Source organism: Thermobia domestica, chromosome 6 (genome assembly GCF_964235325.1).
Source record: "Thermobia domestica chromosome 6, izTheDome1.hap1.1, whole genome shotgun sequence".
Classification (NCBI taxonomy): domain Eukaryota; kingdom Metazoa; phylum Arthropoda; class Insecta; order Zygentoma; family Lepismatidae; genus Thermobia; species Thermobia domestica.
In genome coordinates, this window is record NC_137459.1 from 247,095,587 (window position 1) to 247,157,545 (window position 61,959).

Genomic DNA, 61,959 nt, shown 5'->3' on the forward strand with positions numbered 1-61,959 from the left:
TAAATGTGACCGTAATTGTTTACAGTGTAGATTTGAACATTAATGTTTGCGTAACTGCAGACTACTTGGAGGACAGACACAAAATAAAGGTTAAACATAAACAATTAAAGTTTTTGATTAAGCTTTATCCTATAGTGTGCAGCGGGTCGAAGGAATGAACACAACAATTAGTAAACATCAAAATTCAGGAAAATATATGTGGTAAACTAAATATAACGCTTTCTTTTAAATTGCATTTGCAAAGTTTTAATTTAATACATGAGTACAAACATTCTACGCAAACAGCCTATAATACATTACATCAAATGAAGTTTTAACTCACCAAATCCTATGATACGTATCTCTGTGTATTTTAATTTTAAGCAGGCAATTGTTCTGCTTGTCGAAGAAAAAATCTACGTATGTATTTATACATGACTAAATTCGTGGCAAATACAAGTTTAGTTTATTGAATTTGTTTCACGTGTACTCTAATTTCCAGCATAAGATTTTGGAAAGGGATAAAACTATTTTCAGTCTTTGAAGATTCAAATCAGATGGGTTCATGGGTGCATAGTAGAGAAACAGAATCAGCGATATGTAATAAACCTAAGATAAAACTCTTTTCCTGATTTACTTTGTTATGTCTAGCACATTATAAAGCCCATGAAAATTTGTTGCATGTGTACTAGTACGAAAACTTACGCGAAATATACTCACTACATTCAGACAAAATTTGAGCTTTGTATTTCTAAATTCTCATAAAAAAATAAGTATAAATGGCTTACTGTCGCTTTCAATCATCCATACATCTAGGAAGATTGACAGCAATATGGCCTAACAAAATTTCTTTTATTGTATGAACAATAAAAAAAAGTTGTTTACGCGCTCGGCTAAGATTGATACTGGTTCAAAACACTGGGAATATGTATCACTGATATAACAACTTGTTTAAACGATTGGTGCTTGATTTCCCGCTTCAATTAGCTCTATCGTCATTTCCCGCCATACTCATTTCCCGCCATACTCATTTCCCGCCAAAGCCATTTTCAACTTTAAATTTAAAAATAAAATGTACATAATAAAATGTACGTAGAGGAAAGGGGGGCAAAGTGGATATATGAGGCAAAGCGAATAACGCAATTTACAGTCAACTGAAAACAGAGGGCAGGAAATGTTTGCCCCAGTTTATGACGTCACTAGTGAAATAAGAGAAGGACATTACTGTTTTGTGTGTACGTGTTGTTGTTTAGACGAGAGAGGAGAAAAAAAGAAAATACGCATTTTGCTAAAAAAATTCAAGAGGTAAGGATTTTGAAATATTTTCTTATTTTTCCGTAGAATGTTTGCGAACACACTATGCATGGACAGGGTGGGATCTTACCTTTGTTATCATGTTTGAGAATTATCGTAAATACGTCGTCCATATGCTGTAGACAGTCTTTTGTCTCATGTGGTAGTGTGGGGCAAAGAGAATAATTTTAGAAGGGGCAAAGCGAATAGCGATTCACTTTGCCCCAAGCATAATGCAGTACTGTTTTAGAACATCTGTTTGGCACTAAATGTGGTATTGACGGTACGTATACGTTGCAACACAGCTAATTTGAATATTGAAATTCATATTGAATTTGTTCCGTTAACACTTGCCGAACAAAAACATAGCAGTAGTAATAGTAGTAGGGTGGTAGTTGTAGTAGAGTAACATCAGTAGTTGTTGTAGTAGTAAGTTGGCTTAGGATAGGGGTTCAGTTAAATAATCGCAGCGGCTATTAACGCAACTTATCCTATATTAAATAATTCAGTTAAATAATCGCAGCGGCTATTAACGCAACTTATCCTATATTAAATTATGTAATTCTATACCACTATGAAGAAACTATTAGTTTGATTTTACATCTTTTAAAATGATTTTAATTAAATTCAGTTCTTTGTTTATTTCTTCGTTTCTCTACTTTTTGCCTCGAATCAATTTACGTAAAATGTTCCATACATGTTCAGTACTAATGACTACAGTGGCGTACCGTGAAATTTTATTCGGGGAGGGGGGAAGCTTGAGGTCTCTACGTGCAGAGGAACTAACGAGTACCCCTATCAAGGAATGTTTAAAACAGAAGAGTGCGAAGAAGTATAGCAAGTCTACTATGTCTACCGAACCAAGTACTGATGCAACTTCCGTAAAGGAAGTACCAGAGAAAAGAAGGAAATCTACCATTTAAGGTTCTCCTGCAAGAAGAAATGTTTTGCTGCGGCTATAGCTCTCCCAATTACATCTGGAATTACAAAGAAAAAAACATTCAAAATCACCAGAAGGAGACGGTAGTTACCAATGCAAGTTCCGTCATGAATATTATTCAGATCCACTTACTGAAGACTGGATTCAGTGTTCTATTTGTCTGTCATGGTTTCACGAAAACTGTACCGATTATTATAAGGGACAAGACATTTACATTTGTGATCTGTGTAAACCAAGCGTGTGATGTGATATTATTTTCAGCCTTAAGTCTTATTATTGTTTTTTTTCAATCTGTTTGCTACTACGTAGATTGTACTCATTGGGGTTACTATAGATTGAAAGAAACTAGATACTAGATGCCTACTTGATAAGAAAAAAAAAACTTCTATGAACTTGAGCTTTTTAAACACATTTAGGGATCATGAGTATGCAAGCTTTGTCTAGACTTAATTCTATATTTAAATGTGTTAGGCTAATACTCACAAAATATTAAACATTTTGATCTTGTGGTAGGTAAAGCAGTTCATTTAGGTGTCATTATTTTATTATCTTAGACTGTGTACAGATATATTGTTCTTCTATACAATTTCTATCTTGCATATCTGTATTAAACCCTGACTTTTAATGTATGAGTTTTTGCTTATTCACTTTGCCCCACTATCATGATCCGCTTTGCCCTACCGGTGGGGCAAAGTGAATAAATTGCAGTAGTTCAGTAATTAAGCAATATCATTTATGTATATGCAATCCTTGTTACTATTGTATTGTTATTTGAAAGTTTAATAATCATAAAATATTTCCTCAAAACTTTGGTTTCCTAGTCTTAATTTTAGTTGTCATTTGAGGCCCTTGATGTTAAGTGATCCGCTTTGCCCTCCTTTCCTATATACGTGGAATGTGTATTTAATAATATATCCCAATAATTTTATATATTTGTTATAATTTTCAGTATCTTAGTAAGAAAGTATTTCTCGCACACATTGAAACAAGTGTGAGAGGAATCAACAAGTTTGCAGAAATTTCTGTAGAGCATGCGCAGAAACACTAAAGAGGATTATAGCGTCGCGGCGCTTGAAAGATGACTCTTGTTTCGTCCTGGGCGTCTGAGAAAGTTGTTGGTCAGTTTACATGTGATTGATGATTTGTGTCAAGTAGAAGTGTGGATAAAGATTCATCGTTTGCTGGCCCTACAAGGATATCCAAGCAGAAAGTGTTGTAAGATTAATTATATAAAGATACGAATTAGCATAATCTTCACAGTTATTGTATTATCGGAAAATTGAACTTTAATGTTGTTTGCCATGACTTGCATGTTCCTCTCGCTGCCTTTCATGTTTGATTAACTTTATTTCTTTCTAACATTCTTCAATTTTATTTTGTTTATTCTTAACTGCATACTTTATATTTTGGGGGACATTTTTGATTACTATTGATATAGTAAGAAATGTACATTTGATAATAGTTTGTAAAATTGCATTGTCTTATGAATTGAAAAGCTCGGAGAAAGTTATGTTCAGAAATATGAAAAGTTTGTGCCAAGAAATGATAAATTAACACGCGTAAATTTTCCAGAAATGGATTACAGCAAATGTGTTTTCACATGTTCCGTTAGTATCGAAGGGCCACGAATCCTAAATTTGACTTTTTTCCATTTTCTATTCTTTTTTCTATTCAGGGATTGTTTTTATTGAAAGAAAGAGAGGAAAACTTAATAGTGAAAATGAGAGTTATTTACTTTGCATATTCTCCCCTTGAGCACTTCAGTTGAGGAATTTGATACAATAAGGGCGTAAGTCTGAAACATGCAGTTGAAGAAAAACGATGTTGAAAATTTAAGTTTTTTTTTATTTTTTTTTTTACATAAAACAATGTAATATGCAGCATTTTATTCCGATATTGAATTGAAATGTTACCAGGAGGCTAAACAGCATGGCAAAAGCCAGTCGCTTACGCCCTTATTACATCAAACTCCTTAATTGCATTTGCGTTGTTTTCTTGTCAAGTTGTTATAGAAGTTGGTATAACAGGTTTCACTAGATTTAGGATTGTGGTTATATAGTTTTGTTTTAAGTTTCTTTGAAAGTAATGTATGTGTAACACATGGAAATGTCTAGTTTGTAGTTATATTTTATTATTTCCTCAAAGATTCAAAGCTTATGTCGCGTTAAACCATATTGAAAATTAAATTAAAACAAAAATGAGTTAGGTGAGTTAAATAGCAAACCAAACAATAAATATTGTTATCTAGTAATTCCAAAATTAAAATTCTGGAATACCAAAATTGAAAAGCATATAGAAAGTGTAGAATATATATACTGTAATAGAAATATACTGTAATAGTAATGAATATAACAAAACAACAACTCAGCACTCTACAAATATATATTTGTAGAGTGTTGAGTTGCTGTTTTGTTTTATTCATTACTATTACAGTATATTTCTATATTACTTTCATTCAAAGATATATATTCAACATATATACTTCTTCAACACTGACAATTTCCATTCTTTATAGTAAATTTGCGTTCAACTTTATTTAATTTTTCGTTACTTTTTTTTTTTTTTTTTTTTTTTGAGCATTGAATAATTGACCGGATTCACAGTTTTACTAAGTGTGTCAGGAACTTTGCGCATCTCGCGAACAATTTATTCATTTTCTTGTCTACTGAAGTATCACGTCCCTTTTCAGCGCTGAGGCTGTATGAGACGTAAACCTACACTTTAAGGTGAATTCCGAATCACAATAATGCATTCGGTGCTCTCCAACCGGGAGTTTGACCCGGAACCACATGCTTACTAGCTGCTAAACCAATGTGGCAGGCTGCGTCTCACGGACAGCCAGTCCTGGTAATGTTGAGTTCATTCTTTTTATGAACCTAATCATAAATTCAAGATCATAAAAAAGATTAGCGTTCTTTTTTTTCATTTCTTTTATTTGATAACGACTAAAGGGGTTTCGAATAGAGCTTTTACAAGTAAAATAGAGCTAAACTTTGCTTATAGCGCTATGAATCACTCAGAGACCAGTAATCAGTCTTCATTTAACCATTCTTCAAAAGCGAAATTTAATATAAATAAATAAATAAATAAATAAAGAGAGGAAAGAAAATAATACATTCTAGGTCAATGGAGCAACAAAATTCCAAACAAATAATACATTTATGCCTATATGTTACGCTTATCCCCTTGCACTAAAATGACGAGTCTAGCTCGTCATGGTCTCTCGGTGACAAATCGCACAACGACGAGCTACACTCGTCATAAAATTTAAACTATCGTAGCATCACGTACGGTTACTATATTGATGTTTTGAAAGCATATAATGATACAACATCTATAATACACTTTTATAACTAGTACTTCAATTATCAGAATTCAGAAAATAAATCGTAGTGGAACAGTGACGACGACGCTATAGAGGGGGCAAGGGGGCGAGCGCCCCCTAGTAGCTACTTCTGCCCCCCAGACTCCTGCAATCTTTAAATATTCTACATGTAGTATTTTATATCAGTATCATAACCAATCTCATTGTCAAATTGTAATCTACTTTCCATGCATTTACTATGTGGCAGATTAGTCCTCAAGCTTTCTTCTTTGAGCGTCTGGGTATGCACGCATATTTCTGTTTTCTAATTTAGCGCCTTTTGAGGTAAATTTTAGTTATACTTCTTTCTTATGATTTTTAATTACTATGCCTAGCGAAAAATAGTAGATTTGGTCGATTTGTTTTCTTCTCATTGGATCAACTTCGATTGAAAACAAAAGAAAGGTAAAACCAGTTACGTAACTTGTTTGTATTTATCCAGGTTTGAAGTTTTCAGTTTCATATTTTGTTTAGGGATGCGCACGAGACGAGTCGAGGCAGGATTTTCCTGACAAAATTCTAGTCGAGACACGGCTCTTCCAATAGAAAAACATACATTTTTCGAGTCGAGACATCACTTTTACAACACATTTTCGAGACGAGACAGCCACAAATCTTGTCTCGTCCGCATCCCTAATTTTGTTATATTTAAAGGTTCTATACTTCATTTTTCTGAAACACTATTCTCGGCTTTCAATATTCAGAGAATGTGCTTATATCAGCTTAGTTTGCCACTACCAGGGCTTAATTATTTGAAGGGGATAAAAAGAGTTGTGTTTTCCCTTCCTGAAAATGATAATAATAAATTTATGGAATTAAATTCATTCCCAATAAAACGTATTGTCCGACTGCTGATCTTTAGTTATTAATTGGTTTATACTAGTGCTCCCTTACTTATTTTGTTTCAAAGTACTGACGCGACGTTGACCATATTGACTAGGAACTGCTGAAAAATTCGTAGCCCAACCCAGAAGGAGTGCACGCGGAATAGTGAAGTTCTACTTCTTCTACACTTCCCCCGAGATTCAATATACTACCTTGTACAGCGCTCCAATTTTTGCAGAAAAGTTAAAAAATCTGAAGATTTCCTCGCACCACTGTTCGTAGCACTACCCCAATCAGATCTAAAATGGCGTCCTTTCAAGTGTTATTTAAGTTTGGGAAATAAGTACACGTAATAGTTAGACGGAGCTAAATCTGCGGAATAAGAATGATTATCTAGACATTGAAATCCTAGATTATGCAATGTCAGTTGTGTTCGCAGGGGCTTGATGGACAGGTATAATCTCCTGAAGGAACACAATTCCTTTCTTTTCATTTTCCGCGGCGTTGAAATTTGAATTTTTCTTTCAGTTTTGTAAGTAATGTAGAGATTCTGGATTAAATATCTGACCGTTGCGGAGGTAGTCTATGAGTACCACTCCATACTTATCCCAGAAGAATGTTGCAAACAGTTTCTCTACCTACTTCTGTGTCTTGAACTTCTTGAGGCGATAGAGAAATGTGTGCTACTACTCCATTGACTGTTGTTTCGATTTAGGATCCTAGTGGTACAACCATATTTCATCTATGGTTACTATTCGTGAGCGAAATTGATCAGCATTACCGTCAAATTAGAAGTAGACTTCTCTTAATGCCGTCACTCTTTTATTCTCCTGACAGATTTTTTGGGAACCCATTATGTTGAGAACTTGAGCATACTTAAGCAATTCTGAATTATGCTACCGACGAGTTTCAAAGAAATGCCCAGAATCTCTGACAAAAAATTTGCTGAGAAGGTAAAAACTGAGAAAGCGGGGTGCAGCCAGACCTCAGACTATAATAAGTATATCGTGAGTTTACTATACACTTTAAAAACTATATCAATAATAGCTTAAATTATTTTTGTAACTCAAAAACTGGGTGGCCTCCGACTATATCCACCACTGGCTGAAATGCTGCAATTTTCAAGAATAATGTCACAAATTGTATCCATGATTTCGGGAAGAGTCATTGCTTTTAATCATCCTGGATGTAAAGGATAATTTGTTGAGAAATCGCCACGTTTATACTAAGTCACTTATGTACTTCTTCACTATTGTATATAACGGAGGAGAGTCCCGTGGTGTTTCACTGATTTCCTAATTAATTTACTTCGGTGACTTTCCTTGGTGGAATAAAAATGTTATAACAGTTAGAATCTGGATGTTCGTGAAATTATCTGTTTGGGCACACACAACTTCAGAGGCCTGAGAAACAATAAGAATTTCATTATTAATATGAAAATTTGTATTTGTACATACAGAGATATGTTTTTCTAAACTACGGTTTCATGTTTCTACCGTGTACCTACACTTCTTCTGGATTGGACTACATTTTCATCAGCTCCTCGTAAATTCTCTCTCTCTCTCCCTCCCTCCCTCTCTCTCTCTCTCTCTCTCTCTCTCTATATATATATATATATATATATATATATATATATACAGAGAGAGAGAGAGATAAGATGTATACGTAGGATATAGTACTAGACGAATGTGTTACTTGTATTATACGCGAAAGTAATTCAATTTATGTTTAGGCTTCAAAAGCTTCATTGAAAAATATTTCATGTGCAGACCTTATTTATTTGCTAGTTGCAAATTTTACTTGAAATAAGTTTAATTTATAATCATATAGGTCTAATATGAAAACAGCAACGAAATTACATAATGTAATGTAAAATAAGTCAAACGTAATAAATTTGGCTTTTTTGGCATGGCAAATAGTCGCCCCCCGAAAATGTATCTGCACCTTCTTTACCCCCCTAAGAACTTAAAGCTGGAGTCGTCACTGTAGTGGAAGGGGTTAAATTTAGTGACAACTGTAAATATGTTTTTTTTTTAAAGCAAATTTTAAAATTAAGCTCTCTGTAACAAATATGGCTGTTGCGTTGCTTCTTGAAACTAAATCCGTTTGTGCAAATTAAGATAACTGAACGGCTTGGGGAAACATATAGTATGTCAAATTTTCCGAAATTAAACTACCTACATGCTATTCTGTGTTTCAATGTCAACCCACTCGACCTAATGCTTCAATTTCACCGGAAGTGACGCATACCATTATGTTCACCCCAGCCGCTCAAGTATGTAATTACATCTTCTCCGTGAATTTTCTCGAGGTACTTACGTTTCCTCTCACACTATCATTCCACCAATTCTTCCATCATGATTCATTGGTCTTAATCAACATCTCCCTTGGGCTAAAGGGCATAATAATGACAACTAAATAATTCATTTGAAATATATAATGAATTACTTTATCAGTTTAGTTCTTTCTCTCTTTTTTCTTAACCTATATGCAGATACAGTAAAAAGATAGCGCGGATTTATGCAGGATTTGGTTAGGGAGGTTTAGCATTTTCTTGCATCATTATGTCCACTGTAAAGTACAACAAAGTGGCGTAAGGGACATTTTATAAAATTTTGAGTTTGGTGGAACTACATTTATTATAGTTCCTTCAATCCGTTTACTTACGTATATATACGTTGGTTGAGTTTAGCATTGTTTCAGCACTGGAGCTATATGGGAATAGACGTAGAGCTTAAAGTACTTAGAGTTCCCACCGTCTGGAATCGAACTCGAGACTCTCAAGCCGAATGCGCCACACAACCACGAGCGGGTCCCTTCTTGCATCTATGTAATTAAAAATGAATAGAATGTTTGAGACTTAACTTCTCCTAGACTGCCACATTGATTTTGATAATTTTTCGATGATTGGACACTGGCCTAGTTTAGGTTTTTTGCACATTTCTCGCAAGGGAGAAAAGAAATGAGAAGGGAGTGGCATGTAAAAGTAATCGAAATTGACCGGTATTATTGTCCAATCCACAGTTTCCGAGTTCGCATAGATGAACAGTGAAATTCTCAATTACGATCAAATCTAAATCCATCCCTTATTATCTTGGGGTTGAGTGGTTGGGGTTCCCCTTATTATCTTGTATAAAAGGATTAATATTACTCTCCGGTCCTTGATTATCTGTGTTGCTGAGATGAATAGTGACAGTCCTGACGTCATTTAAGTTCAAATTCATCCATCAAGTTTATCCAAAGGGTGTAAGTTTTCAAATAATTTCTATAATCCTATTCTCCCCGTGTGATAACCAGTAGTGTCGTTTCAAATTGAGCCGGCTTGCGGGTGGGGGATGACAGATTGTCACTGACATGAGTTTCACATTTATTGTGTATATTTGTATGCAATTTGTTAAAAAAGCATGTGTTTCTCAAATTCATTCTGGTAGTAGTAAAATAAAACAACACTTGTTAGGAAACATTTTACAATTTCAAAGTAAAGTACAATTACAAACATTTTACAAATTTACAATTACAGTTATTGGCACCTATGTTCCAAGGGTTATTCACTTGCATAACATTACAGTGTGAGCCTAACTCAAAATCCTCTTTTTAGTACTAATTTATTTCAGCTGAATAGAATTATTATAGGGTCTACTGCTGTTATTCAGGTATTTAGGATGTTTTGCATTTAGACGAATTACATCACTTAAATGGACAATTTAAATGAAAACATTTTAATTATTCCATAATGCTTTGTTTAACCTTAGTCGCAAAGAACGACCAACTAATGTTAATCATCTCTCAGACTTTAAATGGCAACATTAGTGGACTATTTTGTCCGTCTTTTGAAGTCGGTGCGGAAGGGGAGCACCCACAAGGGGTTCCACAGGGTCCGGACACCCCGAAAACTTTCTAATTCAACATACATTTCTACACATTTTTTTTTTAAATGTACTTGTTTAATAGGGAAATGATTGATGCATGAAAATGTGATCTTATACTTCATCTGTACTTTTATAAAAAACATCTAGTTCTATCATTCTTTTCTGAGAATATAGGTGGGAGTATTTTGCAATTACTTATTGGATACAGAATAATCTACTATTTAAATTATTATCTTGGCTAGTAAGATCAAGATGTGTACCATACGTGAGGCACGTTGTTAACACATGTTATACAGGTGGTGTTCATGAAGATGTACTTCAGAAGGGTTCTTCGTACTTGTTGAGGGAAGAGATCTTTGGACAGACCTAGAAGGTTGGCTGATTTAGAATTTAGCACCATGTTCAGCATTGAGCTATGTAAGACGTGGACCTTCAGTTTAACGTGGGATCCAAAGTACAGGAGCTCCTACCGAAAATCAAATCCCGTTCCGAAGGCACGTACGCTAACATGTAATCAACAGGATGTTTAGATCTAGGATCTCAGGGGTCAGTAATAACAAGAAACAATGGATTAGCTTCCTGTAGGATGTCATCACATCTAGAAGCTTTGTTTCTTTGGCGATGAAACTTCCGGTTTCTTACGCTAACCAGTGACTCTGCTCATATTTGAGGGGGGGGGAACTTGATATAAATAACTATTACATTCATACTGGCTTAAATCATTTTACCGTATAAAATACAAATGGAATAAAAACGAAGGAGTTATAAATCGTATTTACGTGTACATCTTTAAAATGCGATAAAAAAGTCATTTCTCCCGATAACTTACATTAAAAAGAAAAAAAAACATTTGATTTTGATGCAATATGTCATTTGTTTTCTTTGAGACTTCCTAATTACCCTCATTGTCTATCAAAATTTGTCAATAATAAAAAATCTTACATTTGCTGTATTTATGACACTTACTGAGATAACTAAATAGATGATTGGTTTAGAAAAAAAATGAAATGGTATTTAAAAAATAAATTTCCAGAGTATGCTCCTTAGGCTAAATGAGACGGATGTGTGATGAAAGCGAATGAGTGAAAGAATTAGTGAAGGAATGAAAGTGCTGGAGAGAACGGGAGAAGTCCGAGAAAACCCATGAACACATTTGTCTACCACAAACTAATTTCGTTTGGGATCAAACCAGGGACGCCAGCACCAGAGCTGAAAAGACTACCACTTTTTTTTTTTTAATTCACCCAATTGTGATATTTATCTTCATGGTAATATAAATTATCTTTGTTCAATATTCTACTTTGATCCGGTACCACATGGACACAAAGACATATACTTCTAGAACAGTTAAAGACGCTTATGCTCTGCAGTGGGATCTGAACTCACGATGAATTGCGCCTCGTGATCCAAAGTCAAATGTGCGGGACCACTCAGCTATTAATACTGGCTTCCCCTGATTCACCATGTGCTATGGTAGGTTTGAAGTTCATTTCAGCAAAGATGTTATGTGAGGCGTGGATCTACAGCCCCACGTATCGTAGTCACTAACGCTCTTGCCTTTGGTATGAGCGATCCTGGGTTGGATTTCCGTAGCAATATTCGTTTGAAAAGACTATTATTGTATAACAGCCTTTTCAGGCCACCCATTTTAAAAGAGAGTTTCCTTACTCACGCCAGGCAAATAGTGAAATGGTATCTGACATACAGATCGCAGGCCACTTCCTTCCTTTCCCATTCCTTTCTTCTTTCACTTTCCCAGATCTGCTCGCCGAGGAACTTCATCCCCCATACTTAATATAAATAAAACTTGATCCTAGTTCCTTAAAATAGAAGCGTTGTGATTTAGGGAGAATGTTCCGTATTTTCGAACAGTTTTCTACGCTGCTGTTTGATAGTGAAGAACTCCTGCACGAGACACGAGAAGAGACGTGACTTTTTTGACGAGACACGAGACGAGACGAGACGAGACACCTCGTAAAATATCTCGTCTCGTCTCGTGTCTTGAAAATGCAAACGCTGGCGGGAAAGGCCAAGATTGAAGTTGCCAGACGTGTGTCAAGTTAGCATACACACATTTAGCCAACACGACCAAAAGTAAACAATCGTTAGTGCTGATTAGTGCTAGCTTCCCAACATTAGTGCTGCTATACTTAAAAAAATAGAGCGACTTTTTTTGTTGTATGCCAACTTGACGTCAAGTTAGCATACGCATATGCAAAAATTAAAGAACTCACGGAAGTAACTATACCAATCGTTAGTGCTGGTTAGTGCTAGATTCTCAACTTTAGTGATGCTATACTTAAAAAATAGAGCGACTTTTATGTTGTATTCTAACTTGACGTCAAGTTAGCATATGCATAAGCAAAAATTAAATCACTAACAAAAGTAACTATACCAATTGTTAGTGCTACGTTAGTGCTAGTTAGTGCTAGATTTCCAACGTTACTGCTGCTATTCTTGAAAAAATAGAACGACTTTTTAGCAAAATTGACTGTACCAACCGTAAGTGCGAATACGAATATGATACTCTCTAACTTGACAAGAAAGTTACTTTTTTGGTAATTGAAATTTTAAAAAAATAATATTTTTATTCGTTTGTTAACAATGTTTTTTTTTCATTTATTAAATCTAATTGTTGAAACAATGCTTTTATAATATAATCTTATTATTGTCAAATTTCTAATGTTGCAAATTTGTATGAGGCCGTGGGTTAGATTATAACAATATTTGATTGTTAAATTTTAAACGTAAAAAAATAGGCAAAAGTCTCTTTGTTTGTGATTATAAAAAATGTTAATTAAATATTTATAAGTATGACATATTTAGAAGTATGTTATTTATAAGTTATATCAAAGCTAATAGTAATAGTATCATAACCTAAATAAATTAAGTTGGCTCATACAAAGGCGATAGTTTTAGCATAAAATCAGTATTTTGAAAAAAAAATCCGTTTTTGGTTGCTTTATTAATGGTGGACAGATTTACCACGCATCTATCATAAAGCTTGCATAACGGTTTTGTATTGGTGTGAACGGAACGTTTTATAATGATTGAAACAGTCCGACGCGATAATTTGGAGAACGATTATCACGAATCTAAACCTTATTTTTCTACGTTCGTGAATCTTCCCCCACCACATAACGAACTAAAGATAAAATTAGTGTCAATCGTTAGTGCTTCTTAGTGCACCAATCTCTAATATTAGTGCTTCATTAGTGTAGGTGCTATAAGTAAAAAAAACTTTGGGGGTCAATTTCACGCTGCTTCGCACTTCAAGCACTAACGAAAACTTTAATACCATTCGTTAGTGAATCGTTAGTGCTTCTTAGTGCATCAACCCATAACGTTAGTGCTGTATTAGTGTAGACTTTAGAACCAAAACAATGGTATACGCTGCCCCCACTTCAAGCACTAACGAATAAATTACTGCCATTTGTTAGTGAATAGTTAGTGTTTCTAGAAAACACTAAGGGCCTTATGCAGAGTCGTTTTGATGCGGGATTAGAGGCACACTAAAAAGTTCGACTAACATATGTTCCCTGCAGTAGTCAGAATTTTAGTATGACGCTAATCATATCGTCAAAACGACTCTGCATAAGGCGGTAATAGTTTTGTTAGTGCTTCACTATTAGTGTAGATTATCAAATTATATCACGAAACTCCCATAAGAAATACATGGAGATTTTTTCATTGGGTCAAATTCCCACCAAATTGAAAAGGAGTAATAATATCTTCTACTGCAACTAACATTACTGCTTCTTGTCGTGAATGCTTTTGTGGGGAGGGACTAGCGTGTAGTTAGCTTCCCCTAAGTTTGTTCTTCCAGCGTCCATATGACGCACTAATGTTGGGAGTTCTGCAATAAGGCCCACTAATGTAATAGTAACCATTACACTATATATGGTCATTAATGTTTAGAAATTTGGCGGGAATTTTACAAAATTGAAAATGCCACGTGTCGAAATTTAGACCCTCACGCATCTCAAATACTACCAAAACTTTTCACATGGTTAGTGCCTCGTTGGTGCACATTAGTGCACTAAACACTATCGTTAATGCTATAATAGTTTAGGAGTGTCAGTGAATAACTCTCGTGGGACTAAATTGAAATTCATCGAACTCTACAATAATTATCCTACAAAAGTGGAATAAATGCCAAAAGTTGGTGCATTGTTATTGCTTCCCGAAACACTGTCGTTAGGGCTATCATAGTTTAGAAGTTATAAGTTAATAATACTCAGAGCTAAATTTAATTTTAACCAATTTTACAAAAATTGTCCCACAAACGTGGAATAAATGTCAAAGGTTAATGCATCGTTAGTGCTCCGAAAGACATTAACGTTAGCGCTATCGTAGTTTAGGAGTTATTAATGAATATTTCTTGGGGGGCTAACTTTAGATCTTTCAATTTTGATACAATTTTACACTAATTGTCAGACAGAAATGAGACAAAACCAGCAGTTAGTGCTCCATAAACAAAGCACTAACGTTAGTGGTGTCATAATTTAGGAGTTATTAATGAATAACTTGTGCGAGGCTAAATTTAAATTTATCAAATTTTACAATAAGTATTCATCAAAAGGTAGGACAATCGCTAAAGATTAGTGCTTTGTTAGTGCTCAACAAATGCTAAGCACTGACGGTAGAGCTATCATAGTTTAGGAGTTATTAGTGAATAACTAGGAGGGAACTCAATTAAAATTTATCGAATTTTACACTAATTGGGTAAAAGTTGAAAAACGTGAAGTTAGCCCTGCCGAGTTATTACCAACAATACACTGACCACTGAGTTAGCCTTGCATCAGTTATTCATTAAAAACTCCCAAACTACGATAGACTGACGTTAGAGCTTAGATATCACTAATCTTAGAGCTTTTTGGAGTAGTAACAATTATATTTAATAAATGAAATAATCATTTATAACAAACTAACATTTTTTTTTTTAAATTTCACCTACCAAAAAGCAATTTACTAGTCAAGTTAGAGAATATCAGATTCGTATTCGCACTTACGGTTGGTATAGCTAATTTTCCTAAAAAAGTCGCTCTATTTTTTTAAGAATAGTAGCACTAAGGTTTGGAAGCTAGCACTAACCAGCACTATCGTAGCACTAACGATTGGTATAGTTACTTTCTTTAGTGCTTTAATTTTTGTATAGGGTATGCTAACTTGACATCAAGTTGGCATACAACAAAAAAGTCGCTATATTTTCTTAAGTATAGCAGCACTAACGTTGAGAAGCTAGCAATAACCAGCACTAACATAGCACTAACGATTGGTATAGTACTTTCGTTAGTGCTTTAAATTTTGCATATGCGTATGCTAACTTGACTTCAAGTTGGCATACAACAAAAAAGTCGCTCTATTTTTTTAAAATATAGCAGCACTAACGTTGGGAAGCTAGCACTAACCACCACTAACGTAGCAAACGATTGTATACTTTTGGTCGTGTTGGATAATTGTGTGTATGCTAACTTGACACACGTAGTTACAAATCTAACTTACAAACGTAATGATTTAGAACGTTTCATGTTAAACATATAATAGCTAGATATATAAGGAAAACATTTGTGCGAGTGCATTAGTAAACATTCAGTATAACCATAGTAATTGAAATATAAACTTTGGTGCAAAGTAACCTCATAGGTGGAGATACTTTGCACAACATACAAAAAAGTATGTTCAACATACGAACATAATGTTTCTGTGCAATGTTTTCAATTCAGCATTTATACATTTTGCTCCCTACACAAAACAGCATGCAGCCTACAAATATTGATATTACAATGATGGTACTGGTACCAGTACTTGATATGAATTATCGATATTTGTAAAGAAAATTATGTATTTTATGGTACCGGCACAGGAACCACATTCTGATAGTTTAGCATATGTCCCACAAAAATGAAAACTCATGAACAAAAAAAAAAAAAAAAAAAAAAAAAAAAATCCCGCGAACTAATTTGCCTTGGTTGCTCTTTATGTCCGGCAATATAATCCCAAACATAATCAGAGGAATATTTATGGGGTTTAGAACTTCCAAGCTGAAGCCCACCCGTGCAGGATTTTTTTTAAAAAATCTAATGTTAGTCATTCATATGTGTATAAGCTTCAACCCCCTCCCAAATGTCTAGTGATTTCTAAAAAAAAAAAAAATAAATAAATAAATAAAATAAATAAGCTTTTATGAGCGAACTGACTTTCTGGATCCGCCACTGTTAGTAATTTATTTCCCAACAAGAAATCCATTCCGGCATCTACCTAAATAGGAAATTTACCGAAAGGCAGGAGGTACCAGCAGTAGTACTTTCCCATCTAAGTCCCAAAGTCCGGTCCAAACTAACCTTGATTAGAGGGTGAAATCGCCTTTTCCCAGTTTTTTTCTCTCTCTCTTTTTTTTTTCTTTTGTGTGAATTTAAAACGTTTCATACTTCAATTTCAACTATTGCATCGAAGTCCCATTATGCACAGTAGTATTCTATGACACTCAGCGGCGTAGCGAGCATTACAAGATTGGGGGGGATGAAACTTGAAATTGCCAAGTCTTGATTTTAAAAATGCCAAGTCTTGGTAATATATATATATATATATATATATATATATATATATATATATATATATATATATATATATATATATATATATATATATAAGTGTTTCGAAAATCTTAGTCTCACTTTTACCAACCCTGCGGAAAACTTCACAGCAACCTTATTTTCATATTCGCCCCCTTCCGTGCCCCGCGCCAGTCAGTCCTCACCAGAAATGTGGAGAGTTTTTTTCTCTTCTGTCCTCCAGTCTCCTCCCACTTCGATTTCATAATTTCGCACTCTGATGAAAATTATTAAATACCGGCAAGAAAAATACTAATATATAACCTCCCTTTTAGGCGCCCCTCCAACCACAAGCCCGGGACACGTGCCTCGCTTGCTCCCTCATGAGCTACATAAGTAACATACAATGATTACGTAATGCTTTGACTTATAAATATTATAAAGAAAGGAAGAATTGCAATTTTTGTTTTACTTTCCGAAAGAACCAACTACGTGATTAAAAATAAAGTAGGAAAAGCAACACATTTGTATGAAAATGAAGTGAAACACACACCGGTCTATGCTTTCACCCAGCAGACGTATTGTTTGGCCCCCCAAAATGTGACTTTTATAATCATGCACTTTTGTTCATAGCGGAAGAGACAACGACTTGACTCATCCATTGTAGCTTTCGTCCATCGAACAACATTTCCAGAAACCTACTGTGCCCCCCTGTGCCCTGGCATGGAAAATCAGCAACCGGGGCGAGAGTATACGACGGCGTCCTCGTACAAATGAGTTAGGGCGACAGATCATCCGCGAAGCGACACCATGGCGCGAAGCGTAAGAAAATTTTCAAAAATAAACCCTGCTTTTCCTTGATTTTGAACACCTTTCATTACTTTTTTCCTTCCATTTTATATATGTGCCCATATATTTTCCTAACATGGCCATTTCCTAAAGCAGAAAGAGGATTTAAGTACATACTAGTAATATTCCAAGTAATTTTTCCTGTCTCTCTTTTTCTTTCATTCTCTTTTTTTCATTTCTTCCCCAATTTTGCGCCCCCTTTCTTCGGCGCCTGGAGCTATCGCCCTCCGTTATGCAAGGCACTGATGATAGCATTCCCAAAACACACTTTTGTTCAGTTCTCCCTACTCGGAAAGCCCTGTAAATAGAAAGTCTTTCTGCAAAACAGAACTGAAATAAACTATTCTTGTCCTCTATATTAATATGATCACCTTTTGTTTCAAAGCGAAAGGTTTATTCACACACAAAGCATACACGGTCACACAATACAAAGTATATTCACTCTGGTATCAAAATCTACTTCCCTTTGACACTTTACTATTAGAAAAAACTCTTAAATTTATCAAATTCACATATTATACATAGTAAAAGGTTTATACCAATAAACCTGCCATGTTTTTTTTCATGGGAATACGGGACATCTTAGATCCCCTTCCCCCAAAAAACTTTCCAACAAAATCCAATAAACTGTACCTCTGGTTATGAATAACAGTATATTAATAGGCCGCGGTGGCTCAGTGGTATAGCGTTCATTTCTGGTGCACGGGGTCCTTGGTTCGATCCCAGCTCACTTCCAGTGAGCTTTGTAGTGGAAAAACACCGTGTGCGTGGGTTTCTCGGGGTTCTCCCGTTTCCTCCCACTTTCTTCATTCCACCATTTCATTCATTTCTCATCATCACCATCTCCTTTAGATTAGCCGACATTTATTTTTTTCAACAATATAATAGGCGGAAGTTCCCTCAGCTGCAGCTACTTTTCTCTCGACTGAAGATGTTTACAATCCAACTACAATAAAAAATGCCTTAAAAACCTAAGATAATGTCTTATAAAAATGCTTTACAGAAAAAAACAATATGCAAATGGTTCAAATCAGTGATACAATCTATATTCAATATTCTTCGTGTGTTTAGCAATATTTATTTACATGGTAGTATTTGCCAAAATTACCTTTGTCAGTTTAATCTGATGAAAAGTTGATTTTTCTCCTTGTGTCGTGTATAATTGTCAGGACCAGACTTACATATTTCTAAGCCTTGGACCAAGCACAATTCTGTGCCCATAAAATCTCAAAAATATTATAATTCTTGTTACTTTATTTAATGTCTCTCTGAAGAAAAAGTCATTCATCTTTCCTGTGCTTGTACATGTAGAAACACTCAAAGCCATCTTACCTTTTTTCTTTTTTTTTTTTTTTATGTTGGAGAGTGTCCGAGATTCCAAAAGCAGTTACAAATTTTGCTCGCTATCAAGTCGGACAGGGTATTGTGATAACTTGATCAAAATTGTTACATGCTACACTTTATCGTTCATTCACATTATCCCAGCCACTTCATTACGTTTCGAATAAGCTTATATTGATAGGAGAAATGGGATGGAATTAAAATATGGGACATTTTCCTGTCCCGACTAAATTTATTGGGACGCGGTATTCTCGGGCTAAAAATCGGGACTGTCCCGTTTTTTTGCGGGACGAATGCCAGGCTTAATACTAACCAGTCATTGCCTTGTTCTTGTTTTATTAATATCAATTCTTCCAGTCACTACCTGTTGCCTTGTATACGCTCTTGTATCAAATGCTTTTGCGTTAATTCTCTACTTGCCACCGAAACGCCTCTTCTGTCTGTCTTTGCATGCCAACTCTATTCTGCTTTTGTCAGTGGTACAATTCCCGATTTTCATTAAAGATTCTTCAAAATGTTTACGAATATCAAATGAAGAAAAGTGAAGTGTAATCACTTGCAATAAGTAAAGAAACTTTAAACGAATATATCAATTTATTTCAAGATTGGAAACTACACAAAACTTATGCCAAGTCTATAGGAGAACTGATAATAATTTGCAGCAACTGGGTACCTAAGAAAAACCGAATAAGTCAATTGAACAAAACGGCATTCTTCAAATTGCCAACTATGTATTCTAATTTGCCAACTTGTCAAGAGATTGGTAACTTTGGGGGGGAGGCTCCCCCTTCCCCCCCTTAACGACGCCCCTGATGACACTGACTTGACTTTGACGGAAATTCTTGTACGTGATATCTTTCAAGTTTTGTCGGCCTTACCGTGACTGCTTTCCATACCTCTACAACAACAAACCCTCCCGGTAATTAGAGCTGAAGTTAACTGCCAATATTATAGGGCTAGCCAAAATACAGTTAGATGTTCTACCTTACGGTGGCAGTTGAAACTTTCTCTTTACAGTTCATGGGTTTACCGACAGAGGACTGTGCAATTCTTTTCATATTTTGTGCAAAGTAGACCCTGATGTGCAAAGTAACCCCGTCTTAGGGTATCACATTCTTCTCAACTTACCCCTCACCCCCATGTCGATGGAGGATAAAGTTTGACTTAAGTGGGATCAGAAGTGTCACTAGTGATCTCAGCGACCTCGAAAACTATTGACTGAATAGTAATGTTGGTCATTTTTTGTTATTTTTACGTGTCAATGACCAAGACAACTTACCAATGTGCATAGGAAAGAAGGCAGCATATCCGTGATCATAATTAGTGTTGGTATGTTGTTACGTCTGACTCACTGGCTCATACAAATATAAAGCCATTTCGGTTATCTTCTACAAGAAAAGACTTATGTTCACATGAAAAGCATCAAATTTAGAACAACAACGTCCATAAAATCAAGTAAACTGATAAATTTACTGAATAGTAAATTACTGTGAGATATGTTATAACTAGAGCGGAGATCTTTTTGTTGTTGTTGTTGTTGTTGCTCAACAAATGATATATCTCTTCCACAAGGAAGATGTTAGTGAGTAAATCCAAAATAAACACTACAAACTAGTTTTCCCTAACTAGCGGTTAATTGGCGAAAAATTTACTACTAATAATAATAAATCAGAAGTGCTTAACCCTTTAAATGCGAGTTTTCGCACTCCATACTGAGAAAAAAAATCGTGTGTGACATACGTAAAGTCGTATGTTACATTTGTAAATCCTGTAGTTTTTGGACTTAACATTCAGCAAACGTATAACTGAAAACGCATGTTTTATAATACTTTCAGTATAAGTGTTCCATTTATACGTACTTTCCGTATGAAACAATATAGGCGGTCAACACCTCACATAGAAATGGACATATATAACATAGCTGACGATGCTAACATACATGTATGCATGTAATATAACGAAGACTGTTAGATATCAGACATCCTACAACGGCATGATGTAATATCTAAGGGTAGTGCTTATATAGCATATGAATAGCGTATGCTCCGTACTGATTTCTGCAGTAAGCAAGAGGATTCCCAGTATTTGTACAATATACCGCTGTCCGGAGAACGGATTTTTTTCAGTGCATTTTAGAGTATTATGTCGTCACGTAGGTCCAGAACTAAAAGCAATATACATTGTTGTTGTAGTGACTTGTCTATTTTTTTTTCTTGCCCCAAATATCTTCAACATTTATTTGTCGTGACACATACCTCTAATATTATACCTGATTCATTCTAAGGACAGTGGCCCCGCGTAGCGTAGCTAACGCTCTCACCTTTCATACGAGCGATCTCTTGTTCGATTACCGGTAAGAACACTCAGTCGAAAAGGTGTAACAGCTGTTTTTACGCCAGGCATCCTGAATGGGATTTTTGCGGGTTTTCCATATTCACACCCCGCAAATTTAAGGATAGTACCTCACAAAATAGTCCCAGGCCGCTTCCCTCCTTCGTCATTCCTTTGTTCCTCCAATTTCCTGGGGCAGTGTGATTGCCGAAGGATGTTATCCCTCATGTGTAACGAGTTAACATGGCCATATATGCCGAAATCCAGAAATCTAATTCCTAATCCTAGTCATTCTAAAGACAATTACGCATCAATCAAGAACTTAATGTACTTACGATACGAACAGAAGCTTCCTAACTGAAAGCTCGTAATTTCCCTTAAAAAAACAACACATTTGTTAAGTGTAATTAACTAATTTTTCGGTGGGACACGTATTTACTCCCAAATGTTTGAAAAAACATTCACTTCCATGTAACCATTTAAACATTTAATTTGCTGGAAGTTTTTTTTTTTTTTTTAAATTTTATCCGCAAGCTCTTACGACTCTTTTCGCTGGTCTGGTAGCTAGAGTGTTTGCTTTTAGCGCACGTGGTCCAAGGTTAGGTTACTGGTGTGGAAAGATTAAAATGTGGACGCATCATCATCGTCCGGATTCCTCCTTAAACTCTATGTCCACGTTTCGTTGCTGAAAAGCACACTAACTTCAACAAACAAACAAAAACATCAGAGATCTCGAGCTCTAATAGCAATCGTCTTTCCCCGGTTCATTTCTAGAAATATTTGGAAAAGAACAAAATTCTTTGTATTAGGTTAATTTTCCTAGTAAAGAAACCTTTTTTGTTTCGAACACGTGAAAAATGCAAGTTGAGAAATTTCAATATTGCGAATATTACAAAAAGGGGCTCGGAAATAAAACTGTTGCAATTTTTCTTGAAAATTAGTACTCTGCACTTATTTCCTTTATGTGATTTTTAGTCGTTTATTGGTGGAAGTGCATTAGTTACAGAACTTTTACACTTACATACAAATCTACCATCATTTTGATTTGGTGAAGTTTTGTTAGTTTGAACCAAATTACTACTTAAAAGAGCAGAGTAGGCAAATTTCACTAATACTCGTGCATTAAGAACATACAGGGCCTTATGCAGAATCGTTTTGATGCATGATTAGCGTTATACTAAAGGGCTGACTACTGCAGGAAACATATGTTAGTCGAACTTTTTAGTAAGACAATAATCTCCCATCAGACTGACTCTGCATAAGGCCCATAATGACTATTATTTAATATTATAATATAAACTTTTATATAAACTTTATATATATATATATATATATATATACCTAGATAATTTGTCGCATTAGAAAACAGGTATTTATTTATTTCTTCATACAAGATTTTGTACATAAAGATGAAAATTACTATATTTGTAACTTAATAACTCTTGAAACCACCCGACGGACCTCGATAAAATTTTCAATATAGATGAGGTTTGGGGTTGTTTTTTATCATTTCACTTTGAAAGTGTAACTTGGCAGAAAGAGACGGCGGAGATGTATCGAAAATGACAGATGTTAGTGTCGAATGCATTGCTTACGAGTAGTGATGAGCGCAAGAGTCTTGGTCTTGCAGTTTTTGCAAGAGTTTTGCATGCAAGACCAAGAGCAAGACCAGGTATCTCGATGCAAGGCCAAGACCAAGACCAAGGGATGCAAAACCAAGACCAAGACCAAGACCATACCTGCAAGACCAAGATCAAGACCAAGACCAAGACTCTTGCTCAAGAGTCTTGCATAAGTACCGGTACTACTTGAATTCTTTTACGGAATGTTAAAAGGAAGGGGAAAAATCATTACATCTTTCACTTGAATTTCTTGGCTTCAGTAAAAATGCCACTGGAGTGAATGTGTTCCCAGTAGTTTACACAATACGTATGAGTCGAACTGCCCCAATAGCATATACAGTGGCTCACAAAATTGATCGTATACCCTACTAATTTCTAAATATTAACGCATAAAGTCAATGCTTGTCACCAAGTCTACATGTTTGCAGTTATTGAGGCGGAATTGATGTTCATGGGACCCATTTGTATGAATATCGCACCTTCTTGTTCGCCTTGTCTACAGTTGTTGATGGATTCTCCAGATCCATGTACAAAAGACAGTCACAGAATTGATCGTACCCTTGACATTTAGCTCATGTTGAAGGAGGGGGTAGAAACAAACAAAGCTGAAGGAGTGAGTCACTGTACTAGTAGGTTATCCACGTACTTCTACGTATTTGAGGTGAGTGGAGTAAGAACAAATTGCAGTACAAAGGCACCAAAAGGTGAAACTACACACTCTGAACGCAAATTAATTATTAAACTAGCTATGGAGGGCAAATCTCAAAGAACTATAGCAAAAGTAACGGGGAGAACACATTCAACCATCCAGGCAGTTGTGAACAAATTCAAGTACGAGTGCAGGATAAGAAATAAAGTTGGTCGAGGAAGAAAACGTATATTGAGTGAAAGAGACGAACGAAGAATCATTTTAAAAATTAAAAACGATCCTCGTCAGAGTGTACCCAAACTGACAAGAGAAGTGGCATCATCCATTGGGAGACCCCTTTCCACAGAAACAGTGAGAAGAACCCTAAGAAAAGCTGGATTCAATGGCCGAGTTGCTAGGAAGAAGTCCTACATTAACAAGACGAATCAACGCAAAAGGCTTCAATCTGCTCTGGGACACAAACAATGCTCCGAAAACTTTTGGAATAGTGTAATATTTAGTAATGAGAGCAAATGTAACCTGTATAGATCCGACGGGCACAAAATTACTTGGCGAAAACCTAATATAGAGCACTTGACCAACAGTAAAACATGAAGGACGATCAGTCATGCTTTGGAGCTGCATGGCGGCTTCTGGCGTAGGAAATCTGCACTTCATTGAGGGAAAAATGGATAAGTTTGCATATCTCAACATATAGAAGACAAACTTGAAATCTAGTGCAGAAAAATTAAGACTTGGACAGTTTCTACAGATTTCAGCAGGACAACGACCCCAAGCATACCGCTTACATTGTGCGCTCATGGCTATTGTACAACACACCAAAGACTCTTGCAACCCATCCTCTATCACCAGATCTCAATACCATGGAAAATCTATGGTGGGAATTAGAGAGGAATGTGCAGTAGCGCCAACCGAATAACGTGACAGAACTGAAGACGTTTCTGAAAGAAGAATTGGTGAAGATTACCCCTAGTGTCACAAAGATGTTGGTACAATCAATGCCAAACAGACTAACCGAGGTGATAAGAAGAAACAGATTCGCAACTCGTACTGAACTTTCCAAATTTGTAAATGAACAGGGTGTACAAAAAAATTTGTGTCTCCTAAGTTTGTGTATGAAAGTGTTTTGTTTCTACGTTCAATGTCTGATTTTGTGTAAAGAAACGAAATAAATATATTTTGTTTATACGATCTCTTCACATAATATATTTAAGTTTCTTGTAATATAAGATATGTAAAAGAGGTTATTTCTATTCATTTGTCCCACAGTACCAAGTGTACGATCAATTTTGTGAGCCACTGTAGCTACAGTATGTCGTTTCTTGAATCGGTTATTCTGTAGTTATTCGCGTTTTCTGTAGTTATTACTCGTTTTCAAGCCACACAAGTGTCGTCCTGCGCCATGTGAGCCTTTTTGGTGGACAAGCACCGTGTGCGCGATTTTCCTCGGAATTTTCCCGTTTCCTTCTACTCTCTTCATTCCACCACTTCATTCATTTCTCATCGTCACAGTCTCCCTTAGCCTCGGTGCATAAGAGTAGGACGTTAAACTAGATATTTAATTTCATTTCAAAACATATTAGTGATGTTCTTCTTCCAAAGCTAAAGAAAAATGTAGTATTGAACATCAGTAATTCCATACATCATAGATGCCGACTACATGGGTACGGTCTTGGCTTCGAGTCTCAAGCATCCGTTGGAAACTTTTAATGTGTACTCATGAAATTAATATCGAAATAACAATTTCATGACTTTGATAAAAACTTAATGCATGTGACCTCAAGTTTGATTTCATGGATGGATGCTTATTCGTTGAATAATTGTTGGATAATAACTTTTAGCCTCCTTAGGTATACGGCACATCGAGGATTGGACGATATAACATTATACAACACTTAATACTCCATATTCACAAGTGAGAATGATTTTGTACAGTTACTTCAAAGAACTTGGAGTTTTATGCCGTTATTTTGTATTATTTATATAAATTGAGTTTACACAAAAGACAAACAGTTGAGTCGTTTTCAGTTTTCACTCAAATTATTCTAAAGTATTAAGAGGTTTGATTATAATCATTATTATTTTATTTTTCCATCTTTTTTGGCCAATATTGCTAAACGTATCATCATCATCATCATAGCTATTCTGCCATTATTGGCAGGTCACTTGCTGCAACTGAGAAGCGTCGGTGTACGGTGGTCCTCAGCTAGTCTCTTCGTCTTGCCGTAGCAATTTTCTTCTTAATACTTTTCTTCAACTAGTCTCCTTCGCTCTCTCCCTCTCTTTCCTTCCGTCATACTCCCTAGTACGTTCCTCATAATACAGTTCCTCCTCAGCCAATGTCCCAACCAGTTCCTCTTCCTCCTCTTAATTACATCTAAAATTCTTCTTTCCTCCCCATCTGCTACTATTTCTAACATCTCATTCGTTTCCCGTTCAAACCAGCTAATTCTCACCTTTTCTCTCCATGGCCACGTTTAGAAAGCCTCCAATATTTTTTTTTCATCGCTTTTGCGTAATGTCCATGTTTCTGTCCCATAAAGTACATATTGGAATTAGTAAAACAAAATCTCAATATTTAATTGGAAGTTTGTCCAATACAAAGATTAGCTGATCATGGTTGAAAAGAAAAATATCTGACGCCTTGTAGAATATAAAAATAATTTTCAATTCATGGCATTTCAATAATCTGTGCAGTCTTGATTTCCTTTCAAGTGTCTCAGGGGTAGCCTCTTCATTTTGGAAACCAGTGGAGTATTAGATTTGGTAATATATATATATATATATATATATATATATATATATATATATATATATATATATATATATATATATATATATATATATAAGATTACGAAACGTTGTGATTTATCTTATAAGTAGTGAAGCGTGAACATCCATTGAAAAAAAAAGATCATCGCTTATGTTGTATCATCATACTTACACGAAGGTAACCTATATTACATTTAGAAACATATATTGTATTTTCGTTACTATTGGCGCCTTGTAGAATTTGTTATCCCTTATATCCAGAGTACAATTTATCTCTGAAAAGCAGAAGATTTCTTAAAAGCAAGACCAAGACCAAGACTGGGTGTGCAAGACCAAGACCAAGATCAAGACCAAGGATTCCAGTGCAAGACAAAGACCAAGACTCGATGTGCAAGACAAAAACCAAGACTCGATGTGCAAGACAAAGACCTCCCGGGTCTTGGTCTTGGTCTTGCATTTGCTCATCACTATTTATGAGATCACTAAGATGAACAGTGACACTTCAGATGCCACTTAAATCCAAATTCAGCCCCACAACTTGGGGAGGATGAAGCGGGAGACATAAAATGATCTAAAATGGCCGATATTAGTGTCGAATTCATAATATTTGTGGTCCCTAAGTTGATTGGTGACAGTTTTCATACCCCTTATGTCTAAAATGAAACGTCCTCTCCCTGTGCGAAGAACGGGTAGTATGCAAGTCTGTAGCAATAACGAAGGGAAGTTTCACATATTTAGCCTTTTAGTATATTTATCACTGCTCAAATTTACTCACTTGTGCGGTGTGTGTGTGTGTGTGTGCAGTTAAATAAGATCATATATCTTTCTGAGTTGTTCAAAAATATACAAATAATAAAGAGGAATTTTATCAGAAGTCAGAAAACTAAAAAGTAAAATTAAAACCTGTTGCTTTGAGTATTTTTCCTGTTCTTGATATATATTGTATACTTACTGCAGACACGTTACAGCAAGTAGGATTAGCAGCTGGCGAAGAAATAGTTTTTAAATTACATTTTCCACTTTTTTCCAACATTTCCGAACAAAGTATTTTTTTCTAATGGGTTCAAAATTATGAAAATTTTACACATCACAAGAAAGATATCTCTATAAATTGTATATTTGATTTTAACATATTAACTAAAAGGATACTGATCCCGTTATTTTAACACTTCCCTTACATCAAGCGAGAACTTCATTAGATTGTTTAAGATAATTTAAATGTGTCTATATTAATTATTCCAGCTAGGATTATATTTTCGTTTCTTTTGTAGCTCTATTCTGTCACGGTGCTAATTTTAAAGAGTTTGGATGAGTGGCACACATATATTTATTGCCACAAAATTTCCCTATTCTAATACAAGAAATATAGGTATTCATTGATCTTAACTGTAAACTAGTAAATATAAAATAGTTGTCATTTTTAAAAAGCATAATATAGCAAAATAGTCGAAAATTTCAATTTTTCCCAAGCTTTCCGGTTTTTTCCCAATAGTTTTCATTTTAAAAGCATAATGTAGTAAAATATTGAGAAAATTCAAATTTTCCCAAATTTTCCGTTTTCTCCAAGCTCGGGAAAAATAGAAAAACGTTTTTTTTTTAATATTTTTTTTCCAAACTCGAGAAAAAAAATAGTTTTTATGCAAAATTTCCCGTTTTTCTTTTTTTTCTCCAGGCCTTCACAACTAACAGGCCATTGTCAGCTCTTTTTTAACCGTATTAGTGGACACTAACTATAGAAGATAAAACACACGGCTTCTAGACTGTAATATATCTATGAGTAAATAAGTATCTTAAGATATTGACCTTTGGTTTCTTTGAAATAATAATAGAAATAACTATATCCTTTAATTCGATGTCATGTCAGATTCGAATACCGGTAGAAGAAAATTGAGCGCATTATGGTGGTTCGGATTCCAACTTAAACAGTGGGTCCTCGTCTCATAAATATAGCCTCAATGTTGATAAAAGTTAAACTACAACAAACAGACAAACAATACCATGTCAATAAAGTATAACTCTTCTAGGAAGTGACTTGGGTCAGGGTAAAATATTTCCTCAAAACGAACAAGTTCAGAAAAATAAATAAATAAATAAATAAATAAATAAATAAATAAATAAATAAATAAATAAATGACACGTCTAGTCACAAATTCTACTCCCAATGGTAGATAACATTCAATGACAAAACATTTCACGATGACTCACGAATCTTTTAGTATTACTGTAGGAATTATCCATTTTGAAATCATGATTCAATAGTCACGTTTTTATTATAGAATTATAACTATTGATAGGATTCCAAATTGGAAATATATTTTCACTGCAGAAAGTACGGACGAGGGGGTACCGTTGACTTTTAATTACATGGTGAAAAAATTAGGATACATGGATTGTTGTGACTTGTAGTTGTTAACCCTTTCTATGTAGTCACCACCTAGATATATACATTTCTTCCAGCGTTCCTTCACTTTACGAATACCGCCATTGTAGAAGTCTGCACAGTATGCTTTAAACCACTCTTCCACCTCATGAGCGACGTCATGTGTGTCGTCAAAATGGCGACCATGCAACGGATTCTTCATTTGGGGAAACAAGAAAAGTCATTGGATGCGAAGTCTGAGAATAAGGCAAATGGTGCAATACTTGGAAGCCACACGATCTAGCTTTGTCGACAGCAACTTGAGATAAATGAGCTAGTGCTTCTGAAAAGGTGTCATCAAACGAGGAACCCAATGGGTAGATACCTTAGACATGTGAAGTTCGTCATGGCTAATTTCCCACACACTGCCATAACTAAGACCAGTCTCATTCATAATCGTTTGGATTATTATACGTCTGTCTTCGAGGATTAAATACTCCACTTTCTCCAAAGTGGCCGCATCCTTAATCAGGGATGGTGTTATAGGTCTTGGGTCATCTGTGAAGGACATATGACCAGTTTAGAACATACCTTTACACTTTACAATGGTGTTATAAGATGGAAAATTATCGCCATACACACCCTTCCTCTCGTCATGAATTTGTCTGGCATTATCACCCTTCAAGTGCTGCAACTTTATTATACTGCAAGCCTCAATCTTATCCATCTTGCGCTTTGGTCACTTTTTGCACGCCCTATAAAAAATAACAATCATTAGGAGCTAATTTCCTTCACATCATGCACATAAGAACCAGGCACAACATTGACAAAATTTCATCATCATATCTTAATAACTTCCTGGTGATAATTTACGATAACCCTCGTATTTTGAACGTATTCTTAATCAAGTCTGTTTAACGTCCAATCTAATTTGAAATATATAAGTTGTAAAATATTTTTATGTATGTCTTTTCTTGCCTTTATGTACGTGTTATTCAATACAGACTTGTTCTCAAAATTATATGTCTTTTTCATTTGCAGATTGATAAAGATTGGCCATGATTAGTCTGGAGGAATTGTACAATCCCAGTTTTCCCTTTAAGATTGAGACGACCACCGATAATGATATCTTCCGCTTGCACTATCGTCTTACAAGCGGAGTGCTCTGTTTTGTTGCCATTGTACCTCTTGTCATCCTGACCCTGGGATACGGCATTGATTGCGAAGGAGATACCGACATTCCAAGAGAAGTGGTATACGACGTTTTCCGGTTCGAAGCACTAAACACTTTCTTCTATCCTGGATCCGTATTTCCCAACATCAAAGTTCAGATACTTGGAGTCTATGACGTCGGAGATACACCTAGCACTTGGTACTTCTTCAGATGGATGCCGTATATCTTCCTGGCTCTGGCGCTTGTAATTTCTTATCCGTACCTTACATGGAAAGTATGGAGCAACAACAGAGTCTCTCAACTCATGAATCGCATCAAACACGTTCCTATGTCCAACGATTGGATGAATGATGTTGCCAAAGAAGTTGTCGAGAACAGGAGCAAGTTCAGGTTCTACGGATCTGTGTTTTTGGTTTGTCAAATATACAATGTAGCCACAGTTGTAGCCAGCTTCCTTATGATGAATGCCTTCTTAACAAAGGATGGATTGGATGCAAGCAACTGCACTACCAATTGCTCTGTTACTGGTACACAAATCTCTGCTTATAAGTTTTTCCCATCCGTGATGAAATGCGCAATTACCACCGGAAACGTTTCTGGCACATACTTATGTAGTACAGATATTAACGACTTCTATAAGGACATATGCAATGCACTTTGGTTTTGGTTCCTTTCACTGTTCATGATCAGTAGCATTTACCTGATTTTTTCTATTTCACTGTGGTATTCGAAGATTGCTCGTGCTGTCTATTTAGGAAAACGGTTTCATTGCATCGATTATGACGTGGTTCTTGATCTTGCTAATTCCCTCACATACGACGAGTTCATTTTGCTGCTTCTGCTCCGGAATAACATGCATGCAATAATTCGTGAAGAATTCATTTTAGAATTATCGTTTATTATTTTGTCCCCAAATGAAGCTATTCGTAGTTCCGATATCAACAAACAGCGATCAATTGGCCAATAGTTTGAAATAGCAAAACTATTTCTTGAGAATTTGTTCAAAAATTTGAAAATTCTATTGCATTTCTAACATTTTAATGAATAACTTTTATAAGTTTTAAAATAATAGTTTATGTATGATTTTTAAGTGAACGCTCATGTAGAGGTGTTAATTAACACCTAATATGATCACTTTTTAAGCAACATCTTTTGTAGTGATTTTAATTAATATTTTATATATTTGATTATTAGCGAACATCTTTTATACTGATTTTTAAATACAATCCTATGTAACGGTTTGTTAAAATACGCTTATATAGTATTACTTTGTTAATGGGAACAACTTTAAATAGCAGTATTCACCTGCTTTCCTGGAGAACAAATGTTTGCATCAGAGACTAATAAATCTGTATTGCTGAAGTTCTCTTTAAAATATGGATCATATATTTAGCAAGGTTTCTAAATGTTAAGAATTATATTTGATATGAATTCAAATCACATAATTGTATATCTAAGGAGATTTCATAAATAGAACTTTGTGTTTTCTTTCCATTGATGCTTGTTAGAATCACGTAGATTTTGTATTACCATTTGCAATAAAGTAGTAATTTGCCGAATATACATGTGTATGTGTGTATGTGTATGTGTGTTCTTCATATTAATGTTCTATATGATCACTTCATACAAATCATTAAAAAATCCTACATATGAACATTTAAAGTTCTCTTGATTATGATTTCAACTGTAATGTATGTTTCTTCATAATGCCTTTATAATCATTTTTTTCTTGTTTTCAGTTCTAGGAAATATACATTATTAAGTGTACGTATAATTAATCGTACACAACAGAAAAAGTGTGGGTACAATATGAGAGAGTTATTTCCAATTGGGCGATATGTGACGTAAAAATGTGCTTTCACAATCTGGGGGAAGCAGAGAAAAACACAATGAGGGAAAAAGAGGAGGTTGTGAAAGTGATTTACTTTAAAGAAGAAAATGAAAAGAAATGAAATCTTTAAGCGTTATGTCCCACAGTTATGCTGAGTAGGCTTAAAGAAGACGGTGATATGAGAAATAAATGACATGGTGGAATGAAAAAAGTGGAAGGAAACGAGACAACGCCGAGAAAACCCACGCACACGTTGATTGTCCACCATAAAGCTCACTTGGCGCGAGGTGGGATCGAACGAAGGACCCCGTGCAGCAGAGGCGAACGCTCTACCACTGATGCACCACAGCCCGTACTGGGAAGAAGAGCTCACCATGGAGAAGTGGGAAACCTGCGACCTTCTAAAGATACAAAGTGCCGCCTCATGGGCCAGTTGTGAGAAATGTTAAATTATATTTAAATATAAGGAATATAGTCAAGGAGCTAATATCTAAAAGACCTCTAAAAACGAAATTGGAACAACCCACACTACACCTAAGGTTTGACACCACAGTTTGATAAAATGTGTTATATATGAACACCCTAGGTAGTATGTCACTTCAAATTATAGCATCACTAATTTTGTGGACACCATTTTTGATGTGATCACGTGACTTCTGTCACATTCGGGAGTCGGGTTAAAATCTGCATAACTCCGGTTAGAATGGAGCGATTTATATAATGATTACACAAAATGAGAGGTAATGAAATGTTTTAAATAAAATATTTCATTATTTTATGATTGTATTCACCTTTACTTTCACCTTTACACGTTAAGTTTTACCACTTGCACTAGACTTACATTTCTATTTTACTACTGATAACCTCTTAAATGTCATTCTCATCACTACTTGAGTCATTAAAACGTAAATATGTATCTGTGTATATGGTTTTGACATTCTTCATTTGCATTGCAAGAACATGCTTCCGTACACGAAAGATTTTGCACCATGCATGGCAGTCTCATGCACGCGATTTTAAACAGTGACACACTGCAATTTCAGCTTGTCCATTTGGTGCTGACTTGTGTCATCCACACTGGTTTAGAACATAATCGTAGTTGAGTTTAGTTTAGTTTGGCGCCCCTTTCAGCAGCGAGGCTATAGGAGACATGGACCTACTGATGAACGTGGAATCCGAACCACATGAGCTCCCGCCGGGAATCGAAACTGAGTCTCCCACTCCAAAGGCGCGTACGCTAACCGCTTAGCAACGAGGGAGCACAGAACAGAACATCATTGTAGTTGCGCCAGCCGTGTTCTTCAGATGATGAGAGATTTTGCCTTGAAAGTAATACCTCCTTCCAGATGTAAGATTGATAATTTGTATGCTTGAGGTGTTGCAGCATACCGTCTGTTGTTGAAGGCAGTAACTAGATTTTCTGTCTTTTTTGGCAGAATAACAGGCTTGAGTCTATCCTTCTCACATTTTGTGTACAATTATACACAAATGACTTACATGTTGAAATAGTATCATCAGTGAGTTTTACGTTCATACCCAACTTGCAAACATTTTTCTGATATACCTCATTTTCACACACCATTTTGAAGGGCAATTTCTTTCTAATTGCTGTGAACGAGTCGTGGAGTCACAACCAGTCAGCACATGAAGGGATAATAGTGTATCGCATAGTTTAAGACCCAAATCAACAGCCAGCTTGTGTATCGAAATGTAGCAGTTTATCCTTTACACCTGTATGAAACCACAATTCTTCAGATCTAATTTCGCTGAATGTGCAGTACATAGTAAAGCTAAATATGCGTCAGGGGATTGTATCGTGATTTTTTGTGGTCCTTAGATGCCTGTGCAGCATGTAGAAGTAACCGTGTATAAGCTTCTTCATGATCCGATGTTAAAACCTACAATTGCTTACAGTGTCCTCTAGTTAACTGTACTGCTCTTGCCTCATTCCTGAATTCTCCACCATTAACTATCTGCTATTCTGTCTGAAGCTTCTCTTGTGCCATTTTGCATCAAGTGTTAGTCAGGAATTCACAGAGATTTACCTTACTTTTAGGATTTGTAATACATTTCGACCACTTTTTTGGGATTACTGTGGTTTCTGATGTAATCCTGACTTCTAGTCCTGTAGAAACTCATCTTCGGTCACGTTCTCCAGCCTTCCTTGACAGTTCATTATATTGATCAAAAACAACAACGACTCGCATGCATCCATTAAGACCCAACGCAGCAGTGATTGTGTAATACTGCTTCTTTAGACCATGTCATTACCTCTCATTTGGTGTCAACGTTATTTAAATCGCTCCATTCTAACCGGAGTTATGCACATTTTAACACAACGACTCCTGAACGTGACCAAGTCACGTGATCAAAACAAAATATGGCCATAAAATTAGTGATAACACAATTTGACGTGACATACTACCTAGGGTGTTCATATATACCACATTTTACCAAACTGTGGGGCCAAACTTTAGACATAACATCAAATTGTGGTATTATTAATTTCATGGGCACCATTTTGGGTCGTGATCACGTGACTTCATTCACATTCGGAACTTGTTGGCTCAAAGGTGCATCTTATTTTCTTTCATTTGGTGCCAAAAATTATATAAATCACTCCATTCTAATTGGAATTATGCACATTTTAAGCCAATGACTCGCAAATATGAACGAAATCACGTGATAAAAACACAAAATGGCCTCTAAAAATTAGTGATATCACAATTTGACGTGACATACTTCCATGGGTGTTTATATATAACCCATTCAAGACAAACTGTGGTGTCAAACCTTGGATGTAGCTCCGGTTGAACGAAACACTTTTTTTTTAGATATTTCCTGACTAATATATTAGAAATATACTTTTGAAAAAGTAAAAAAGAAAGGTCAATGTTCTTACTTTATGTATTTAATATGTTATAAACTTATTAGAGTCAGATTAATAATTTACATGAAAATGTATAACTGTAGAGCTCCCTCGTTGCTAAACGGTAAAAATGTGTGCTTTTGACGTGGGAGACCCGGGTTCGATTCATGGCGGGAACTCATATGGTTCTGATCCTACGTTTAAATGTAGGTCTACGTCTCGTAGAGCCTCGCTGCTGAAAGGGAGGCTAAACTGTAAATTAAATCAAATCAATCTAATACCATACCAAACATTTATGTCAGTTTGTGGCAGGGTGGATTGATTTAAATCAGTCTGATTTAAATCACGATTTTAATCAAGATTTAAATCACTTGATTTTTTTAATAAAAATCGTTGATTTAAATCAAATTCCGAAATGAATTAATTTAAAGTGAAAGTAAGTAAAATCCCGTTTCTCTTCTGTTATTCCGATTATGGAAGATAATAATCATAATACAGTGAGACTCAAATGTATGTAAGCACAGCATGAAACGAGTATCATGTGGGAACTATCAGGGAAAATCCCGTTTGAACGGGTTACGGGTGAACCCTGCTTTCTTTTCTTTGTAACACAAGGTTTTAAAATTTCTGTTCCAACGGGGAAATCACCATGGACATTTAATATGAAAGCTCTTTTGTGTTCATGTCTATTTGTTTGTTTCCAGATAATATGGGCGTATTTCGAGGGTTCGATCCCCTCTCCGAAACAAAAAAAAAAAAAAAATAGATTTTAAAATTTTGGGCGAAATTTATGTACTAAATACATAGAAGTTCCTCGGGATCGTAATACGACAAATTTTGGATGCGTTAAAATATCGAATAATACTTTTGATAAAGTGGATACTTGACCCCATTGCAGAACATGCCGGGATCTGCGATGTGATCGCAGAAAATTTGCCGCGCCTGTGCAGGAAAAATTGTAAGAGGAAATAAAATAGCCAACAGAAAAGTATAAAAAAGTGCCTGCTATGTATAGATGTCTTAAGTGCACGGACAACTCGCATTTGAACTGTTTTTCACGTCACATAAAACATATTTTTAACAATCACAAGTGTTTCTTCTTCTGGAACTGATCATCTTGATTTTTTTATTTTGGAATTCCTGCAGGGAATTTGTGTTATTATTCAGTTCAAAATCTCTTATCATCGCGAATTGTGTCGAGGAATTTGAAGCTTTAAAATATATAAAACGATAATTATGCCTGTTGTGCTGTATGGTTGTGAAACATGGTCGCTTACGCTGAGGGAAGAACGCAGACTGAAAGTATTTGAGAATAAAATCCTGAAACGAATATTCGGAACCAAAAGGAACGGAAATGAGAAATGGGAAATCTTCATGATGAGAAACTGCTTAATTTATACCATTCACCAAACATTGTTAGGGTCATCAAATCTTGGAGGTTCAGGTGGGCAGGACTGTAGCGAGAATGGAAGAAAGTAGGAACGCTTTCAAAGTTTTCACTGGAAGTCCAATCGGAAAACGACCATTAGGAAGACCTAGTCGCACATGGGAGGGCAATGTTAAGATGGATCTCGCAGAAATAAGAATACAAAATAGAAACTGGATTCAGTTGACTAAGGATAGAAGTCAGGAGAGCTTTTCTGAACATGGCATTGAACCTCCGGGTTCCATAGGTCATAGAGTCAGTTAATTAATTTTAGGCGAAATTTATGTACTTAATTGTTACATTGTTACATTAGGCTAAAATCATGTTACATTTGTAAATTCTGTAGTTTTTGGACTTAACGTACAGCAAACGTACAACAGAAAACCCATGTTTTATAATGCTTTCTGTATAGGTGCTTCATCTGTATAATTACGTACTTTCCGTATGAAACAATATAGGCCATCAGGACCTCACATACAAATGAACGTATACAACATATAGCTGACGAAGATAGCATACATTTTATGCATGTAATATAAGGAAGACCGTTAGATATTAGACATCCTGCAACGGCATGATGTAACATCTAAGGGCAGTGCGTATGTAGCATTCGGATAACGTATGCTCCGTACAGATTTCTGTAGTAAACAAAAGGATTCCGTACATTTGTACAATATACCGCTGTCCGGAGAAGGGATTTTTCTCAGTGCAGGGTGTAAAGAAACATATCTCGCAAGTGTGTGTTCAGAATGGCGCACTTCCACAGACCAATTTCAAAAACACATTACTTTTGACTGTGTAATCACTCCCTTTTTTTCCGAACATACACGAAATTTATGATGCAAAACTCGTGATTTCGGTCCATCGATTGCTTGCGTTATGGTGTTTCCTACCAGAAATAAAATCGGACGTTCAAAATGCCACTTAGGGGGCACAAGTTTACCCTGTAATTTCCCGCCCTGTACTAGTTACATAATTTTGTCATTCATATAGAAAATGAAGATATGTCTGTCGGCTCTTTCAATATGTAAGTGACATGTATATCAACTACTGGACGCTAACACATTCAAAAAAAAATATTCCTTGTTCATTTCAGTTGATGTTTTTTCACTTGATATTTTACTCTTTTTCTACTCTGTTTATCTTTCTTTTTCTTGCTACAGCAGCAGTTACACTTTTGGTGCTTGATTTTTTGAGAATCAGACATGATTCTCTCACTTCAGGAACTACTTTCGCATCAACATAAACTTTTCCAATAATAAAGAAAATATTTAATTAAAAATATTAATAATTTCAGACTCATTGATATCCATTATCTTAAATCTTGCTTCTTATGTGAGCCAATCATGAAACACAAAATTAACACAGTTAAATGTTGGTGTTTGCACACTTAAACGTTTAGTCAGTGAATTATCTAATATATATTGCCATCTTAAACGAAAATCTCCTTTATCTGTTTAAAAAAAAATATATTTAAAAATCCCACGAAATGGGATTTTCCCCACAGGTTGGCATCACTGTGTTTAAGTCTTGTGCACTACCTAGTGATGTGAGGTGGAAAATTTTCCGTTCTAAAAAAATATCAGAAATCAAGTAACAATTCCTCAGCAATCATAAAATTGGTTGAATTCATGTACAGAAATGTAAAAAAGTGAAAAATCGTTTAAAGAATCTGAAAATTTTTATGGCTCAGACAATTTTCAGTACTATGTAGGAACAAGTTAAACAATTTTTCATGGATCGAAATATTTTCTGTTTTATATCGAAAAATTTAAGAACTTTTTATCAATCGGAAAATTTTCATTATTTTGAAGCAAAAAGTAAAAACTTTTTACGAATCGGAAAGTTTTATTGCTCTGTAGAAACAAGTGAAAGGAATTTTCATAGAACGAAAAATTTTCATCAGGATGTAGAAACAAGTGGAAAAACTTTTCATAAGCCGGACAATTTTGGATATTACGTATAGTGATGTTAGATGGAAAATTTTCCCCTATATTTAACTGCACATTCAGCTACAAAATTGAATTTCTGTAAAGGAAAGTTAGTCAGCAACAAATTATAATTTTCCAATTAACTTTCGGGAACCGGAAAATTTTCTAATATTTCAAGTTGGGAAGTAAAATTTTAAACAGTGTTTCTCTCTCTCTCTTCATCTACGAGCTCCTTCGTTACTAAGCGGTTAGCATACACGCCTTTGGGATGGAAGACCTGGCTTCGATTTCCAGCGGGAGCTCATGTAATTCGGATTTCACGTTAATCAGTTGGTCCCGTCTTATATAGCCTCCTGCTGAAAGGGACGTTAAACTCAAAATCAACTCAATTCAACTCCTCTCTCTCTCTCTCTCTCTCTCTCTCTCTCTCTCTCTCTTTCTGTGTGTGTATGCAAAGTGCAGAGAACATCGGTTCGTAGAGTACAAATATCCCATTCTATTATTTAAAATTTCAATTTATTAAAAGTCATGAATGTTTTCCGATTCATAAAAACATACTACACTTATTCCTACGTCGTTGTTTAGCCTTAAAATTTCTTGGTAATAAATATTGTCTTAAAAAGTTTCATAAAGTGAAAATCTAACGATTTTTCATTTCAAGAATGTTTCAAAAACTTCTATCCGTTCTTCCCTCAGAATCTACCTTTGATTTTACAATAGTAGATTTCGTCGGTTTAATACGCATAAGACGGTTTTTTCATAGCTTTACTACTTTTATAGGTTTACATTCTGCAACATTTATAAATAAGTAGATATAATAGAGAGAGAGAGAGAGAGACTATGTAAATTTTTACTCCCCAATTTGAAATATTAGAAAATTTTCTGATTCCCGAAATCTAATTGGAAAATTACAATTTGTTTCTGTCTAATTTTCCTCTACAGGAATTGTATATCTCAATCTGCAGTTAAATATAGTGGGAAAGTTTCCACCTAACATCACTATACATAATATCCAAAACTGTCCGAATTATGAAAAGTGTTTTCAGTTGTTTCTACATCGTGATGAAAATTTTCCGATTCATGAAAATTCCTTACATTTGTTTCTACAGAGCAATAAAACTTTCCGATTCACAAAAAGTTGTTTTACTTTTTGCTTCAAAATGATGAAAGTTTTCCGACTCTTAAAAGTTCTTCAATTTTTCCATACAAGACACAAAATATTTCGATTTAGGAAACATTGTTTCACTTGTTCTCCATAATACTGAAAATTGTCTGAGCCATGAAAATTTTCAGATACTTTAAACGATCTTTCACTTTTTAACATTTCTATACATAAATTCAAACAATTTTATGAATACTGAGGAATTGTTACTTGATCACTGATATTTGTTAAGAACGGAAAGTTTTCCAGAAAAATATAGAAGAAAAATTTCCACCTCACATCACAGCTAAACAACGATGTAGGAATACGTGGAGTATGTTTTTATGAATCGGAAAATTTTCCGTTTCAAAATTTTCCGAAAAATTTCCATCGCTGTACAGGACAGACTTTTCTTCGATTCATGAAAAATTGTTTCACTTGTTTCTACATAGTACTGTAAAAATTGTCTGAGCCATTTATTATCCGGAAAATTTTCCGATTCATAAAAACATACTTTACTTATTCCTACATCGTTGTATAGCCGTGATGTGAGGTGGAAAATTTTCTTCTATACTTTTTCAGAAAATTTTCCGTTCTTAAATATCAGTGATCAAGTAACAATTCCTCAGTATTCATAAATTGATTAAATTCATGTATAGAAATGTTAAAAATTGAAAGATTGTTAAAGAATCTGAAAATGTTCATGGCTCAGACAATTTTCAGTACTATGTAGGAACAAGTGAAACAATTTTTCATGAATCGAAGAATTGTCTGTCTTGTACAGTGATGAAAATTTGCCGGAAAATTTTGAAACGGAAAATTTTCCGATTCATAAAAGCATACTCCACTTATTCCTACATCGTTGTTTAGCCGTGATGTGAGGTGGGAAATTTTCTTCTATATTTTTCCGGAATATTTTCCGTTCTTAACAAATATCAGTGATATCAGTGATTGAGAAATATGAACCCGGAGATTCAATGCCGCGTTCAAAAAAAGCCCTCCATCGACTTCTATCCTTAGCCAACTGGATCCAGTTTCTACTTTGTATTCCTATTTCTGCGAGATTCATCTTAATATTGTTCTTCCATCTGCGTCTAGGCCTTCCTGATTAGTGTTGCCACGAGACGAGACATTTCTCGTGTCCCGTCTCGTCTCGTCTCGTAAACGAGACGAGACACGAGACGAGACGGAACCCATTTAGACGAGACACGAGACGAGACAGACTACTTGTCCCGTCTCGAAAACGAGACGAGACACGAGACGAGACGGGACGACTCGTGAAATGTCTCGTCCCGTCTCGTGTCTCGAAAGTGCAAACGCTGGCGGGAATGGCCAAGATTGAAATTGCCAGTGGTCATATTGATTGCAAAAGGAAAATCCCCTTTGTGAGAAAACATGTTGAAAAGCCTTCATAGAAAAGTGTCCTCTGTCTATTGAATGAATCAATCGTGATACATGAGCTTCCAGGAATATCATTCTTAATGTTTTGTCCCCAATTCCCCTTGCTGTAACCTGAGGAATTCTCATTTTTTTTTTCATTTCTGGCTGGAATGATGACAAACAAAATCAAAGACAGGGAAGATTTTTACAAGGTCAAGAAACCGAACTACCACCCCATCTATTCAATTTGAAAACTGGATAAGGTCTACACTCATTACAGGCTGTAGTTGAAAGTTCTGGTTGAGATGCCGGATTCTCTGGTGGCGGTATTCTTTTTGCTATATGAACAGAAATTAACCGAAAACGGCAATTGAAGTATGTCATCTTGCAACTTTTGTCTTCTCTCTTGTTCTCTCTCTCTCTCTCTCTCATACACACACACATATACACAAAAAATACACTTTTACCATTTTACCAATCGCTCGCTTATTATACAGCAGTCATGTTGTAAAATTCACCTCTTCGTTTGGAAGGCGGGCGCAGGACCAAAAAGCAGATATTATCGACGAACCCTTCAAATTGTTTGCTTTCAGCAAATTTATGATACTAACAATAACACTTTAAATGAAGAGATTTTACAGGGGAACCTTCGTTTTGTTACGCGGAAATGTTTGATCTGGCCAGTATGCGAAATTGCCCTCTGCTTCCAAGGTTCGCCGACCCTACTGTTACTCTCCTCTTTTAAGGTCGCGTCATAACTACCCTTCTTTGAAAACCGAAGATGCAGTAAAATTGTGACGTCACGGCGGGAGCAGAAACAGCTTTCGCCCAAGGTCCTTGTCATTCACCCTTGTTTGTTTCTTTGATTTTTGCAGGAAAGTGAGTGATTCTTGCTTTCCTGTATTAAGAAAACATTAATTACTGTAGTGCTCGTGTTAGCCTATAAGCATGTCGAATTCTACACTAAGTACTTGTCGCAATTATAGTAGAAATACTACGGGTTCCAAAGTTATTTATCATGTATTTCCCTCGGTTCCTTTGCGGAAAGTTTGGCGAAAGAAATGCTGTCGGAAAGATATCTTTAAAGTTGAAAACGCCAGCGTCTATTCCGATCATTTTATTCCCGAAGCTTATGGACATAATTTAAAATGTGAGCTTCTAAATATTCTACCCAAGAAAAAGTTTAAACAAGACGTGCCTTCACTAAACTTACCTTTACTATACGGAACCGTGTTGATGTAAATAATGAAAGAATTAAATGTACGGAAGTTAGGTGTTTAAAGAAAAAACAAATCAGACATTGGGGTGTAGCCACATGAAATAACTATTGTGACTGAAATAAAAAATAACTCTTTGTTTATGTTATTTTTCGTTTGTTTTGTGGAGAGTGAGGGGCATAAACCAAAGGAAGAGCTCTCCTTTTTGTGTAAAGAGAACGAAAAACTGAAGTCTAACTGTATGTACAAAGCCAAAATAATATGTTTACAAACGAAGTTAAAAGAATTGGAAAGCAAATATAATAAAGAATTAATTTCAAAGGCCAGTTCTAAAATATAATATTGTGATCGTTTCAATAAAGTGGTTAATAACCGGTGGTGGATATATTACGAAAAAGTTTTATACAGGGCCAAGTAAATATGCTAATGAATGGCAAGAAAGAACTAAGATGGATTGATTAAGATATCATTCGTGCATTAACACAACATGCCTCATTGATAAATTATACAATCATCTGCGGTTACAAGTTCGAATCCCCGTACCCAATGTGTCAACATTTCGACGTTGTATGATTGCGAATAGATCACGACAATATAAGAAACTTTAATCCAAAATGGCCACCCAAAAATCAACTTTTTTAGACCACTAGCTAATCTGGGTGTACTGTCATGAGTTTGTTACACAAACGGGGCAACCACCATTTAGTGGCACACACCCCACGGTTATGGGAACAGATTTGTACCATGGAGGTGAAGACTGGCACCAAGCATTCTTTGGTCCGATGTGTCGTTCAGCTCCCATTACTATGGCACTTTAAGTAGAGCTTACTGTGCAGTAACATATAAAATTTCAATCAAATACTTTCCATTACTCAATAAAATTATTTGGTTCCGAGCTTTTTTTTTTTAAAAAAAATAATAATTGCAACAAATCTAAACATGCTAAAATGGAAAGTAGTTTTTGGATTGGTATGGAAACCTAAAGGCTGGAATATATGAAATCTATATATATAAAAGAGAACGCACAAAATCCTTTGTCCGCTCATCACGCTAATACGGCTGAACCGATTTCTTTCATTTTTGGGGGGTTGTTAGGATTTGGACCCTAGATGGTTTTTATCATATCACTTTAATTTTCAATTACCAGTGTCTTGAGATAATTGACCAATCAGGTGTCAATACGTACAAAAAATCCTTTGTCCGCTCATCACGCTAATACGGCTGAACCGATTTCTTTCATTTTTGGGGGGTTGTTAGGATGTGGACCCTAGATGGTTTTTATCATATCACTTTAATTTTCAATTACCAGTGTCTTGAGATAATTGACCATTCAGGTGTCCATACGTACAAATCCTTTGTTATTAGTTCATCATAGGTATAAAAATAAACGTATTTATATGCAACCCGCATGACCCTGTGACTCGGCGGGTTAACATAACTGACAGGCGCTATAAATCACTTGAAAGCGAAAAAGTAAAAATTATCTAAGTAACAAAGTTTATTGCGTTCCGGGATGACCGCAGCGAAGCGGGGCGGGTTGGGGTGACCGCAGCGAAGCGGGGCGGGTTAACATAAATGACAGGCGATATAATGTTAACATTAGTGCAATCTTCTATGGTTTTTATCATATCACTTGAAAGCGAAAAAGTAAAAATTATCTAAGTAACAAAGTTTATTGCGTTCCGGGGTGACCGCAGCGAAGCGGGGTGAACGCTGCTAGTCAAAGTATACACACATATCTATCTCTCTATCTCTCTATTTATCTATATATCTTTCCATCTCTCTGTCTCTCTCTCTCTCTCTCTCTCTCTCTCTCTCTCTATATATATATATATATATATATATATATATATATATATATATATATATATATATACAGACACTATAAAGCAAGTGGGCTGATAGTATACAATAGTGTCGGGGATGGTGACACCTTTACATCGAACTTTGCTTGTCGTGTAAACATTATTTGACATTAGTGTCTTCATCTTCAACCTACCTATGAGCAATTTACTGTATATTCGTGTATTGAAACTGGTGAAACAAATTTCAATGTTTCAGAATGTAAAAAAAAAAAAAAAAAAAAAAAAAAAAAAGCCAGGGTCGAGAAGCCTCAGACAAATAACAGCAGAGATATATTATTTTGTATATTATTTGTCCTTGCCTTGTGAGCTTATTTGAATTTATTTTTAAGACCTTTAGGCAACTTTAACCCACCCCGAATGGATGATGATGGGAAAATTAGTGGAATGAAGAAAGTGGTAGGATACTAGACAACTTCGAGAAAACACACACATTCGAAAAATGAAATGAAATGAAATGAAATATTTGAGTTTTAGGTCCCACGGTAATGCCGGTTAGGCTAAAGGAGACGGTGATGATGAGTAATGAATGAAATGGTGGAATGAAGAAAGTGGGATGAAACGGGAGAACCCCGAGAAAACCCACACACACGGTGTTTATCCACCATAAAGTTCACTTGGCAGGGGCTGGGATCGAACCCGAGACCCCAAGCGCCAGAGATGAGCGCTCTACCACTGAGCTACAGCGGCCCCCACACACATTCGATGTTTGTCCACCACAAAGCTCACATGGCACTAACCGAGATCGAACTGACTACAACATACACTAGAGGTGAAGGCTTCACGGTGTAGTTACCGTGACATTTCTTGTCTTTGTGTTCTGGTTAATACTTGTAACTTAGTTGTATCTTGATTAGCATGGTGCAGCCTGCTACATTTAACTTTCGTTCCCATGGTATGCTGCTATATTTTTACGAGACAAGACGAGACAAAACGAGACAAACGAGACGAGACGAGACGAGACGGGACAGAACCTCTCGAGACGAGACACGAGACGGGACGAGCACATTTTTTCGAGACGAGACACGAGACGAGACATGCTTTGCACGAGACGAGACGAGACAGCCTGAAGTCTCGTCTCATCTCGTCTCGTGGCAACACTATTCCTGATGGTCGTTTACCGATTGGACTTCCACTTAGAACTTTGGAAACTTTCCTATTTTCTTCCATTCTGGCTTGCAATAGTCTCTACCATACTATAGAACGAACAATAAAGTGCAACAAGCAAATCTATTCTCTACATTGTTAATCCGAATATCGATCTTTTGGCACTGTAGTTTGGGATTGCAATCCATGGTGAATAAGGGGGTCAAAGCCACTCCCACGTTGATTATTAAACATATGCAACCAAAACAATTTTACAGGATATAGTGCATAAAGATTATTTGATTTTGACGGGAAAAAATAGTGCATAATTTATTAGGGAATTTCAATGATCCCATAGGTTTGGGTTAAAATATGTCAAGAATGAAAGACTGAATTTACCCCACCCTCATTTTAAAAATAAACAGGGCATCCTGAGAGATGTTTTATTGTTTTTTCTCATTCTCACCAAGCAAATGCCGGGATGGTACCTAATATACAGGTCCCAGACCGCTTTCTTCCTCCTCCAATCCTTCCTTCCTTCCATTTCCTCAGATAGTGTGATTGCTGAGGGACGTCATCCCTCATACGTGTCGGGTTACCATTACCATAAATCCTGAAAGCCCAGAAATCTAATTATTAATCCCTATAAAGTATGCATTGTAATTTTCGTTTAAGAGAAAAATGTTTTTATGGCATATATTTTCTTCAGGCTTCTGAATCATTTCCTCTTTATGGAACTATAATATTGTGAAAAATACATCAATTCCCCATTTTTAAAAATATTCCACAATGACTTTCGTAAAAAAGTACTCGATTTTGATAGAATTTTATTTATAATTTCTTTGAGGCTTCACTGAGTTCTCAGTACTTGAGATTACAGTCAAGAATGAGTTATGCATTTAGCCTAATAATGCAGGGTGGATAGCCTACACTCCTTATCTCTCACTCTCAGTTTAAACAAAAAATCGAAGATAACTTTTGCAATAAGGGGGCCGCGGTGGCTCAGTGGTAGAGCGTTCACCTCTGGTGCTTGGGGTTCCGGGTTCGATCCCAGCTCCCGCCAAGTGAACTTTGTGGTGGACAAACACCGTGTGCCTGGGTTTTCTCGGGGTTCTGCCGTTTCCTCCCACTTTCTTCATTCCACCATTTCATTCATTACTCATCATCACCGTCTCCTTTAGCATAACCGTGGGACGTAAAACTCAAAGATTTCATTTCATTTCATTTTCAACTTTCGCAATAAATACATAAATAAATGTTGATGCAATGTGACCCATATTTTTGAAGTTTTGATTTATTGATCATCAACAAGGCTATGTGACACGAGGTCCTACAGTTTTAGTGATGGACTGAGGGCACCGGGTCATCTGGGCCACGAGTTTTGTCTGGGTCATTCGGACCTAGGTATCACTTCTCATAACCGGGGAGATCAATGATGCGAACCTGAAGCGACATAAATTTCTACTTTGGGAGGCACAATTCCCATTATACCCTGTAATTTCCTACGTTGTAGTAATTACATGATTTTGTCATCCACATGGAAAATGAAAACATATCTCTCAGTTTTTTTGATATGTAAGTGAACAATATATTTTTCTATATATACTGTTCACTTACATATTGAACATATTCTACTGAACGCAAACTCATTCAATAATATTTACAGACAATTTTTATATTCCAATAATAAATAAAATATTTAACGAAAAAATTACAATTATCAACAATTTCGGATTTATTGATGATCCATTACCTTGAACCTTGTGTTCCCATGTGACGGAAATATGAAACATGAGATTAATACAAGTAAAGAAATTTTGTTGGTGTTTGTGCACTTAAACGTTTCGTTGGTGAATTATCCCATATCGTCCCTTTGTTTCCAAAGTGTCGTATCTCAAAAAATCGATTTTTGAGTTAAGACCAGTCCCAAATTCCCCTTTAAGAGCTATATAGGTCTAATTTTCTTTAATAGTCGTATCTAAATTCCTAAATATAACTGTGGAATACGCAGTTTGATGTTCGTCGTATCTCAATTGTAGAGAATTAAATTTCTCTTGAACTGCCGTAACTCAAGATACGACAGTTTGCAAGAAAACTTAAGATAAGTTTCTATTGTTTACATAGGTTGTATCTCAAACGATTTTCTATTTGTGTGTGTGTCTTTGTTCACCTTAATGTGCAATATGTTTTAATATGTTTTTTAAGCAAGTAGGAAATATTTATGTACCTTCACAACCGGCCCCTGTGATCAAGCTGACTCGTAGAAAGCAGCCTTTTGAGGTAGTGGAGCTACAGCATAGTGACTTCCTCAACTTCAAGCAGCTCTCCAAAGAACTTCTAATTCTACAAATTCGAGAATCAGAGGGAAGTAATGCAAAAGACGTAAGCTACAAGAATATGATGGATATAAGAGTTTTGAAGAGGTCACCGACAAGCAGCGACGCAACTAGGCTAGTTATCGCCCGGGCCAAGAACTCGCCTTAGCCCCTATCCCCACCATCACCAACCAAATCAAAACGCTCCTTAACTACACACATTATACTGGCATCACACAGTAATCCTCCTATTCTATTTTATTCTTCAAGTGGTAAAGCTTGATTTCAAAATTGCAGCACATAATTCAATTTTTAGTACAAGATAAAAACACCAAACTATCTAGTAGTTGATTGCCAAATAATCTGAGAGTAGCATACTTGGCATATTCTTATAGTCTTATCAAAGTAACTGCAAACCACAATGTTTCTGGAATTATATTGGGATGCACATTTGTGTAGAATGAATCAGCAGTCTGTTGCTTTAGATCGTAATATTTAATTATAGCAAACAGTTAAGTTGTTGTCTAAACTATTATACTAGGACATTTTGCAAATCTCTTAAATCGATGTAAGTTAAATGAAAACACAAAAAGCTGAAACTAAAATTTAACTTTGCAGGCTCTTTTGGCTGCAAAGGTTTTTACAATGTCCTCAAAAGATAGCTTTGATGCTAACTTATGCTCTATGGATATGATCCTAAGGTTGGTGAGTCGTTGTTGTCCTGTTAAGTTTCTGAGGTTTTTTTTTCTATGATTTTGTTTGCTAAAATACAATTCCTAGAATTATAGTGAAAATAAATATTTGCCCAGTTTTGGACCCCCCAATCCGGCGCCCGTGGCATAAGCCCTGTTTGCTCCTCCCCCTTAGTTACGTCACAGCCGAAAACTATTTTCTACAAAATCAGTCATCTATAATTAGGCTAAAAGGAACTCCAACTTAGGCTACTCAAGAAGAACTATAAGATTTTAAGGTCGGAAAGTTTAACTTGTGAAAGCTGAAAGTCGCCTAAAATAAATACGCAGACATAATATATCTGTGCAACGGATCTATCCCTGTCATACGAATGTCTGAGCCCGGCAATTTTACTTGCACCTCTACCATTATCACGGTTTCAAACAAAAACGAGTTTCTTTCTTTTTGTAGTGTTGTTGTCGTCGTCAAGTCTTTTTCTCTCAGTTACTTCATGGACATGGTTAAAAAATTTGAGTATTGTATGGAGGTGCTATTAACTATTCTTATTTCACTTATGCTAATGTTTACTTAAAAGAATATTATTTTCCCCTAGTTTAGTAACCATAAATTACTTTTAAAGTCATTATTTAGAAGCTGTCTCGAATGTTATTTCTCTTTCATACAGCTTCATATTCACTTCATAGTGTTAATTTGTAGTATTAATTTCATACCACACTGTTTCTCTTTTTTGGTGAAAGGTTATAAGTCTTATTAGTTCGTTTTTTACTATTAATTTCATAAACATATTTAATTAATTAATGAAAGAAATAACTATCGTTTGTTTACCATTTTTATAACTTACTCATCTCAAAGACGAGTACAGCAACTTAAATGTACACAAATGAACAAAATTACAGTTTTCAAACTTCAATTTTTCATTATTATTATATCCTAAGAACTAGGCACAGCGACGTAACTCATTCTTAAAACAAACTTTTTTTTTGCAAAGTGACGTATCTCAAATAACATATTTTTTATGACTTCATATTACAATATTATATAATTTGAACATGTCGTGTTAACGAATGCGCTTTTGGCTACATTGTGTCAAAAATGGGTGAATATTTGATGGTAAACATGAGCGCAACAGGAAACTGAAATAGGTTGCAAAATTTCAAATCGCTCTCCTGAAAAATGAGAAAAACTGAGTTACGACACTTTGCAAACAAAGGGACGATATGTTCGTATTAAACGAAAATTCCCTTTATTCCTTTTCGAAAAACTTATCTTTAAAAATCCTATAAAATGGGATTTTCCCTCAGATTGGCATCACTGGGACATATCCAGTGTCCCAGTCAGACTTGGTAACCCAGACAGGCCCGGCAACTCAGAAGCAGTCGAAATATCAGTTTTGCAGCATTACTGTATAATTTTATACTTGATTAATGCTGTGCACTGCTTGAACATGAATATGCATTTGTTTGATTCTCGTTGCGATGTCTCTTATTCACAATATTATGTCTTGATTATTTGAAATACAATTTCATATTTATTTGTCTTCAAACTCGTGTTTTTTGAACGTGTACATGGGACGAGAACCTATACAAAATAATCAAGAAGATATTATTTAAGCTCAGCGTAGTCTTTTTTTATTCTAAATGACAAGTTTTACAAATTGATTAAACTTTGACAATCCCTCATAAGAGAAACATGAATCTTCTATTTTCTGTGATTCTGATGCATTTGAACTCTGATGAACCTTGTAGTTATCCTTCAGTACAATGCTTAACACACAGAATCAAACAACAAGCGAGGTGGAAATTATATGTTTAGTGAAAAGGTACGTAATGAGAGAGGAGAGAATCGTTTTTGTTAAGATTGAATTAGCCCCACACCCACTCCCTATCCGGGTCACTCTGGATCATGAGTTTATCCAGGTCTGTTTTGGTCACCGAGTGAATCCAGGTCATGGGTCTATCCGGGTTACTGGGTCAGACCGGGTCATGGGTAGTGATGGGTAAATTCCCGGGAAGATATTTTTCGGGAATATTCCCAGGAAATATTCCCGGGAAGATTCCCAAAATGGGAATTTTTCCGGGAATGTATGTACAGCGGGGGACACTTCTAAATGGTACACCTTAGCCGTAAATCTCCATATGGCTGTACCATTTAGAAGTGTCCCCCGCTGTACAATCACAAAGAAAATTGCATTCCATTACTACATTATGATTTCAAAGTTAAATTCGTTTTTATCACAGTATATTATTACAGTTGTTTCCAGAGGATTCTTTAAAATATATATTCTGAACGGTATTATGTTTTTTATTAATATTTTATTATATTTAGATCGTACGCGTAAATGTATATTTACTTACAATATGTTCCATGAAAGTAAATATGTAGAAAAAATGGTATAGTAAGTCCACATATATTTACGCCGCTAAACAGTTTAAATTTATAAGTAAGTGGAGTTTCTAAACTTCATCTACTACTGATATTATGAACATTTTATTTTTTTAAATGTTATAAACAAATTATACTGAGTAACTACCAGAAGATACATGTCTCACCAATTCATCAACATTTGCGCATACATATTTATGTTCACTGAGTTATCTTTATAATTTAGCACGTAACATTGCCACACACAACCTTTCTTCCTGCCCGTTTCTCGAAATTTCATGCGTTAATTCACATGTAAAAGAAGTCCGAGTACCTCTTCAGAAATTCGAGTCAGAGACAGGAGACACCGACGTCTATTATTAACGGTGGTTTGGGGTGTATTGATAGTACTTCATCTATATTTCTACATAATTTCTTTATTACTTTATAAACTGGTTCCTTTTCATCGTTTGCAAATTAGTACTTTGCTAGTTTTTAGTGCAAATGGAAATGGAAGTTAAAATATCATATTATTATTTATATAAAGTACTGTCAAAAAATTCATTTTTTAACCTCCAAATTATTTAAAACCTAGAAGTAAATCATAATAAACAAAAATAAAGTAATTAGTCATACAGTTCTTATAATTTGGAAGGTAAAGTAAAGAAATGAAAATAAATTCCTTCCCGGGAATTTATATGCCAAGGAAAAAACCCGGGAATATTCCCATTTTTATTTCCCTTCCCACCGGGAATATTCCCACTGCCCATCACTAGTCATGGGTCTATCCGGGTTACTGGGTCAGACCGGGTCACCCTGGTCACCGGTTGAGATCGGGTCTGATGGCTCACGGGTCTGACTGTTTCTGAGTCTTCCGGGTGACGGGTAACGACGTTCTTGACCCATTCCCTCACTGTACAGTTTAACCCTTTATTTACTGACGGTACTTTTAAGTACATGCAGAAAGAAAATGTTATAGAAAATCATTTGTACGTTGTGTTCGAACGGTACTTCTTGGTAACGCTTCACTCTGTTTTGCAAAACGACCAACAGTTGGCTGCACGACGTAGAAGAAATATTTTCCCCGCCAAAGCCATTTTGTTTCAGCAATTCAGAAAGGGTGTCACGCAGTTTTGGCTACTAAGGATTTGAATGGTCCTGGAGAGTTAACTAAAACAGGTAGGTGCTCAGATATTTTTTATTTTAATCAACGTACTCGGTATTCATGTATTCATTGTTTAGTTTCGGAATCCTTTGATTGTTGTGTGCGAGAAAGCCAATTGTTCCTTCTTGCCTTTGAAGTACCGTCCGGGTGGAAAGATAGATTATTGGCTCATTTTACTTGTTTTTGTGATTTTTATGGGAGAATTGAGTAAACTTTTCCATGTAATGTAAAATGGGTTTGGAACTTCTTTGAATGAATGAAGCATAGATATATCTGACCTAGATGCAAGCAGTGGCGTATGTGGACAGGGGGTAGGGGGCATTCGTCTCCATGATTTTTTTTATATAACATAACGTATATTTGGAAATAATCTGAAAAATGGATACCTTAATCAAGTCAAAGTAAATAGGGAATGTTCGGGAAAGCATTTAATGATCAATCTTCCCATGCTGGTCGCGCCAATAATGCACTCATTAATACATTCAGATGTTTCATTGGCGCGACCAGCAAGGTCCCAGTGGGGAGAGTTTGGGACTCAATCTGATGAGCAATCACACTTCCGGTTGTGCTAGTAAATTTGTAAGTTTCTACTAGATTCCTTAATAACATTAGTCTAAATAAAATTGCTTTACGGCGCAACAGCTTGTTAGGACCAGGGCCAGCTAAGCGGCTTTTCTGCGTGGTACACGTGGTCAGTGTGCCGCTATTCCCAGCCGCTTTGAGTAACCTTCTCGACTGGTTTGATTCCGGTTTTCCTCGGCACCCATTTTCAGAGGATGAGTGAACCTCTGGGATAGTGCTCTCAACGGGTCGGGTCAAGGTCCAACCCGACCCGACCTGGGACCCGAGTAGCTCTGACTTGACCCGACAAGTGGCTCGAGCTGCTCTGACCTGACCCGACCCGTTTGAGAGCACTACTCTGGGACTTAAGGCCTGAGGTGGAAGGTTCCTCTACTACACCCACCGGAAATTGAACCGGGGTCGATGGATTGGCAGTCGGCCACCCTACCGACTGAGCTACAGGCTAGGCACATTTGAGTTAATAGGGCTCTAAAATTAACTTATTTGTACGATATTTATGTAATTCTCCTACAATACTAACTTTTTTTTTTTTTTTTTTTTTTTTAGAATGCTGAACATAGACGCCTGCTCCCCTCACAAGAAATCCTTTTTTGCTTGGAAGAGATGGATGACAATGTAATGCCTGAGGGTTCAAGCGACGAAGAAAATGAAAATCTGAGTTCTGGTCAATAGGCAAGTTCTTGTTCCAGAGAATCGCCATTACCCGAAGATAGGGAACCAGAAGTTGCTGTTCAAGATGAAGAAAGTTCGCTTCCATCGAATATTCCAATCGCAAGAAAATGACGGAAGAAGGATGTAAGCACAACTATCCCGATTTTCACACTGCAGAAAGGTCCCATTACAGAAATATTCTATTCATTGGATACCGCTACTGATTATTTCCTGACATTTTTTGACAATAATGTCATTAATAACATCATTTACCAATCCAATTTGTATTCCGTGCAAAAACAAAGGAAGATACAGCCAATAAGTGTGGAAGAGATTTATGGGTTTCTTGGTTTACAGTTTCTCTTGGGTACCACAGACTTCCGAAAATCAAAGACTATTGGTGCAGTGATATAGATTTATGCGTTCCAATCGTGCCAAAGTAGTCTAGGCTCAATAGAAATAGATCGAAATTAGTATTAATGTTTATACTAATTTCGACGTTATTCCTGTTGGTACTTAGGCTATCTTGTATTCAACTGTGGTTATAGTGCTTCCAAAATGTCTTGAGCCGTGGCAAAAATGCGAACTAAAGCTCACCCTCGACACACCCACGCGTTGAGCCAATAAGGGTTCAGCTGTTGCTAAACGGGAGAGAATTAGCGAAAGGGAGTGGAATTTCTTCAGTCGACAGCAGCGCTCAGAACAGAAGACTAGGTGTCAATTAAATGTGGTATATCTATAGTAAATGTCTACATTCATTTCTAAGTGGTAATAAAACTCAGTTGTTCACATACAATGTCATATATTACTTTAAAAAATCACAAAACAAAGAGTTAAAACATTTTCTTGTATACTGTGCATTTTGTGAAAAATGACATTTCTGACCTGACGGTACTTTTGAGTCAAAGGGACCGCCAAAAATTAAGGAAAGATTTTTTCAATTGTTGCGCTAAAATATTTTATTTTACTCCAATTCAAGCAAAAAGCACTAAGAAGATCATGTCTAGCTTTATTGGTTCATAATGTCGTAAATAAAGGGTTAAAGTGGAATTCGGACCACCGTAATATGTTAAATACTATCCTAACTTAAATCAAACTCAGGGTCCTGTGCACCAAAGGTGCACACGCTAGCCACTACTTCAGCGGGAAGGGAGCGCGGTGGCTCAGTGGTAGAGCCTTCACCTTCGGAGCTTGGGGTCCATGGTTCGATCCTAGCGCGCGCCTTATGGACTTTGTAGTGAACAAACACCGTGCTAGTGGGTTTTCTCGGGGTACTCCCGTTTCCTTCCACTTTCTTCATTTCACCATTTCATTCATTTCTCATTATCGCCATCTCTTTCGGCATAACCGTGGTACATAAAACTCAAAGATTTCATATCATTTTCAATAGATCAGCGAGAACTTTTTTTTTTTTTTTTTTTGGTGAAGTTTCTCGATCATATCTACTACTTGGATTTAAAATCAATTGAGGAGACAGTGAACTCTCTCCCTCTTTTCCTGTAATAAATACTTAAGTGTGTTCCACGATTACCTACGTAAATATATTCCATTTTCCTTAATTTGATGTGTCAGTTTATTGAAGCCCGAACACAATTCCCAATGATTAAAGTTGAAATAAAATAAAATGAAAATTTCCAGTCTTGCGTCCCACGATTATACGGTATAGGCTAAAAGGGATGGTGATGATTAGAATGAATCAAATTCTTGAATGAAGAATGTGGGAGGAAACGGAATATTCTCGCGGAAACCCATGCACTTGGTGTTAGTCCAACACAAGGCCCACTTGGCGCGACCTGTCATCGAACCAGGAACCCAATGCACCAGAGGTGAGCGCTCTACCACTGAGAGCCTGCGACTTAAAGTCAATCAAAACTAAGAAGTCACTTTGCCCCCTACACACACATACATACAAACTTGCACTACCTTTTAAAGAAATGATTTTCAAAATAGCTTTCAAAAAATAAAATCGTTCAATTTTGGTGGAATTTGTCATAAATGATTTTGAGAATTCTCAATCACCTTTACTGCTTAAATTTGAAATGACTTTGGAATGGAAGGTGAATTCTTCCAATTGTAAAATAGATACGTATTTCCGTGAATATTTCGTGAAAGTACTTTCACACACATTAATGTAGAGATGCAAAAAAAAGCCGGCTTTTTTGAATCGATGTTTTTTTCACATAAAAAGCCGGCATTTTTGGGAAAAAACCGAGAATTTTGGAAATTTTGGCTTTTTTCACTTTCATGATTTTTCTATCTAAATAGCTTTCTTATAATATATTCTATAGTTAGATTAGAATTCCATGACCTAAATGCCATATTTCGCTCTGAAATTCACCATCAAGATGAATGGAGCACATGTTTTACGAATTAAAGCTAACATGAAGAATATAGTATCTGAGGGCAATTTTAGAGGCCATTTAACTTTAACTTTTGAGTTATCGACATTTTTTCTTCTCTAGATCATTTTAGTTTGTCATCCATATTTCATTTCTAAGAGCTTAGTACTCTAGCTTCTAGCGCAAAAGTTAAACTTATGTTTTTCTATATATCCGTCAAAGCGTATGTTTTTCAACATATCCGTCAAACTGTACTTCCACATGTCTGTTATACTGTAACTGTGCAACGATTTAGCAATAATTTTCCGGATACAACCTTGAATACTAATTTATACAAATAATCAGTAGCGGATTTAGAAAAGTACTTTGGGAGGGGTTTCTCTGATTGTTTCGTTTTCTAAAATGTCCTAATTTTATTTGGGAGGAGCTTGAAGTTTATGAGTACAAACATAACTAATATTCCGTGTAAAATTTGAAAAATGAAAAGAGAAAGATCCCGGTGGTGATCGCTTGTAGCGCCAGGTTTTGTAATAATAAAAAGAAAAAAATTGAGATGGCGGGTTTTGGGTTCATATTCCGTCTGTCCCTATTTATTCCCTGTGCACCACCGTTAAAGTCTCCGTTCCTCGAACTAAAATGGTTTGTGACTCGATAAGGATTGATCTCACGGTTAGGAAATCCTATCTCCCCGCGGTGTCCCAGGGCTTTAGGGAAATAAGATCCCTCTAAAACCGTGTAAGCAAATGAAACTTGATATTACTCGCATACGTATCCTGAATTCACATGCTGCAACGCTGAAAGAGAATTTTGCTCTAATGTTTGGTTTGTGTGAACGAACTAGACTGACTCTCACTTTCCAAGTGGACTGAACAATAATAGTAGTAATAAGAATAAAACCAGAAAATAAACGAATATCTAGAATTTAGAATTTAGTTGAAAATTCTGAAAATCAGTCTAATCCCCACTATAGTCGAGAAATGCTAATATTGCCTAATTTGCCTAACAGATCCTCTGGAAACCAATGTTATGCTTAAGGTTAGGGATACAACTTGTTTATGAAAGAAAAAGCTTACGAATTTGAGGTTAACAATGTAATAAAAGTTTTAATGAGCAAATGAAAACAACAACAAGAATATGTTTAAAAAAAATTTAAGCAGGCCAAAAGTTAACATTGACTTTTGAGTTTTCTGACCACAAATGTTCAGAATAAGGCATAAGGCCTTAAACAAAAAGAAATCAATTTAAGTAAATTACATCTGGGCTTTCTTTCTTGAACTATGTAGTGAATGAATTGTTATCATTAACCTGACACAAATAAACAAACTGTGGAATTGATGTTTATAACCAATGCTAGATGCAATCTTACATTGTTTACATTCTATATAGAGCTTTCCTGATTTACATAGATATCATACCAAACTGGTTAAATTACAATTTTGCATTTGAAAAATACCTAATTATTTGACATCGCATGCTAAGTATATAGTTTACGTTGATTAGCTGATTTGTTTTGACTATAACCTTTTTAATATTTACGAGATTAAGATCTTACATAGCTAGACGGAATTTTGAATATAATAACCTATATTTTATTCGGGTGAAAACTAAGTATTGAAATGATTTAAAATGAGTTAAATTAGTTGAAGTAAGTGGAAATGAGTTGAAGTAACTTGAACTAAAATAAAATAAATTGAGAAACAAGTCATGACTTTGATTTGAGATTTGTGGGAAGTATGAAAGAAACATAGAATGATCCAAAGGAGTTAAATAAACCTACTGCCTGACTGCTAACCATTTCTAATTATTTAAATTAATAACTGAGAATGAGAATAAGTGCACTAAATATGCACTTTGACATTTACCTAACAAGCATACACTATCAAATACATAAAATCAATGAGCGTAGCATTACCACTTCGTTATGCATAAAGGCTACATATATATATTCATATTAACACAAGTAGAAAATTAATAGACACAAACATATATCGATATATATATATATATATATATATGTAAAATCATAAGTAAATACATGCATACATACATAAAAAAATCAAATAACACATGAATATAAATAATAAATGTCAAGACGTCTCTCGAGATTTCTTTAATCTGAATATATTGAGTTTTTCGTGATTTTCCCTTTATCATTAATAGGATTGGTATACGGCCGGACATTTTCATGTATTCCTCTAGTTTGTTCGTCTAGTTTATGCGCATAAACGTCTGATCGTTCGATTGTTAGAGGATCAGACTGACGTAATAATTGCGGCTTTACTTAGCCTACTTCGTATTTTTCATCTGTATTCTACCTGACTGTACTAATGTCGGTTCCGCTTTATTTATGGATTACGTATCTCCAATCAAGAAAATGATTAATTGCGAGACTAGTCGCATATACATCATAGTTACTAATTAATCCTTTAGCTCTCTTACGTAACATATTTTTGATGACTCATTACAATATTATTTATTAGAGTTTTACTAGTATATAGATCGAAATAGACTCATTTAGTACGTTCACTTCTATGCAAAATTACTTTACAAACACTATAATCTCTGGACAATTAAAGCAATGTCTTGAATATATTTTCTAGGAATATCTATTATGTCTTGTTCAAAATTATCTTAAAGTTCTCATATTACATGTACATAGCGCAGATGATGCATTTTTACTTCATACAAATTTCCATACGTTAAAGTAAATACTTCTTTCATCGTTAAAGGTCTACAACCTGTCATTCGATCTACTTTTAAATTAACTTTCTTTATATGTTATCAAAAAAATCTAAGTGACAAATAGAGTAATGGCCTAAACTACTATCTCCTTAATAAAAACAACGACATATTCACTAAAGTCACAGAATATCTATATATAAGTATCATTAAAAAAAATATCTCTATTTTAATAAGCCTTGCTCAAAAAAGAAAAAAAATCTAATTGTTTAGCAATTACAGTTCGAGTTGGAAAATCTTTTCTCCACGCGGTGTAAATACATTAACAGTTTTCAAATAGTTCCGACTTTATATCGTGAACGTCTTGCATTCTATTCAATGACGAAAATTTCCCTTTTGGAATCAACAAAAAATAATTTGGATGGGTCCTACCTTTCGCCGTACACACTGCTCTCACCACCAAGCTCACCACTAAGCTCAGCACACACATACAGATGTCCCTGCGTTTACTGGCTTCCTTCCTTCGTGAGAAGTGTCCTGGATTCGGAGTTCCTCTCTTCGATTCCCGCTGCGTCCTCCTCTCAAACTGGAAGGGGCGTCGCTCTTGGGCGTCTCCTGATCCATCAAGGTGGGGCTTCTGTTGGTCCATTTCTGATAGGATGCACTCTCACTAAAAGCACTTTCAGACGTCACACTGCACCAACATCACTCTCGGTGTTAAAAGTGTAGTGTTACACGGATAAACAGTGTTTATTGTTTTTAAGCATTGTGTATAATACTTCAAAAAACTGATTATGTATGATTAAAACTAGTTCAAGTGCTTTCGGTGCGTATGTAGGTTATTCTAATTGTCTGTAATAGCTCGTGATTACGTTTATAAGTACGAAACTCTGTCACTCAAAAAAAACAATGTTTGTAGGCGTTTCGCGATCTATATATATATGTATATTAGCAGCGTTACAAAGTTTATATATATATGTTTATATATATAAATATATTTTGAAGAAGATCAATGTGTAGGTTACTATGCTAAGGAAAGATTGTAATTTCGTACACTCGGCTTCGGTGAGTTTAGCCGCACATTGTTATTGTGAACTTAACTTTTGATTATGACTGTAGTGTGTGTGTAGGTTCCGGGTATGTTTTTGTGTTGCGGTGGTACGCTGTTTCCCGGTGAAGAATTATTTTACGACTGACTTGGAGTTTTGAATTTTTTTAGCCGGCCGATCTTTTTGGATACGCCTCTAACGGTGTCTTCGATTTCGTCTCTGCTCTCTTATTCGTTAACTTATTTTGGTGTCCTAAATTTTGATTCTCTTGGTCTCCGCCTATTTACGGTTTTCGGGCGTCGTTTCTCTAACGTACGTGCTTCCTTCAAATTTCACATGTTATATCGAAAATTTTTATGAGAGTTGATTTGGCTCCTAGTCGTCTCGTGCATGGTTTTGGACCATTTCACAGTTCTATGTTAAAATTTTATCTTGGTTCTGAGTGGCGACATATGGTCTATGCTGTGATTTTGACAAATTCGCAGAGATTATATTTCTACTTGGATTCTATTCAACGTGTTAGGACTTTATTATTTTTCTCAATTTCACAAAAAGATGCTAAAAGCTGTTTTGTTCTTCTTTCTTGCGTTCACGCTGGGAACTCTGCTGTGTGTGGTCTATGTATGTGGCTTAGGCAGCGGTATTGAGAGACAATGGAAGGGTCTTTCAACTGTCCTCGCCGCACGGACAGGTATACAGAAAAAAAAATAAAACATCTTACCTCTCGGATAGTAAGGGAAAATAAAGAGAATGTCCTTTTGCTCTTTAAACAAACAAAAATGAAAATGAAAATTATATGCACTAATGTTCATAATTATACGCAAAATTGGGTTTAAAAGATTTATTTAAAAATTAAATAAAAATGGTAATGATGCAACTGTCACAGTTATCCCCCTCCTAAGATGGAGCAGATGATGCAACTTAGTTGAAGCAGATCTCCATCCTAAGAGAAACTTTGTGATTGACATTGCATCATGAATTCTAAGTGCAAATTGAGCATTGCATAAAAATCCGAACCCTAATCAGAAATTTCAAAGTTCACAAAAATATTCTGAAGTACATGAAAATCCTTCATAGAAAAGTTAAAATACATAAAAATCCGAACCCGAATGGTTTTTACCTCGTGTGCTCTGATCTGCTAGTGGATGATAGGTCTCAGGTGTCGAGTTTGTGGTCAGTTCAAGCTGCTGGACACAAGCTTATGAGGCATGGCTTTAAATAACATATGACATCATTCTTGTCTCTTGGAGTTCTTCTTTATTTTATCTGCGCGGGATACGATTTCTTATTCTTCTTCCAAAGTTCTGGCTGCCCTAGGTAACAAAACAACAAAACAACAGTATTATATAATCTTCAGCGTCTTATATCATCGGGAAAGAGAGCATTGGTTACAGAGGGTGGCATGGAGCTTCAATTCCTCCATGTGCGAGGGCAAAGCCACTGCTCGCACTTCTGCTTTTATCCTTCGGCCATGATTCTTCTTCAGTAACACAACTTTAAAATATAAGGAGAGTAAAATAATTAAGGCAAAGTTCCATGTCGCGAACATCCAATTGTGGGAACTTGCAAACATCTTGGTGGAATTGTCATCTGCTCGCAGCTCGTAGCTCACTATTCTTTGGCTCGGCGCGTTTTCGCAGGTATCATCACCAAGGGGAAGGGGTGCGTTGAGTCTCTGCTCTAAACGCAAAACTCCACTTCAGAGAGCTCAAATCGGGAATCCTTCTCTACCGATTGCTCTGTATATAGGCACTTCTTTGTGCATAACAAAAATTATATCTCCTGGGCCGGTTTTAATGCTGGGTTGCGCACATTGGTGAACGTCTTTTTCCAATCTTCCTCTGTAATTTTTTTTTCGCCTCACATCCGGTATCTGAAATAAAGTTAAAGTAAATACGCTGGTAAACAATTTCACTTCTGGGCATTATACGTCCATATAATTCATCTTCTTATTCTTTATGTTTATCTTCTAGGGTTAGCCACTTGGATAAAAGATGCAGTTACATTCAAATGCGCTGTGCCATATACAAAATTCACTTATATTTCTTTAATCAGTTTTCTGCTAAGTTTTTTTTTTTTTCGCGCTGATATTTCAGTTTTCAATTCTTCTTTTCTTGCATTATCTTCTTGCAATTCTTCTTCTTTACTTCTTGCATGCAATCATTCTATTACTGGGCTTCCATTTCTTTTCATGCCATTGTGTATTTGAGGTTGTTTTCCAGCAAGCTGTTACGTAACCTTGACTCGAACCTGGACCGTTGGAGTCAATTTTTAGTATGCAAGTATAGCCGGGTGAATGGTAACGATGCAGATACCATTCTTCTCATTTTCGGGGTTTTCCTCTCCATCATCTCGGTACCTCCAATTGTCATTACTCACTTCTTGAGTTCTCACCACTTTGATAGGGGCAATCATTGTATCGTCTCGGCCATCTTTACATCGTGCGTCTAACTTGTGTTCTCCTCTCCTGGTACCTTCATCCTGAACGGTAATACATTGCGGATTTGCTTCGTTCTCCCAGTTATCATCGCTCATCTCTCGTGTTTCATTTGGTCTCACCTGACCGTGAATATCTTGTCGGTCACATGGGCTTCTCTGGCCGTTGTAATTTATCCATGAATCTTGGTCTTCGAACTCAAGTATTCCTTTTCCTTCTATATTTCTGGAGTCTTCTGCCCATTTTCTCCATGGCTTCTGGTGATTATTCCTCCGGCAGAAGTTATGGCTTCGTTGCCATCCTGGACGTTTGTCGTGGAAACATTTCATTCTTGCATCCTTGTGCCGTATTGTCTGTATTCTTGTCTTCCCAGGGACCATTCTTCCACGCAGTTTGCGTTTAATCTTGAATTTCGGAGTGTTCAAAGCGTTGGAAACGCTTGTGCTTATCTCTACTGTTGGGTCAGTCTGCTTGGTCTCCTGATGTGTATCCTGCACAATTTCTTCTGATGGAAGTTCCTCCAGTATAGCTTCTAATTTCTTCCTTTCCACAATTTGGTTGGGCTGTTCTCGTTCCGGAATGACCTCAGCGTCTTGCAACTCTTCCTCGTGAAGTGGTTCTTCTCGAATCTCATCTGTCTCATACTGTTTCTCTTGGAGCCTTTCTCGCTCTTCGCGTTCTCTTCTCATTTCTTGTATGTTCTCGTCAATCTTTCTGTTTATTTCTCCAAAGTGTTGGTCGAACATCTTGTTAAGTTCTTCTTTTTGTTCTTCGAACTTTTCCATTAGTGTCCGGAACATGGCTAACACATCGTTGTTTGCGGGAGTTCTGGTAGACTCGTCTGGCTGCACTTTCCTTGGCGTTTCTTCTGATGACTGAGATCGCCTTTCCTCAGTAGACGCCACTGTTGTGTTTAGGACGCCGCATGTAACACATTCCAGATGGGAAGATGATGGGGTTATTTCTTGCTCCCAGACATCTCTGCCGCAATCTGGACAAATCTGTTGCTCTCCCGTGAGCATCT

The 61,959-nt window shown here is 35.9% G+C and overlaps 1 protein-coding gene across 1 annotated transcript; it reads left to right on the forward strand.

Moving 5' to 3' along the window:
* Positions 1–3,293: 3,293 nt before the first annotated feature.
* LOC145687774 (innexin inx2-like) lies at positions 3,294–31,035 on the forward strand. The gene is made up of 2 exons (XM_081761212.1): positions 3,294–3,427; positions 29,789–31,035. Exon 2 carries the CDS (start codon positions 29,806–29,808, stop codon positions 30,886–30,888), a length of 1,083 nt encoding a protein of 360 aa, XP_081617338.1. The 5' UTR covers positions 3,294–3,427; positions 29,789–29,805; the 3' UTR covers positions 30,889–31,035.
* The last annotated feature ends 30,924 nt before the right edge of the window (positions 31,036–61,959 follow it).

Excerpts from the sequence above, each read along its gene's own strand:
- LOC145687774 (XM_081761212.1), top strand. The coding sequence starts at position 29,806 with ATGATTAGTCTGGAGGAATTGTACAATCCCAGTTTTCCCTTTAAGATT.